General features: G+C 34.9%; 1 long non-coding RNA gene across 2 annotated transcripts, besides 2 other annotated features; it reads left to right on the plus strand.

The window, feature by feature from the left end:
* Window positions 1-22,038: 22,038 nt before the first annotated feature.
* On the plus strand, window positions 22,039-51,440 carry LOC105376010 (uncharacterized). 2 transcript variants are annotated; one of them, NR_188504.1, is made up of 4 exons: window positions 22,039-22,124; window positions 23,459-23,540; window positions 33,831-33,896; window positions 47,780-51,440. It is a non-coding gene; the product is annotated as an uncharacterized LOC105376010 (long non-coding RNA). The 2 variants fall into 2 exon arrangements; NR_188505.1 differs by lacking the exon at window positions 33,831-33,896.
* Window positions 59,357-59,886: an enhancer, noted in NCBI's record as "NANOG hESC enhancer chr9:31615922-31616451 (GRCh37/hg19 assembly coordinates)". NCBI's record gives its function as "activates a minimal SCP1, AML or CMV promoter by ChIP-STARR-seq in naive H9 embryonic stem cells {active_cell/tissue: H9 hESC(naive)}" and the evidence as "EXISTENCE:reporter gene assay evidence [ECO:0000049][PMID:30033119]".
* Window positions 60,710-61,242: an enhancer, noted in NCBI's record as "OCT4-NANOG hESC enhancer chr9:31617275-31617807 (GRCh37/hg19 assembly coordinates)". NCBI's record gives its function as "activates a minimal SCP1, AML or CMV promoter by ChIP-STARR-seq in naive H9 embryonic stem cells {active_cell/tissue: H9 hESC(naive)}" and the evidence as "EXISTENCE:reporter gene assay evidence [ECO:0000049][PMID:30033119]".

Raw genomic sequence — 72,089 nt, forward strand, 5'->3', positions numbered from 1 at the left:
CCTAGATAGGTGTTTGATTGTATAACTGAGCATTTTAATCTTGCCAAATTGACACACAAAACTACCCATGATAGCAACCTATAATTCTCTTTTCAATTGTAGGATTTTATTATTCCAAGTAGAAAATAGATAAGTGATGGGGGGACTCTCCTTTACACTTGTAAATAGTCTGTTCAGATATAGTAGTTACAGCTGTCATGCTCACTACCTACTACCACATTCTACATGATTATCATCCTTTCCTATTATCACTGTATATCTTAATACCTTTTACAATCTCAAGACCTTTTATATACTTGACAAAAGGTCAAAGTCTAGGTCTGTCCAAACACTACGCTGTCCATTACTTTTTAACTTCCCTCTGATATTGCCAATGCTAGCGTATATAGGAAACAATAGTCAATTTGTAAATAAAATACCAAATCATTTTAGAATCAAATTGTCATTATGCCAATACAGTATTCTGTTAAAAGTAGGTTTCAATGCCTTACAGCAGATATTTAAGTAGAATTTCCTACATCTTTCTAAACCCTACACTGCAAATTGAATCTTGGATTCTTACGCCCCTTTGGCTGTCTGCACAGAATAAGACCTTGAAACACAGACCAGCAATTGAAACTTGAGTGTGTTGTGACAACTGGTAAAGTCTGCAGTGGGAAAGACTTGAGTTGAGTTAGTTACCCAAGGCATATGTGGGAGAAAGTGAAAGACAGTAAGCTTGGTATGAGTTTATGACACTTTTTTTTCTAACAGACACAACCTATGAGTCTGGCTCAGGAAGGAAATGAATTTCTGCTTGTCCATATTAGTAATTTTCCTTCCTAACTGTGATGGTCAATAGAAGAGGGCACAGAATGCCCAGATAGCTGGTAAAACATTATTTCTAGGTGTGTCTGTGAGTGTGTTTCTGGAAGAGTGTATCTGGAAGAGACTGGATTAGCATTTGCATTGGTATACTGAGTAATGAAGACCATGACACCAATGTGGGTGGACATCATCTAATCCACTGAGGGCTCTAATGGAGCAGAAAGGCACAGGAAGAGCAAATGTTTGAGTTTGGACATCATCTTTTTATGCCCTCAGACACTGGTACCCTTGGCCTCAGACACTGGACGTTCTTCAGACCTACACTGAGACTTACACCATTAGCTTCCTTGTATCCCTAGCCATCAGATTTGAACTGAATTATATCACTGGCTTTACTGGTTAGGCCAGTTTGCAGATGGAAGATTGTGAGAATTGGCTACCAAAATCAAATCAACCAATTCCTATAGTAAATATCTTCCTCTCTCTCTGTTGTGTATATATGTGGTGACTGTTAAGAGGTTATTAGGCCATGAGGGCTTGGCTTTCATGAATGTATTGAAGCTGTTTTCATGAGAGTAGGTTTGTTGTCTCTGAAGAGAGTTCCTTAGAAAGGGGCAAGTTCCTCTCTCCACTCTGCCCTTCTGCCCTCCACCATGGGATGATGCAGCAAGAAAGCCCTTGCCAGATTCTTGCCCCTTGATCATGGACTTCCCAGTCTCCAAAACCATGAGCCAATGAATGTCTATTCATTATAAATTACCCAATATGTGGTATTTTATTATAGCAGCACAAAGCAGACTAAGACACCATCCTATTGGTTCTGTTTCTCTGAATAACCCTGATTAATACAGTAACATAAAGGGGATACTAAAATGGGGGTGGTGAGATAATAGCTACTCTGCAAAAGGAAAGGAACTGGGATAACCTCCCCCATCTCACCCATAGCTCCAATGGAAAGAAATGAAAAAAGCTACTATGCCTGTTCTGAATAAAAGAAAAATATTGCCAGATATGTGCTTAGATTTGCGTTTGGGTATAGTTATGAGATAGGTTATGATGTGCTGCAGGTAATATTAATAGCCATAATAAAGAGTACATTAATTGGCTTTCTAGGTAAATAATATAAGGTAATACTCTCTTGATCATACGGGTACAGCATGGTATTATCATCTGGAGCTTAGATTTGTTCCAGCTTTACAGAATAGAAGCAATGGACTTTTCCATCTGTTTTTAATCACTGATGATGTCAATTTTTTGATTAGCCACAAACTTCAAAATGTTAGAAAAAAAATGAAAAAATTCATTTGAGTGAGATTTAAATATTATCAAAATATTTAATCTAATATATGAATTAATCAGATTTAGCACTCACTAGCAGAGATATTTTGAAATATATTCCTTTAATATTGAGTTTTGAATATTATAATTGTTTTTATTATTACAAATGTCAATTCTTGAAATATTTTCAATTTCCAGAAACAAACTTAGAATACTGTCTTTAAAGTGAGTAATAAACTTTCCCAACTGTTTTATCACCAGCTGTACCTACACTGAAGGCATATACTTTTATAGAAAGGTAGACTCTACAGCTTATTTTAAAATTTTATTCATTGGACAACCTGTAAATAGATTGAATTGAGGATATTGATTGTTCATGAGTAAGCTGGCTAGTGCTTTACTAAATTAATGAAATAATTAGTTAAAAATTGACTGTGAAAAACAGAAACAGACAAATCAAATGAAATGTGAAGTGTTAAATTTTAAAGCAATGCATTTAGAAACTCCAATGTATAAAAGGGAACATAATCAATAACTTCTATAGTTCCACCTAGAAAACTATGTGAAGACACTGGCTAGAACTTTTCCAAGTCATTTTGAAGATAGCCAGTTTAGGACATCTTTAATTAAAATGGCAAAAAAACCTTACTAAGTTACAATTAATAATAGAGTGTTTACATTCATTCGAAATCTATTCTACAGTAAGTCCTATTTTAATATTTGAATTGTTTGTTTTTTATTTCATTTGACCAAAACTATGAAAAATCAAAATTAAATAGTTCACACAAACATATCTGGTTTTGAAAGGAAAATGGTGCAAATATAAAACTCAGAAGATGCAAGGAGTAAAAGAAGCAATTTAAAGTAGAATGAGTACAGATATGGTATCTGGGGGCTATATTCCAGCCCTGGCTCTTCCACTAACGGCTGAGGGAAACTGGACAAGTCATTGAGCATCTGGAGCCTTTAATTTCTTCCTATGCAAGTTGAGGGGATGAACGATGTCTGTAAGACTCCTCTTTCTAAATAAATCCTTGATCTTTAAGTAAGCCCAAATACAGATGGCAAGTAATATTTCTATAGATTCTGAGCACAAACCTCCCCTAATAAAAGTTGTTCAAGGAGTCTCCATAGACTTTATAACAAAGCCTATAATATGGGATACCTATCATCAATTGACTCCCTACTATATACCACTCCTATTTCTTTTGTAGCTTATTGTCCATTGCACTAAGTTCCGTGAATGTTGAACTGTTCATATTTTCTCTTATGCCCAGGGTTTTATCTCTAGATTCACTCAACAAACTTTAAAGAGGCCAAGCTAAATCGTTTTAGTGAGTGAAGCAACTTACAGTGGGCAAATAAAAGGATCTGAATTTGTAGTCCTTATTGTTGATGGGTATTATTTTGTGCCCATATACAAATCCTTGAGCTTCTCCTCTAGCAAAGAGAGGTTCAAAGTATGAAAGGATGACGGTTTTCCCCTAAACAATAACCACCAAAGGCTTACTGAACCTAATCCCCATCTTATGGAATCATTAAGGGCTTTAGGAAAAGCAGTTATCCCTAGGATAGATGTTGGCGTAGAGGTGGTGAAAAGGGAACGCTTTTATTCTGCTGGTGAGAAAGTAAACTAGTACAGCCACTATGGAAAACAGTCAGTATAGAGCTTCCTTAAAGAACTAAAAGTGAACTACCACTCGATCCAGCAATCTCACTACTGGGTATCCACCCAAAGGAAAGTAAGTCATTATATGAAAAAGATACTTGCACACGCATGTTTATAGCAGCACAATTTGCAATTACAAAAATATGAAACCAGCCTAAATACCCATCAATCAACAAGTAGATAAAGAAAATGTGGTATATATACACGATGGCAAACTACTCAGCTATAAAAAGGAAAAAAATAGTGGCATTCACAGCAACCTGGATGGATTTGGAGACAATTATTGTAAGTGAAGTAACTCAGGAATGGAAATCAAATATTGCATGTTCTCGCTTGTAAGTGGGAGCTAAGCCATGAGGATGCAAAGGCATAAGAATGCTATAATGGCCAGGCATGGTGGCTCACACCTGTAATCCCAGCACTTTGGGAGGCTGAGGAGGCCAGATCACGAGATCAGGAGTTCGAGACCAGCCTGACCAACATGGTGAAATACCCTCTCTACTAAAAATACAAAAATTAGCTGGGTGTGGTGGCACACGCCTATAATCCCAGCCACTCAGGAGGCTGAGGTAGGAGAAATAGCTTGAACCCAGGAGGTGGAAGTTGCAGTGAGCCAAGATGGCACACTGCACTCCAGCCTGGGTGACAGAGTGAGACTCCATTTCAAAAAAAAAAAAAAATGCTATAATGGACTTAGGGACTCAGGGAGAAGATTGGGAGAGGGGTGAGGAATAAAAGACTACACATTGAGTACAGCGTACACTGCTCAAGTGATGGGTGCACCAAAATCTCATAAATCACCACTAAAGAATTTATCCTTGTAACCAAAAAACACCTATTCCCCAAAAACGGTTGAAATAAAAAAATAAAATAAAATGTCTTATAATTGTTTTCTGTGACATAATAGAAGTTAAATAAGAGAAATTTCTTGTTAGAGAAATTCCTTTCCATGCTTTCACAGATTGTGTGGGCTCCAAGAAGAGTGAATGTGATTATCCTAGTAATGGTATTCCTGGAACTTAGTGAAATGGAGAATAAGCTAGAAAAGAGATAGGACACAAACAAATGGAAAAACATTCCATACTCATCAATAGGAAGAATCGATATTGTGAAAATGATCATACTGCCCAAAGAAATTTATAGTTTCAATGCTATTCCCATTAAACTACCATTCACGTTCTTCAAAGAACTAGAAAAATATTTTAAAATTTATGTGAAACCAAAAAACAGTCTGAAGAGCCAAGGCAATCCTAGGCAAAAGGAACAAAGCTGGTAGCATCACATTACCCAACTTCAAACTATACTACAGTGCTACAACAACCAAAACAGCAAGACATTCATACAAAAACAGACACATAGACCAGGGGAACAGAATAGAGGCCCAAAGATAAGGCTGTGCTCCTACAACCATCTGATCTTCAACAAAGCTGACAAAAGCAAGTAAGGTAAAGGACTCCCTATTCAATAAATTGTGCCAGTTATCAACTGGCCAGCCATATGCAGAAGGTTGAAACTGGACCCCTTCCTTAAACCATATACAAAAATCATCACAAGAGGGATTAAAGACTTAAATGTAAACCCCAAAACTGTAAAAACCCTGGAAGACAACCTAGGCAAAACAATTCACGACATAGACAGAGGCAAAGATTTCATGATGAAAACAGCAAAAGCAATTGCAACAAAAGCAAAAATTGACAAATGAGATCTAATTAAACTAAAGAGCTTCTGTACAGCAGGAGAAACTATCAGCAGAATAAACAGACAACCTACAGAATGGAAGAAAACTTTTGCAAACCGTGCATCTGACGAAGACCTAATATTTAGCATCTATAAGAAACTTAAACCTCTTTACAAGAAAAATACAAAACATTAAAAAAGTGGGCAAAGGACATGAGCAGACACTTTTCAAAAGAAGACATACATGTGGCCAACAAACATATGAAAAACTGCTCAACATCACTGATCATTAGAGAAATGTAAATCAAAACTACAATGAGCTACCACCTCACACTATTCAGAATGGCTATTGTTAAAAAGTCAAAAAATAACTGAAGCTGGTGAGGCTACAGAAAAAAGGAACGCTTACAGACTGTTGGTGGGAGTGTAAATTAGTTCAACCATTGTGGAAGACAGTGTGGTAATTCCTCAAAGACCTAAAACCAGGACTGCCATTCAACCCAGCAATTCCATTACTGGGTTTATACCCAAAGGAATATAAATCATTCTATCATAAAGCCACGTGCATGCATATGTTCATTGCAGCACTATTCACAATAGCAAAGACATTCAACCAACCTAAATGACCATCAATGGTAGACTAGATAAAGAAAATGTGGTACACATACACCATGGAATACCATGCAGCCACAAAAAGAATAAGATCATATCCTTTGCAGTAACATGCATGGAGCTGGAGGTCACTATACTTAGCAAACCAGCACAGGAATAGAAAACCAAATACCGCAAGTTCTCACTTATAAGTGGGAGCTAAATTATGAGAATACATGGACACATAGAGGGGAAGAATAGACACTGGGGCCTAGACAAGGGTATAGGATGGGAGAAAGAAGAGTATCAGGAGAAATAACTAATAGGTACTAGGTTTAACACCTGGGTGACAAAATAATCTGTACAACAAACCCCCAGGACATGAGTTTACCTATATAACAAACCTGCACCCTGGAACCCAAAATAAAAGTTCAAATAAAAAGACATAGGAGTAATGTATAGTGGATAGTTGATTGATAATAGATATCCCATGTTACAGGCTTTGTTGTAATGATACCGCAGATTCTTTGAACAACTTTTAACAGAGTTCCACAAGCTGGACTGAGAGTAAAGACACCAGGCACCGAACAGTGAAATATGGTCTTCCCATTAGTTAAAAGCCTAAAAATTCTCTTATATCTGAGGAGATCTGAGATGCAGCCCCAGAGAGACAAAGTAACAGCTATCTAGAACTGGGTGGGGGCAGGGAAAATATATAAAGCTCTTCTGTAGTAATCAGAAAATATCAGAAAAATATTATCTGTAAACTTTAAGAGTCTGAGGCACAGTCAAGTTCTCAGTTACCAAATGGAGACTTCAGTTCTACCCTTTTCAAAGGATGATTTTCACTACTTAGATCTTTTTGTAAAACATTATGATAAGAGCAGGTGTTTTGAGGAAAAGATATATCATAGAGTTGAGTTCAATTTTGTATTTTTTAGAATGAAGCATGATAAATGAACTGAAATATCTAAATAAATGGTTTAACAGCTAACACTTACAAAAATTACTACTTCCTAAGTGCTACATATGTGTAATTATTCAATATGTACAACAAATCTATGAGGTAGTTATTATTATCTTCATTTTACAGATGAACGATTTGAAACACAGCAAGGTTAAATAAACTGCCATACAATCAGAAAAAGGAAGGCCACTGTACAGATTCAAATATATCTTACACAAATTCTGCGCTGTTAGCCATTATGCACCTGGAATAACTCTATTATCCAGGCAAACTTACTGCTCTAACACCTGAAATCCAATAGCTTAAGTTAGAAACATTATTGCTCCCTCACATTACAATCTAATGTTTGTGTGTGCATGTGTGTGTGCACTCGTGTGTGTGTGTGTGTGTGTTTTGGGAAGAGACAGAAGAGGGACATGGTCCATTTCCAACTAATGACCTGCCGTCTATTACGTCTTCCAGGGTCTCTAGAAGAGATAAAGTAGACTTGTGTGAAGATTATTTTTATTCGGAGTTGAACATATACCCATTTTTTCACTGGCCTAACTTCCAGGGGCTGAGGAAGCACATAACTGTGAGCCCAGAAAAGCAGATATATCCATCTCTGTCACAAGACAGGGGCTACATAGTGAAGAAGTTAAAACAAATCTGGAGAAGCGATACCAACTCTTAGCATTGTTATTCACTGAGAATTTCCCTTTACTATGAAAAATCCATTTCATGCTTGTCTACTTTAGTAAATCACAAAATTGAGTTCTAAATTGGTTAAAAATGAGAGTGATCACAAGGAAACTGAAAGGAATTTGATGTTGATAATCAGAGGCTGGCATTTGCCCAGATGTTAACATAATCTAATTCTAGTTCATGACCATAATCTGTGCAATTTCTCTTCTTGGAGAACGGGTGCTGTTTTCTTGCAAGCTGTTGTTCTAATAAATGCCAAAATGTTGGGTTTTATTTTTCCAAATATAGAGAAAGACCCATAAGATATATTATTGTAAACTATATTCTCTAATACTGAGCACAAGCTAGGATACATATCGCAAACTACAAGAGAAAAAACACGGCTTTCATATTTGCTATAACATCTGAATCCCAATACCTTGGCAACCACTCAGTAGGTGAAAGACCTACTTGAGGAGCTGCCTTTATTCTCACCACAGAACCGAGTGATTATTCTTCTTTTTTCCAATATGGGAGGATGAGGAGTAATTTTCAGTTTGGGGTATATTTTAATTTTTACAAAACATACAATAATAACATACAGCATAATGAAGGAACAAAGATATATTCATTTAAAAAACAGATTTGTGATCTTCTACTTATTGGTTGTATAACCTTTCAGATTTCACTGAATCCGTCAGGAATTCAATTTACTGTCTGCAAAAACAGAAATAAGAAGAATTACTAACTTATGGAAGTATTGTGTGCCTTAACTGAAACAATACGTATAAAGCACTTGTAACATAGCAGGGCATATGTTATGACCTCAGTGAATCTATGCTATGAATACGATTATATGAGCTAGTATTGTCACCCCAAAGCATTAATTACTTTTATCTTTCCATCTGCTTCTTTTTGCTATATATTTGTTCACACAGTATTAAAGCAGAAACCTACTTTATTTAAAGCAAAAGGTGATGAGAAGTAAAAAGCCATATATCTGAGAGATCTCTGGAGAAAGCCAGGTTGCGTTCCCTTTGGCTTTATGTCACAGCACTAGCATGGGCTGTAGGAAAGAATATACAAAACACATATGATATTTTCAAACAATATTAAATCTAAAATGGTTTAAGAAAAACTTCAATTGAGAGAAACTCAACTGAAATAGATGCAAAAGTCTCAGAACTCTGAGCCCAACGTAACAAAACATAATTCTGCTGAGAAGGATGCAAACTAATGTCTCTAGGGATGCATAAATACTAATAGATATTCAATGAGCAGAGAAGACAGGAAACATTATTACCGAATAATTCCTGGGAGTATTACTGGCACAAATTAAATATGAATTTATATTGAAACATAAGAGCTACAAAGAGTGATATGAAATGTTAAATGCTTAATAACAGTGAAGTACTTGTTTCAGTTGAAACAACTGAGGGAATCCATGATTACGCGACTATGAATGGGCAACTCTGCTGAGAGAAATACCCATATAGAGAGAAATCTCCTATGTTCGATTCTTTTAGGGGGGATGGTGAGGGAAACTGGTTGAAGGCAGAGTCCCAGTTGACTAATATTTTCATTGGGAGAATGTCAAGAACAACTCTTGTTGAAGGAGAAAAGCATATAGTGGAGAATCAAACAAGGTGATTAAGGGAAAGCAAGTTTAGGAAGAGTTATTAAAGGAAGCCTTCTTGACAACAAGACTACCAAGGAAATACAGTGCCTCTTTTCTGGTAATAAAATACTTTACAGCATGATAAAAATGATGAAAATAAGAAAAACATCATAGATGTAATTATAAGCTATTTCATAATGGCAGTTTTGATCATTATAAAGATGCCGATATTGGATTTCTGGGTTAAGATACTGGCAAGTAAGAAGAATTGGCTTTGCTTTCCTCAGTGGTCTCAATTAAGTATTTTAATTTTGGCATTTCATGTCTCTTTTCCATTTATTTTTGGTGTGGCCATAGCTACCACTTAACCCAAGTAGTTTGCCCTATTACCTGCTTCGTTGTTTGCTTTAATGTTCCCTGACTCCAACACAACTTACTAAACGTGGCCTAACATAGTAACTTTAATTACTTCCTTGTCACTAATCTGTGAGAGAGCCAAAATAAAATGTAGAGACAAATCTCTAAAATGTAACATTTTATTTGTAAATCACAGAATTGCAATATGGGGCATACACACAGACCAAGTGGTCCTCAGTATGTTCAAAGTACAAACAGAAAGTTAGGTTTCACAAAAAGACAGAAATATTGTGTATTGTTTTGAAAAAAAGTTCATTGGCATTAGTAAAGTTTTGAGGGTTTGGCAAACTGATTTGTGTGTGATGGCAGTAGGTAAAAGCTAGTCTTAGTCTTAGAGTCTCCCAGCAGGTCATTTCAGCAGCTATTAGGTAAAAGCAGTCTTAGGGTTACAGCACGCAGTCTCAGCAACCCAGCTTGCGGAAAATTATATTCTTGGAGCTGTTTTATGTGCCCCAAGTACTTCTTCACCCGACCTCTTGATTCTGATTGAGTATGGTGAAAATGACTTAATCTGTATGAACAACTTTCACATCTTTTAATGGCTCCCAGTTACTTACAAATTCCTCAAGAAAGAAAAAAAAAAGGTCATATTAATGCTGAGATTGTGTCAAGCATTGAGCCAGGTACTTTTAGTCTCATCGTATTAAAAGGAGGTGAGAAACTATCTTCCTGCATAATAGAAAGTGATAGAGTATTTAGGCTCTCTGTTGGTTGCTGATAGGGTTGCCCTTTCTGAATCCACCTCTGCATCAATTGTAGGGATTATAATTTCCCATAATGCAGCAAAGGGAAAAGCAAAATGCGAACAGGTGGTACAAAAACCCTGTCATTAGAATGAAGGAATTTATATGAACAAGAACAAGGGGATATTTGTGAGTAGGGGACTTTAGAAGGCTTTAGTTGTTTGTTTCTCAAGCATTGTTCCCAGCAAAGGAATAATTACAGATGTTCTACCATTGTGGATATAACAAATTCCTGTCTACCTCCTCAGATTACTAAGAGAGAAACTGGAGAAACTCCTCCCCTGTCATGTAGAATTACACTAGAAATGCAAAAGTATTTGGTTATCAGTTGTACACAAATACAGGTAGTTTCTGGTTTATGATGTGAGGGATTCTTACCAAAATCAGATAGAAATTAACTGAAATACACAGTGACAAATTTACCATGCTTATGAGAATAAATGAGGCAGCAGGTGAATAATGTTATTTTAGGCAGGAAGAGTTTTAGAGGTAGATAATGGTTTATATACATATATAAGTATATAATATAATTAGCTGTATGTTTTAGTCATTTATTTTGACTTTGATGTTTTGAGTGTATCAGTAGCATTGTAATGTTATTTTATCAATGGTAAATGATCCTCCCAAAACTAGTGTTAGGATGCTATCTCTCTCAGAAGTATAAAGGAATAGCTGGGGTGTCTAAGTAGGCCTTTCTAGCTTTGTCTTTCCTATTTTTTTTTGCAAGTTGTCTCCTGATTCTCATTTCTCAATTTCTCTTCTCCCTCATTTCACATGAACACTCCATCCAGTTTCATTTCACTGAAAGATTATTATTCAATGTAAAAAAAAAAAATCAGGCATTATCAGTTCAAATATCCAATTCACTGGATTTTCAGCATTCTTACTAGTTGAAGTTTGGTAACTGATAAGTATAGACCTCCAAGCCCCTGGCTCTGCCCATTTACACATAACACAGTGGTCTAATACAACCAACAAATTCCTTCCTTTTTTCCCTTAGAAATCAGGTCCTCAATGATGTAGCTCCATGATATTAACATGTTGTTGCCCGATTTTCTGAGTCTGTGAACTTGTGTTCTCTTGCTTTAATTAGGATTTTGACAAATCTCCATTTCCTGAAATGCTCTTCTAATCAAATGTGTAAAGATTCAAGTCCCCAATTTGTATTCGATAGCTGTCTTTTTCTTGCCAGTCTCCCTTCTTGAACTCTCTCTCAAACCTTCTTTGACATGTCCCATCTTGTAACATTTGGGTAGCATACACAGATCCTAATGGCCTTTTGCCAGTCTTTGGGGTAAGGGAATATTTCCTAAACAGCATTAAAAATAAATAAATTAATTAAAAATACGAAATTGAACACAATAACAATACAATCTTCTACTGCTCAAATGGCATAACTAAGGGAGGACAACACAAACTATCTAGAATGGAAAAAAGACTATTTTCCACACAGATAAATGAAAATGATCTCATATCCAAAACATATAAAGAACTATAAATCGACAAGTAAAAGACAGGCCAAAAAAATATGGCAAAGTGTCAGGAACATGCTAAGCATATTACCAAAGAAACTGTCTATAGCTTCAATAAATATATAATGATTTGCCCATGTTCATTAGTAATCAAGAAAATGCAAAGGAAAAAATATAATGAAATGATGTTACAGCTAAAAGAGAATAGGATAAATTATAATGACTATTATGTTCTGAATGTTTGTGTGCCCCCCAAATTTATATGTTCAAATTCAAACCCCAAAGGTCATGATATAAGGAAGTGGGGCCTTTGGGAGGTTTGCAGGTCATGAGGGCAGAGTGGTCATGAATGAGATTAGCATCCTTCTAAAAGAGCCCTTAGAAAGTGTATTTGCTCCTTTTCTGCCATGTTAGGATGCTGATGACAGATATTCATAAACCAGTAAGCAGGCCTTCACCAGACAGCGAATTTCTGATACCTTCTTCTGGATTTCCCAGCCTCCAGAAGTGGAGGAATAAACTGTTGTTGCATGTAAGCCACCCAGTTTATGGTACTTTGTCATAGCAGCCAGAGCAGTCTGAGACAATGACTGACAAAGAAATAGGCAATGGGAATTCTCTTACATTGCTAAAGGACATGGAAATTGGTACAAATATTTGGAAAGGTCTTCGGCATTATCTACTATCGAACCCAGTGTCCTGCAGACTAAATTTCAGACAAAACCAATTCTCATGCATATGCATAACAAACGATATGTAACAGTACAGTGTTGGTGGTATAGTGGTGAGCGTAGCTGCCTTCAAAAAGATGTGTAACATACATAAAAAATACTTATGATATTTTATCACCATCAAAACCAACGAGAAACATTGTCTATCAACAATAGAATATATAAATTAATTCTGATATTTTCATACACTAATATGCCATAAGCAATAAAATTAAACAATATACACATGCAAAAATATGGATGAATCACAAACATAATTTTAGTAACAAACCCAGTTATAATAGAATATATGTCACATGATTCTATATATATAATTTCAAAAAAAATCAAGCTAAATTAATCTCTATTCTAAGTAGTTAAGATAGTGGTTTCTTTTAAATAATATGTAGGTGGTAGAGATTTGGCAGAGACACAGAGACAGCTTTTGGGCTGCTGTTAAAATCTGAAAGTCATTATATATGTATATTTGCTTTGTGATAATTCTTCAAACTGTGTCCTTATGAATTCTGTAATTTTGGGTGTCCATTACTAAAAGGAAAAATACAATAATTCTCATTGGGATCAAATGTGTTTTATTTGACTACTGGACTTAGGTAGAAAAAGAGTGTGTTAAATTCATTTTTTATCCACATGTTTATTTTTAAAAATTAACTGCTCCAGGCATAGTGGCTCACGCCTACAATCCCAGCACTTTGGGACGCCAACACAGGAGGATCACCTGAAGTTTGAGACCAGCCCGGGCAAGCCATGACAGATTTCATCTCTACAAAAATTAAAATAATTAGTTTAGCATGGGTGGCACATACGTGTAGTCCCAGCTACTTGGGAAACTGAGGCAGGAGGATCAACCCAGGAGGTTAATGCTGCAAGGAACCATGATCATGCTACTGCATTTCAGCCGGGGTGATATTGTGAGATCTTGTATGAAAAATAATAATCATCATCATAACCATCATAAAAGATATGGTAGTTGAAAGTTTTGAAGACTGTTTCTAATGCTGGAAGTCATATATCCATTTTAGAAACATGAATACCAGAAATAAATAAAATGAATTATACCATGTCTTTTTTCTTTTTCAAAATGTGAATTATTTGAAGGGTAAAAGTCATTAATAATTCATTTTAATAATCCAGCTGCTGGTTGGAAGTTAATTTATTTTATTGATACATAATATTTGTACATATTTCTGGAGTACATGTGATATTTTCTCACATGTATAGAATGGGTAATGATCAGTCATGTTATTTAGGGTATCCATTACCTGGAGTATTTATCATTTCTATGTTTTGGGAACACTTCAAGTCCTCTTTTCCAGCTATTTTGAAATACATAATACATTGTTGTTAACTATACTCACCCTACTCTATTATCAAAAATAAGAACTTATTTCTTCTCTCTATCTGTATGTTTGTACCTATTAATTAACCTCTCTTCATCCTCCCACCCCCACCTACACAGCATTTTGAGCCTCTGGTATCCATCGTTCTACATGAGATCAACTTTTTTAGCTCATACATCTAAGTACATGTGATGTTTGTCTTTCTGTGCCTGGCTTATTTTACTTAATGACCTCCAGTTCCATTCATGTTGCTGTAAATGACATGATTTCATTCTTTTTTATGGTCAAGTTGTATTCCATTGTGTATACATACAACATTTTCTGTATTCATTCATCTGTTGATGGACACAAGTTGATTCCATATATTTGCTGTTGTGAATAGTGCTACAGTAAACATGAGGGTGCAGGTATCCTTTTGATATACTGAATTCTTTTCCTTTGGATAAATATCTAGCAGTGGGATTACTGGTATGTATGTTAGTTCTATTTTTAGTTTTGGGAGAAATCATCGTCATGTTTTTCATGATGTCTATACAATTTACATTGCCACCAATGGTGTAGAAGCTCCACATCCTCATCAGCATATGTTATTTTTTATCCTTTTAACAATAGCCATGCTAACTGGGGGTGATGATATCTTATTGTGGTTTTGATTCACATTTGCCTGATGATTAGTGATGCTGAAGATATTTTTATATATCTGTTGGCCATTTGCATGCCTTTTTCCAAGAAATGTCTATTCATGTCCTTTGCCCATTTTCTTTCTTTCTTTCTCTTTTTTTTTTTTTTTTTTTTTGTTTTTTTGTTTTTTTGAGATGGAGTCTTGCTCTGTTGCTCAGGCTGGAGTGCAGTGGCATGATCTCAGCTCACTGCAACCTCCACTCCCAGTTCAAGCAATTCTCCTGCTTCAGCCTCCCAAGTAGCTGGGATAACAGACACATGCCAAATTGCCTGGCTAGTTTTTGTATTTTTAGTAGAGACAAGGTTTCACCATGTTGGCCAGGCTGGTCTCGAACTCCTGACCTCAAGTGATCTGCCTGCCTCAGCCTCCCAAATTGCTGGGATTTCAGATGTGAGCCACCTCACCCAGCCCCTTTGTGGTCAGGATGATTTGTTTTCTTTTTCTTTCTTTCTTTCTTCTTTTTTTAAATTATACTTTAAGTTCTGTGGTACATGTGCAGAATGTGCAGTTTTGTTACATAGTTATACACATGCCATAGTGGTTTGCTGCACCCGTCAACTCATCACCTACTATCCCTCCCCTAGCCCCCCACCCCCAAACAGGCCCCAGTGTGTGATGTGCCCTTCGTGTCCATGTGTTCTCATTGTTCAACTCCCACTTATGAGTGAGAACATGTGGTATTTGTTTTCTGTTCTTGTGTTAGTTTGCTGAGAATGATGGTTTCCAGCTTCATCCGTGTCCCTGCAAAGGGCATGAACTCGTCCTTTTTTATGGCTGCATAGTATTCCATGGTGTATGTGTCACACATTTTCTTTTTCCAGTCTATCATTGATGGACATTTGGGTTGGTTCCAATTCTTTGCTATTATGAATAGTGCCACAATAAACATACGTGTGCATGTGTCTTTATAGTAGAATTATATATAAACCTTTATGTATATACCCAGTATGCTGGATCAAATGGTATTTCTAGTTCTAGGTCCTTGAAGAATTGCCACACTGTCTTCCACAATGGTTGAACTAATTTACACTCCTACCAACAGTGTAAAAGCATTCCTATTTCTCCACATCCTCTTCAGCACCTGTTGTTTCCTGACTTTTTGATGACTGCATTCTAACTGGCGTGAGATGGTATCTCATTGTGGTTTTGATTTGCATTTCTCTGATGACCAGTGATGATGAGCTGTTCAGTCATTGCAGTTTCTTGTATATTCTGGATATTAGTCCCTTGTCAGATGAATAATTTGTAGATATTTTCTCCCAATCAACAAGTTGTCTCTTTATTGTTTTCTTTGCTGTGCAGAAGATTTTTAGTTTACTGTAGTTTTATTTAGTCTATTTTTGTTTTGTTTTTGTTGCCTGTTTTTGAGGTCATAGCCATAAAGTCTTGCCTAGACCAATATCCTGAGATGTTTCCCCTGTATTTTCTTCAAGTAGTATTATAGTTTTGGGCCTTATGTTTAACTCTTTAATCATCTTGAGTTGATTCTTGTAATGGTGAGAGAGACAGGAGTACATTTTCATTCTTCTGCCTATGGAGATCTAATTTTCCCAGAATCATTTATTGAATAGGGTGTCCTTTCTTCAGTGTATATCCTTGGTGTTGTTTTAAAAGATCAGTTTGCTGTAAGTGAATGGATTTATTTCTGGACTCCCTATTCTGTTCCATTGGTCTATGTGTCTGTTTTTATACCAATATCATGCTGTTTTGGTTATGATAACCTTAAAATATTTTTATAGTCAGGCAGTGTGATGCGTCTGATTGATACTTTAATATTTTCCACGTTCACAAGCATTCATTCCACATTTGTTGAATTACACTCATAATGCCAAGTGGCTTTCTGCATTGTGGCTTAAGACATTCTTTTAAGTTTGCTCCCCTTTAGGTTATTACCTTTGAATCTGGGAACAGAGATAATTTCTCCATTTCCTCTTTGTCAGCCCTCAGTCATTTTTTTAATTCATGAGAGCATCATGTTTTTTTTTTCTGTTCCAGTGCTTTTTGAAATAATATCTTGCTTTATATGCAAACTTGCTAGAATTTAAGTGTCCAGCCTCTGTGCCACTTAGACTTTAGCAATATTTAGCTAAAACTGCCATCCTGGGCACCTCCTTCTCAAGTGTGAAACCAAATATCAATGTATGCTAATAAAATATATGAATATTGATAATCATTATTACTCCTGAAATAATTACCCTTTAGACATATGATATGTCCTACAATAATGAAAGTGGTAACTATTCACCAAACAGCTTGCTGAAAATATTAGCAAACCTTCCCAGCTACAAGTTGGAATCAATAGATATAAGGTATTCATGTTGCATGAGTCCTCAAACCTCTTCTGAGAAGTGACATGATTGGGCAACATATAGCTGACTATACAACAAGTTCTAGGACAAAATATCCTCCTGAGTTCTCTCTGTATAAAATACATGTAGGGGTAGCCTTGTAAGCCAATATCAACATTCTGTGTTTGAGCATCAAATACGCTGGGTTTAGAAATGTCAGATGCCCAGAAGAATGCTGAAAAACACCAGTTGCCCAACTCCTGGTGATCTTGCAGGAGCTCAGCTCATGTGCTTTCTCTCCCACATGTGGGAGGAAGAGGGATTGGTGACTCTCAGTTCATTTCTACGCAACCAGAGGAGAACTTTTATTCATCAAATAATGGTGATCACCCCTCAACAGCAACTAACAATTGGTAAGCAATGACTATGTTCCAGGCCTCTTCTAGGTGCCTTATATATGCACCTGGAGCAGGTAACAATATAATCTGAAGGCAAATAAAGTGTTTGGTGATACCACAAAATTCAGAGCCTATATTAGCATGCCTAGATTAGCCACAATTTTGGTCTAATCCTCACTCTCGCTACAATCCTCACTCTTACTACAATCCTCACCCTCGTCACAAATATACAAGCTGGCTCAAGCTGACTCATACTAAAGGATGGGGAAGAAATATCTGTCTCACTCTTTCCTATCATGCTATGCTAAAGCCAGTTGAGAATTTTCATGCCAGTCATTCCAGGCTGAGGAACCAGTTTTTCCCAGCAACTAATTGCTTATCCAGTGGCAACTGTGTCTAGTAGCTAGCAATGCAGTGTTGAGGGAGGGCATAATTATATTCAAACCCTCTTGCTTAGGCTTCAGAAGGTTGTTCAAAAAAAATTTATATCACTTTCAGTATAATGCTCAATTGAAGGTCCTTAACCAAAGGAGTCCAAGACCCTTTGCCAGATTATGTTACATTACCCACTCCCAACTCTATTACCTCCACCACTCTACACTCTCAGACTCTGCAGTGAAGAAGGAATTTCTGTGGAAACTTGCTATCTCCCTTGGGAAAACATTCTTTCTAGTTAGGAGGGGGCTGTGGATGAAAACGTGACTAGACAAACTCTCTTCCCCTAATGCTGCCACTTGCGTGAGTACAGATTCCTCCCCTGATCATAATTATTTTTAAGGAAGAAACACATTCTCAGCTTTATTTAGTTAAAATGGATATATTCCTAACTTCATAGTCCTCCCTTATAAGGTAATAACTTTAAACTCACTCACACAGTCACGTTCTAGGATTCAATTATACTGCAACAGGTTTTACCATCTACCTCTTAATGACACCTGAAAATTTTTCTCCTTTTCCTTCATTATTAATGTGGTCCTAGAAACCAAATCACAGTGAGTCAGGGAAAATTGTTTTGGAAAGGCTTTATTTTTACTTTCCAATCATGGGTCTTGATGCATATCACACATGCTTATCCCAATAAAATTTGCTATCTTTGAAGCTGGATACAGAAGGGATATGTTTTCTCAACCAATTTTCTAACAGAAATACCCTGGTATCCTTAAGCAAAATGATATATGCCATGTTCAAAGCTAAGTATTAAATGTAAGTTATTAAGAAGAAAGCCTTTATTGACTTCCAGTGGAAAAAAATAGGAGGTCCTTTGTCTTAGTCCATTTGTGCTACTCTAACAGAATCTTTAAGACTGGATAATTTATAGAGTAGAATTTTATCTTTTCACAGTTCAGGAGGCTGGAAGGTCCAAGATCAAGGTGCCAGTATCTTGCAAGGGCCCTCTTGCAGCATCATCACAGGTCAGACAGTAGAAGGACAAACGGGGCAAAAGAAAGTTTTGGGCAGAGCTCTCATGTCCTAGTCACCTCTCAAGGGGCTCATCTCTTAATACTGTTACAATGGCAATTACTTTTCAACTTGAGTTTTAGAGGAGACTTATTTACATCACTAAGACAAGACACTCTTATGTTCCCTCCCATTATCTGAAAATTTCTATTATCTACAGAAGTCAGCCTTGGGAAGCCTTGACAAATTATTTAGGAGCTCATATATATGGAAGCAGTTAGACACAACTTAAAGTTCTACCTTACTAGGCACTCCACCTGTACTAATCTCTCAAAAAATTTCTAGTCGTTACTCTCTTTCATTGATTGTTTTAATTAATATAGTATATCAAGATGATTTTTTCATGTAGTTTTATTGTTGTTTTTAACTTTTTTTTCTCAACTGGCATTGACATATTCTTCTCACAGCTCAAACCTACAAAAATTATCTGCAATACTGAAACTCAAAGTATAAACTCAGAGGAGGATTGATGTTTCTGTGCTAATTTCTAAAAATTTCTGATATTGGCTTTTATTTTAGATTTTATTTTTTAGATTTGCTTCTTTGGGGAGAAAGAATAGCAACTTTTTCTCTTAATCCTGGTTTAGAAAGTAAGGGCTTTAATAACCAACAGACTTCTCATTATTTATATGAGAGGAAAATAAGTCTGTAAATCTCTGGTTGCTCATTTCAAATAGTTAGAAGAGGTAAAATCAGAGCAAGGGGCTACAAAACTTTGTGAACTTAACTGGATTGTTGGAGTACAAATTACTGGGTTTAGGCAGTTGGGATAACAACACAGTAGGATACAGTTATTATGAATACTTGATAATACATAGGCTTAAATATTTACTTAAACATTTATTAGGTATGTCTTCTACATACTAGACACTTAACTGTAAGTTTGTATATATTTACTTCATGTGTAGGTCACTTTGTAATGAAATTAAATTAACTTAAATCTCAGAAATGCCATAAGACATATTTTAAAATGATATCTACATATTAGTGATGCTTCAATAACTGGAGATCACCTGATTCCAAGTCAATTAATGCATCTCTCATCATTGTTAATCAATCAAAAGTATGTACCAAGGGTACTGTCACCATCAATTGACTGAATTGTTCCAAATTAATGCATGAAAAATAATAAATTCTCAAAGGCCAATCTATTTATTTTTATATGCCATATGTTGGGATGACCCCTCCTCTCCTCACCTCAAAAAAAAAAAAAAAAAGCAGTTGTCTTAGTTCATTTTATGTTGCTATGATAAAATACTGGAGACATTTACAAACAATGAAACTTTATTTAGTTCATGGTTTTGGTGGCTGAGAAGTCCAAGAGTAAGACATTGGCATGTGATAAGAGCCTTCTTGCTGCATTATAACATGACAGAAGACATTATCTGGCAAGACAGAACAAGAGTGTATGTGCTCAGGTCTTTCTTCCTCTTCCTACAAGCCACCAGTACCATCATGGGGCCCCACCCTGATGACTTTATCTAATCTTAATTACCTCTCAAAGGTCCCACCTCTACATACCATCAATATATGAATTTGGGGAATAAATTTTCAACACACAAAATTTGGGGGACAAATTTCAAACTATAGTAGTGGTTCTGTGTGGTTTTAAAATCTTGGATTATTTTCTTGATCAGTTCTTACACTTTTACTTCACGCTATTTTTTACAGAGATTTTATGTTTATTGCAGCATTACATCATCACATGCATACATCACAACTATCATAGCCTGTATTCCCTGAGCACAGAGTATAAAATAAGGGCTGTGGGCTGGGTGTGGTGTCCCACACCTGTAATCCCAGAACTCTGGGAGTCCGAGGCAGGTGGATCGCTTGAGTTCGAGACCAGCCTGGCCAACATGGAAAAACTCCATCGCTACTAAAAATACAAAAAAAAAAAAAAAATAGCTGGGCGTGGTGGTTAGTATCTGTAATCCCACCTACTCAAGAGGCTGAGGCACAGCAATCACTTGAACCCAGGAGGCGGAGGTTGCAGTGAGCCGGGGTTACACCATTGCACTCCAGCCTGAGCAACAGAGCAAGAATTCGTCTCAAAAAAAAAAAAAAAAAAAAAAAAAAAGCTGTTTATAGAGATACAGGTTAATTGGGTTAATTGAAAAGTGGTCCCAGAGAGCAAGAGTGAAGAACTAAAAGCTGGAAAGATGAAGGCAAGAAAGGCAGGTAAGCCAATTCACAGAGGTTTGCTTGAACTAGCTGTATCTGTGACTAAAGTGTTTGATCTAATTAGTCCCCCTTCTTGGGAGCCTATAGAATATGTTACAGATTAATCTATCATTTCCTGCCCCCCATTGTTTGGGTTGTTGAGGACGCATTAGTTCCCTGCATTTTGAGTTTGCACATACATGAATGCATGTGTTCATTGTCAGAATGAGACAGCTCTGAAAGAAAAAGAGGCTCCATAAATATTTGAGGCCAGCTGCTTAGTACTAAAAAAGGCTGAAGCCCACTGAGAACATTACAGCTATGACTGGGCTTAGTGGACAGACCAAGAGACTGTTAAGCTGTGCCCAAGAGGTATCCAAAACAAAAACGTAGCCAGGGACATTTGATAAGTGTTTGATGTTTACACAATCACAGAGCAAATATTACTGTCACTTATATTACAAACTGTCTTTAGCTCATCCCAAATACTATCCTGCTTCATTTTTTATGTGTTCTCTATTCTCCCTTCTTGTCTGGAATATATTATTTCTAACATAATGAAGAAGGAAATGCACAGGTCCTCTTTCTCATTGCCCCACTCCTGTATTTAATGCTACACCATTGTTGCATTGACAGTGAACAGCAACAGAGACAAAATTTTGAAGTATCTGCCTAAATTTTCCCTCAGAAATATGTATTCGTTTTGGCTAAATTATTCAGTCTTTAATGAACAACTACTCCAGACATATATAGCCAATGTGGAGAAAGGAATTGGCAGAATGTGATAAAATCAGACAATATCAACTAAATACAGATTTGATGCCTGAATGGACCAATAATTACTAATTCCGTACTTCCTCTTGGATTATGTGATCTTTAATGATATGGTTTGGGGGTGTCCCCACCGAAATCTCATCTTGAATTGTAGCTCCCATAATTCCTACGTGTTGTGGGAGAGACTCAGTGGGAGGTAATTGAATCATGGGGGGCGGGTCTTTCCCGTGCTGTTCTCGTGATAGTGAAAAAGTCTCACGAGATCCGATGGTTTTATAACAGGGAGTTCCCCTATGTAAGCTCTCTTGCCTGCTGCCACGTAAGAGGTGACTTTGCTGCTCCTCCGCCTTCCACCATGATTGTGAGGCCTCCCCAGCCATGTGGAACTGTAAGTCCATTAAACCTCTTATTCTTTATAAATTACCCAGTTTCGGGTATGTTTTTATCAGCAGCGTGAAAATGGGCTAATACATTTAGCTAAGAATTATCCTAAGGATTTATACATGTAGGTGTTTTTAAAGATATACTATATATTTACATATATAATACATGTAAATTGTTTTATTGCACTTAATTTAAAACATGCATAGTATATGCATAAGTGGTATAAATGATACTAAATTACTAAGTGTGAGAGAAATTCCCGGCCAACCCAAGTAGTTACTGAATTCAGTGCCTAATGTTTGCAGAGATTCTGATTTATCCAGGGAACATTTACATGCAGACTATAACAAGTAAGCAAAGCTTTGTCACTCTTCTGATTAAAGGAATTGATTTGACTTTAGGAAGAGTGACTTTAATTAGCTGTGCAAATGCCATTAATTCCAATTAATCTTCTCACACTGTCAAGACAAAAATCCTGGGAGAAGATAAATTGCAGCAAATCAATATAGCCCTTGTTTTTACCAGGAACAGGTGCTCGAGGAAAGAGGAATGTCATTAATGGGTGTCTATATCAAGAAGTATTTATACAAGACAGTAATTCAATGTGAAAAGCCTTTAGATGATTTCTTATATCCGATTTATATATCCATTAATTGTCTTAAATCAAATAGGAAGGGTTTACCAAAGAGATTTTGAAAAATTATTATTATAATTCTATGGAGAACTATGCTACAAATTCAAATCATCTTTACAGTAGAAAATATAAAGACTAAAAACTATGTTCAAATGCATTGTACTCTCTGTGTTATTTAGTTCAAATACAAAGAAAAGCATTCTGGTCAACATGGTAGCAATGATTAATAGTTACTATATTGAACCAAAACACCACAGTAAAATACCAATGAGTATAAAGATAAAGTAAAAGATTTCCATATACTAAAGTGAAAGAGATTGTTCATGTCAATAAGGGGTACTGAAAAAAACATATATTAGTCCAATTATATATATAAACATATGTAGTCCAATTATATATATAAATGACTATATATATGTTTATACATATAGTTGGACTACATATGTTTATATATAGATGACTGCATGTATTTTTGTATATATAAACGACTACGTATATATTTTTTAGTATCTTTTTATATATGGAAAAAATATATATGTAATCCAACTATATATATATGTAATATTTTCCAAGTTATGATTTCCATTCTTACAAATCACCCTCTCGTTAATTTCTCTAGTCAATTTGTCTTTTCTCTTTTCAAAAAAATATGTTAACCTGATTCTCACTCTGAGAGCATTTAAATTTGCTGATCTTCCATCCAGATCTTTGCATGTTCTGTCCAGCAAGTTCTCTCTCCATGAAGACCATACCACCTAAAGTGACCCCATCTCAGTCTGTCTGTTGGTGAGTTTGTATTTACTATTTAGCACTTACCATATTTGAGGTTGTTTATTTTTTTCTTAACTTGTTACCTCTGTGCTTCTCCCAAGCTCCATGAGTGGAGACATAGGCTCATAAGCTATGTTCTCTACCTAGTATAGTGCCTGGACCTTAGTGGGCACTTCATCAATAAATGAATAATAAATAAACAATTCACTAAGCCATGAAAAACAAACATCTTTTAAAAAACAGTAAATTATGTTGATTTATTTATAATTAACATTTATTATGTGAGTTGCGTGTCCCTGAGGCCACCTTCATGCTCTAGGATTTGCTAGAACTCACAGGACTCGGGATAGCTATTATACTCATAGTAACTGTTTTTTATTACAATGGCAGAACAAAAATTAAAATCGTCAAAGGGAAAATGTACATGGGGTGAAGTCCAGGAGAAAGGAGGAGCAAACTTCAGGTGTTCTTCCAGTGGAGACACATAGGGACATACAATTCTCCCAGAAGGGATGCGTGACAACCATGGCCAAAATGATGCCAGTTGAGGGAAGCTCACCTAAGCCTTGAGGTCTACATGCACGTAAGACTCATGTGAACTGACCTCAGCTACTCAGATCCCAGCACCCAGAACAAAAATATGTGTTCACCATAAATCATATTATTAGGATAAACATATCTAGTCACACTTTTCAGGCATACAAAAACATCCTTAGCAGGGAGTATTTATTTTCTAAGGGCTCAGAGGTTATCTCCCAGAAGCCAGTCCTAAAGACAGGGCTTTTTTTTTTTTTGGAATGCACAGTGTTTCAGCAACCTAGGCCTGCTAAGTTAACCCTTTCCTCCATGGCTTGTGTGGCATGTCTCCACCTCACTGGCTCAGAATTCTTTCTGATTATCTAAAATATCCTGTCGTAGAGTCCCTAATATCCTCATTTGTTGAAGTTTAATGAAAGTATCATCAGACACATCAGACTCTGAGCCCCAAGGAAATAGGGTCCCAGGGGACTGGGCCTTCTGTTTTCTTCCTAAGTCAGCTTCCCAGTCTACCCCAAATCTATTTTGTTTATGTTCATCTCTATCTGCCCCTGACATTTTATGCTTTGCTTGTTACTCCTGATTGAAATTGAAGTATCTCACCTGGGCTTGGGATTCAATAATTTCCTACCAACTTAGGGACCTTCTCCATCATCAAACCTATTTACTACTTTTTTTTTTTTTTTTTTTTTTGGCTCTCCCCATCTCTGGTTCCTGCTTGTAATCACATAAATGTCCCAGAGCAATGTCACTAGTAAAACTAACAAAAAAGAAAAATAATAAGAACCATAATAAAAACTTTCTTGAGAAGTTGCGTCACTCACACAATTTTTCAGCCTTGTGTCTTACCTTTGCATGGTTTCCCCAGATGGAGCATATTTGCTGATCAGCTTCCTCACCTCCCACTATTCCTCTGCTTCTAGAACTCTGGTTTCCTCCTCCACCTTCCCACTAAAGTGAGTGTTACCAAATTTACCAGAATCTTCTAATACTCAAAAGTAAGAGTTAATTCTCTATCTTATCTTACATAATTTTCTTTAATATTTGACTTTATTAAACACTCCTTCTTTCAAGAAGCTCTTTACTCCTCCAATTTCTCTGAATCCATTATATTTTATTTCTCCCCTCTTTTTCTACTAGCACCACTACCCACACACTCTCTTTCTGCTCTAATCATTCTTCTCAACCTCCTTCTTCAGTTTCTTCATTTCTAAAACAGAGATAATAATACCTATTTCATGGACTTATTGTTACGAAATTCGGGGGGGTGGAGTTCAAAAACTCACCTAAGATATTATTGTCTCTCGAAAAATGTTTTGATTACTTGGAATCCCATGAGGTTGTAATTTATGGCCAAAACACCCTAAATTATATAATTTATTTAATTATCAATGTAATTTATCTTTTTCTTAGAATATTTTATCTTATATAATTTTTGAAATATCCATTATGGCCTTATTTTAAAATTAGAAAGAATGAGGCACAGCAAACACGAAATTGTTTCCAGGATCACAGATCAGTAACAAAAACAGATATATGGAATGTTGACTTTACTGGGAGCATTATCGACTTAACTGCACTAACTAATCTTTTGAGTGATTGATTGATTACAGTTTTGAGTTCTTCCAGGAAAAGTAATTTACATAAACCACAGAACAGCTGGTTAATGAATTTTACTTCTGAGAAGTTGTTGGGAACACATGGTGTGTTCTTCAGGGAAGCACAGAACTCTGTGGCTGCATTTTATAAACAATGATGAAAGTTTTTCAATTTATGAGGAGATATTTTTCTCAAAGTTTAAACTTTATATTAAGAAATTTATATTTAATAATTTAGACACGCACAGTGAGCAGCTGCTTCTTCATTCTTTAAGAATTTACACAATTAATTTCATTTATTTAGTATGTATTTAGTGCCTTGTAAGTTCTTAACATTAGAAGTACCATGCATTCCACTGTGAAAAATACAAAGGCAAATTAGTATAATTATTTCTTAAGTTATATTTTTAAGGGCATCCCAACATTTGTAACACTCAGCTTGTCTTTGATGGAAAAGCTCACATTGATCCCCCTCCCATCAGGGGAATCAAAACTGAAGACATCTGTTTCAAAGTTATCAGCATATAAACAATAGCTAAACCAGGAAGGCAGAAGTCACTGAAGATACAATGATAAGTGAAAGAATAATAAAAATAAGATTGGGTCACTGAACAACACTTTACTTTGTTAGACAGATTAAGACTAAATCTAAACTAAGTCAAAAGGGGTGGCCAGGAAGCCCTACCAAGGAGAATGACCAGCAATAAGTTTAATGCCACTAAAAACCCACAAAAATGGCTCAATGTTTTAAAATTGTGATGACTTCTTTCATTGTTACAACTAAAATCAGTCACCCATGTGATCAGTTATTGCAATGTTATTGTTGATACTCCTAGAGATTTTTTGTTTTCATATTTTTTATTTTCAAAAATTGTTGTAGGTGCACAGTATGTGTATGTATTTATGGGGTACCTGAGATGTTTTGATACAGGCACGCAATGTGAAATAAGCTCATCATGGCAAATGGGGTATCCATACCTTCAAGCATTTATCTTTTGAGTTACAAGCAATCCAATTACACTCCTCAAGTTATTTTAAAATGTACAATTAAGTTAGTATTGACTATAGTTACCCTATTGTGCTATCAAGTAATAGGTCTTACTCATTCATTCTTGTTTTTTATTTTTTTGGACCTGTTAAACATCCCCACCTCCCCCAGCCCTCCACTACCCTTTCCAGACTCTGATAACCATCCTTCTATTCTCTATGTCCATAAGATCAATTGTTTTGACTTTTAGAACCCACAAATAAGTGAGAACATGTGATGTTGGCCTTTCTGTGCCTGGCTTACTTCATTTCACATAATGATCTCCACCAGTTCCTTCCATGTTGTTACAAATGACTGCATCTCATTCTTTTTATGGCTGAATAGTACTCCATTGTGTATAGGTATCACATTTTCTTTATCCATTCATCAGTTGATGGACACTTAGGCTGCTTATGACAGGAAAGGAACCATGAAGAAATAAATCAAACAGCAGGGGATTGGATAGTGAACAGGAAATGAGGAAGTGGATACAGAGGCTTGAATGTAAAGAAAGGAAATTTTGCTGGAATACATGACCAGAAGTTTGTTACTATTATTGTCTTCATTATTAATTGATACATGAAAAAAAATCCATGCATTCCCTTGGACTGTTATTATTTATTTTCATTCATGCTTCCCAGTGAAATGGCAAGTAACAGGTAGACATTATAGTTGCCCCGTCTTGTTGTCTCACCTTGTCCCTAATATCAGAATCACATTGCTTTTATTCCTGAGTGCTATTTGTGTTGACCTGATACGTTCTTTAGCTTGGGGTAACTGTTTGGAAAGCTCTGTTTAGTTCCCATATTTGTGTCATAACTGTCATTCTGGATTCTTGTTGTTGAGTCAATGAAGAAGCTTTTGGGGAAGGCTTGGCAGCCATTTTATAGACAGGATCCTGGTGCACAGACTGGACGGTCCAGACAAGCTCTTAGAGAACCTATGCCAGAATATGTACTATCTAATTACAGTATTCCCTTACTATAATAATAATAAGAACATCACACAAGTATATAACACATACGGTATGGCAGGCATGCTTCTCTGGCACTCTATGATTCATTTCTTCATCACAACAACTCTGTGAGGTGGGTGCTATTATCTCCACTTTACAGAAGAGGAAATTGAAGTTAAATACTTGTTCCATAGTCATATGATAAATAATAACAATAAACCACAGAGTTCAGATTTGAACCCAAGCAACTGAATCCTGAGCCTAGTTTATGCTCTTAAATCCTATACTACATTGTTTCTAGAGAGGCTACAATGTGGCTGCTTTTAATTCCTGTGCCAGCAACACAATTTGCTTATGTAGGTCAGAAAACAAGAAATGTGCTGAAATTGAAGAGCTCCATTGGAATCGCCTACCTGGGTCAAGGTTGCTGATGTACTCTGAGTGGTTGGAGAGAAAACTGAAGATCTTATTAATATTTTGAACTGATGTCCCCAAGGTTTGTTGTAATATAATTCTCAAAACTTAAATGCCATCAGACTATACTGAGCAATAAGTACTAGCATGAATCAGAAAACTTCCAACCAAACTCTGTAGCCTTAGACAAATGATCTATTTTCTATGAGCCTCAGCCTTCTCATCTGTAAAATGGGAATAATAATTATCTACTAACCATTTAGAATTGGGGTTTATCATTTAATAAATTTTTATATGAAAGTACCTTGAATATTACATGAATTGGCTTTTATTTTTAATCCTTCAATGAATTTTTTTTTTACCTATAATCCTTTCATGTTCCATCTCAATACTCACTCCCTCATGTCATCATGGACTCTAAAAATTCTAAGATAATTAAGGTTAAGACAAAGACCACAAAGTGACAGAATATTTTGAGATTTTTACTGGCTACATGAAGACCTCCTTGCCCTGGAATTCAGACAGCATTCCAGTGCAAACCTGATTCAGAAGAGGATGGTTTATAAAATAGAACTAGTTTTACATTTAGATAGCAAAGCAAGTCCCTTTTCACTAATATCATACCCCTTTCAACACAACACCATACCCATCTCAAAGAGGACAGCCTTGGAGAAAATATCAAGAGAACTGGAAACCTTAACTCTTTTATGTTGTATTGGATAGCTTTTGGCATTGTCAGCATTTACTTATATGCATAAAGAGTTTGTGCTTTAAAAGACAGATATGCATGAGAAATAAATTTGAGATAGAGCTAAAAGCATACCTTTCTATCAGTTTCCAAGCACAGCACTTTTAGGCATAGATGTGAGAGTTGGAGGGCTGTATATGAACACATTTCTAGAGATAGACTTAACACATGTCCAAAATTTATTTAGTGGGAAAGGAAAAGAAAATAGAACCTACATATGGCTAGTCATAAAAAAACCAATCTGATTTAGGAGATACCCTATGAGTGAAAAATTGGAGCAAATTTGAAAGGTTTTTGCACTTTCCAAGTCCACAGCTAACACAATTTTAATATTAGGCATCCATATCCTTAATGCTATCATAATAATTCACAGCAAATGAAATTTTGATTCAGTTAAATAAAAAGCAATCAAATAAATAAGCACACTTAACCCAAATCATAATTTCCCATTATCTTAAAGATGATGTTTCAGGAACATTAAGTAATAAATTATTTTAAAATAAATATTATGACTTTTTTAGATAATTTATAAATTATTTTTGTAAACAAGAAATTCCTTTAAAGTATATTTCTAAAGAGTAAAACTTAAAAAGTCAAAGATGTGGCCGGGTGCAGTGGCTCATGCCTGTAATCCCAGAACTTTGGGAGGCTGAGGTGGGTGGATCACCTAAGGTCAGGAGTTCGAGATCAGCCTGGTCAGCATGGTGAAACCCTGTCTCTACTAAAAATACAAAAAATAGCCAGGCGTGGTGGTGCATGCCTGTAATCCCAGCTACTCGGGAGGTTGAGAAAGGAGAATCACTTGAGCCTGGGAGGCAGAGGTTGCAGTCAGCCAAGATTGTGCCATTGTACTCCAGCCTGGGCAACAAGAGCAAAACTCTGTCTCAAAAAAAAAAAAAAAAAAAAAAGTTGAAGATGCATGTATACTACAACCTAGCAATACCACATTTCCTATAGAAAAAAACTGCTCGAATATAAAATAGGCATAAAATCTAATTGGCACTGTTTTTATTAATACTAAAACAGGAACACATCCTTACTGTGTCCTTCACTCAGGAAATGTAATAAAACATTCTAAGGCTGCTCAGATGAATAAATTAGATGTATGAGTATCAAAATAATAAATCTTTTAAAAAAGTTAAAGTGTGATAATATTCACTTATTTTTCTACAAAGAAATGTAGCAACATTACAAAAAAAAAAAAGCTAAAGAATAATAACATGCCCTTTTCAGAGAGTGATTCATTTTGTAGGAGAAGTTATTACTGAAAGTATTGGTGAAGGTGAAGGCTGACACTTTATGTGAATTTATAACATGTTCTCTTTTGTATCAGAAAAAAGATCCCTCAGCCAATTTTTGGTCAAATAATATCTATTTAAATGATTGATGAGAACATGGGTACCTGTTATTTTTTTATTCTTTCTGTATTTTGAAATATTTTGCAAGTTAAATAACTATTGTGAAAATAATATAAAAGTGGCAACAGAAAGACAGCTATTATAGCTGCTCTATTAACAAGTTGTTCAACATCTGAAAGGTGACACTATTCTAGACAGTTGTGAGGCTGGAGGACAGGGTAGAATTCAAGTTGTTGGGAGGCTGTGCATAGTCACTAAGTTCCCTTCTGTTTCAAAAATATATGATTCTATGAAATAAATATGAGAAAATCCTTTTGCTGTAGTTTAAAAAAAAAGTCGCCTTGAACTAAAATGACCATATAATTCTAAAAGCATTGTGGCTTATTTTGGCTCTGCTGGCTTCAGGATTGTTTTATTCTCATATTGAGAAACGAAGCAAGCCACCACTAGTAAATGAGTGCAGTGGACCCTATCAGTACCCTGCCAAGATCTCCCGGGACCCCTTCCACTTTTTCTATGCATCCCTCCCTTGCCATGTATGTGCTTTTGCTTCTAATAACTAGCATCTGTGACTGCCTTCAAACAAATGCCCCAGGCTACTTGAGCCACCATTGCCTGCTCAGACAGTAGAAAGTGCTTGATGTTTGATTTTCCCCACCTCAGGGCAGTCAGAGCCAATGACTGATGGAAAGTGTGAGGTAATGCATATGTGAATTAGCTTGATTTAGCCACTCCACAATGTCTCCATATAGCAAAACATTATGTTGTATACGATAAATATATAATTTTTGTCATTTTAAAAAATAAACATTAAAAAATAGAAATCCCACCTCCTCACAGAAGAAACTCTGAGGTATAGTTTGCGCAACAGAGCTCCCCATGGCATCAGACTGGAGCCAGGATTTTACCTAAAATTGCACCCTTGTTTGACCTCTTCCTTTTCCTGGTTCTGCTTTTTGCACTCCCTTACTGTTTTCTCCTGGGAACACTTAATAAAGTATTTGCTTGCAAATCCTTGTCTTAGGGTCTGCCTGAGGAAGTCTGAGGCAAAACAAGCAATTAATGAATGTATTCATTCTTTTAACATGACACTTCGTGGATCAAATCATTTTTGTCAGTTTTGTCAGTCAAATATGATCATCTCTAAGTTCTCATGAATTCATATCTAGGTCCTATGTAAAAACAGGACTTTGAGTAAGAAATGAACAAATTTCAGGAAAATCTCAGAAAACACAGGAGGACACTTAAGGTCCCCTCTGTTAGAGTATAATATTAAGAGAAGAAGTAGGGTTTATTCTACCCCATGTTATCACGGGCCACTTGATAGGTTTAAATTCTGTGCCCTCTTTCCCAGCAGCTCCTAGAAAGAGATGGCAGAAGTCATAGTGCCAGATGGTCTGCTGTTGTGCCTGGCACGTGATGTCAGCAGGGCTTGGCAGCATGGTGGCACTCAATGAAAGGAACAGAAGCACTCAGCCATCATGTTGACACTTGGCCAACGCAGCAGTACACAAGTGGCTGTGGCACTGGTGCCCAGGAGAGCAGAGCTGCCTGGTGGGCAGACATGTCCTAGCATAGGTAACAAAGGCGATATCTGACAGATGCCATATGGTACCTGACTGAGCAGTTCTGAGAACACATGTGAGTGACTCTTTGGATAAGGATTTTGCAGAGGGCTAGAGGGTGGCCTGAAGAGTCACAGATTAGTGCCAGTGGAATGGGATACTATTACTATGGTCCATTCATACTCTCAGCATGGAGAAATAGTCTATTGGCTTGTCATCAGAAAGGACAAGGAAAACTGTTTGAAGCCTATGGCCTCAATTATTTTTTCTAAAATGCGTAAGGCAAGAAATGGCATTGCTTTTATGAAGCATTTACATTTCTAAGAATGAATGATGGGTGGGTGAACTGTACTTAGGCATCAAAGTTGGGAATATCTAATGTGAGAAAAAGGTAAGGGAGGTAATTAAAGGACAGATACAGAGATTGCCACACATCAAAGGCCAGGTTGTGATAAAAAGTCATAAATGTGTAAATATATCCAGTGAGCATAATGATAGATTTTCTTCATAAATGTTAAATGTAGTGTTAAAGATGATTAGATTTCTTGAGGTTTACAAATGAGTAGGCAGGTACTGCATAAAGATTCTTGATCACACACAGCTGTAATTCAACACACCCTAATTTTTGCACAATTAGTGTATTTTTATTTTAGACAACAGAACAAAGTGAATTAGTCATACTGCAACTTGAATAGGTGAATATGACTTTCTCTCACCTTAATGGAATTTCACCCCACAACTTTGAATTAATGTGCTAGGTAATAAGAAATCATGCTCTTGGCTATTTAAATTATAGAGCATTATCTCATAACTAAAAATAATCAGTTGTGGCATTTAAAAAATTATTTTATTCCAGTTACACTTCTGTACAGAAAATAATATTCATAAAAGCATCTGCTACATTTAATATATATTGCTTTGAAATGTATGTACAAATAGATGGTGAGTAAAACCAATTCTGGTCTAATATCTATGATTTATCATTCCTTTTATCAGCAATTACTACATTTCTCTATACTAAGTTTTAATGTGTTAATATCTTACTTTCATTTTAAAATTGTTTCCTATATTATACAGCAACTTCAGTAGTTACACGTATGCAAAATTGTTTAAAATACAAGGTTTCCTTAGCTTCTCTCCTAACAAGGGACTTTTAATATCCATTGGAATATACTTTCTGCAGATGTGTTTTTTGAAAATTATACAAATAGAAATAATTTGGTTACTTTATCAACCAAAAATCTTAGGTCTAGGGTGTCTTTTGAAAGCACTGTGTTAAAACTGCAAATCCTGAGAATATATTCACTAGATTTTCAATAATACTCTGGCAATAAAATTTTATAATGCTGTTTACCATTCGATTATTCTTAGTGTCGGATGGGAGAGGAATTATTACTTTAATTATTAATTATTAGAAGCCTGTGCTATTTGGAGGACAGAAATGTGGGATATTTTTATACTATACAACATTTCCTATATCTTCTGACTCTGTATCCAGGCCTGATGACAGAGGGCTCACCAAGAATTGCAAGTTTCCAAGTGTCTCAACTTCCCATTTCCACATGTCCTCAAAACTCTGCCTCTGCAACAAAGGGTTAGACAAAATAGTTTGCATTCTAGTAGACTGAATCTTTCTTTGCTATTTACAAGGATGGGGCAAATTTCACTTTACTAAGTACAGAAGTGAACTTCGGGAAGTGTCACGTTGAGAGAAAAATGTATCCTTTTGGCTAAGTGAATGAGATTTACTCTCAGAGACAGATAAGATATGAATTTTTATTTTTCCACTTAGTTAAAAACTTGAGCATTGCACAAATCAATAATTCCGTCACTAAATGCATCAACCCATAATGTAACCCATAACTGTAAGTCCCTGGTAACATGAAATAATCATATTACATAATCATATGTGTCCTAAGGCGTCACTATGTGTAGTGCAAAGCAGGCATATTGTAATGGCTAATTTTATGTGTCAACTTGGCTGGGCATGGTGCCCAGTGATGTGGTCAAACATTCTAGACAGTTCTGTGAGGGTGTTTTTGAATGAGATTAACATTGAAATCAGTGGGATTTGAGTAAAGTGGATTGCTTTCCACAATGTAGGTAGACCTCCTGCAATCAACTGAAGGCCTGAATAAAACAAAAGACTGGCCTCCTCCCAAGCAAGAGGTAATATTGCAGCAGATGACCTTTGGGTTTGAGCGTGTATATATATACACATACATACAATGCTCTTGTTTCTCTGGAGAATAGTAATACACTTTTATTTTTTCATTTAGATATTATAGGTTTAAATTCCTCCTCCACTGTGTAAGTATTGCACAATGTGGAAGATTATCTAATGTCCCTTAGTCTCAGTTTCATTATCTATAAAGATAATTTTTAAAAACACTAGTTATATACAATTCTCAGCACCAGTAATGACCATGCAGCTGAAACGAAAAGGTGAAAATTTCTCTTTCTGTACTCTATATTGTATTTATGTTTCTGGTTCTTACATATGAGATTATAAATTATTTGAAGGAAATGAGCACATGTTATACTTCTTTTTATCACTAAGCATTTAAGACATAACTTCTAGTGGACTGAAAATAGTTAGAGAATAAAACTGTTTATATATTAATGGAAAATGAGATTATGTGATTTGAAATCGGGCCTGATATTTAATTATTTATTTTTTCCAAACTCTATAAATCATTCTTATTATTTGATGAAATTCCTACAGAGCATTGCAGTTGTGCTCACAAATATGTCACATGGACAAATTCAGAATAAAGAGGCAGGGAAATGGACTATGCCTCAAAGGGAACTGCAAAGGTATATAGTCAACGGGCATAGATACAGGGAGAAGTAAAGAATTGGGGCAATTGGAAATCAATCTGCCTCAACAATAACTGTATATTAGAAAGATATTTGATAGCCAAAGATAAATCTCATACAATTAAAAAGTGGTAGGGCAGTGGGAAGATAGAAGGAAGCATAGTAAAATATATAGCCTGCATGAAATAGAGGAATTACACATATTTTATGAATATATAATTATAAAGGTAAGCACTAAACTATATCATTGTTCATAAACTTCTTAAATATTAGAATAACTTCCTTTAAATATGAAAAGTAAAACCTCAGGAGCTTGAAGCTGCAGTGAGCACAGAGAGAAATCCAAAGCAAAAATTTTAAATGGAAAAAAATAACATAATAGAAGACCAAACTTATTTTCATATCAATAAATTTAAATGGTATAAATGCAGTTATTAAAATAACTTCAAATGGGTTAACAAAGCAAAACTCTATTCATGAAATGGATGAGACACATCTAAAAGAGAGTGATTAAAAAATAAGAAAAGAAAATGATTCAACTTGAATAAGCAACTTTTAACAAACTATTAATAATAGCATTATTATAAATGCTAAGAATGGCATGTCAAATTTAAATGAATATATAATTCTGTAGAAGTGTTTTTAAAATGACTATAAAATAATTTTTTAAATATTATAAGGCAATATTGCAATAATTCATTCATTTTTTAAAAAGTTCAACAAAGTAAAGTGATTCTTTTATACTACAAAGTAAGTCAAGATTGTCCAATCTAGTGTAACAATTTGATGTCATTTTTAAATTACTTCACTTAAAATAATATTTGATAAATGGGGTTCTATTTATGTGAAAGTAGCAACAAACTACAGAAGTACTAATAACCAGAGCTGCAATAAAGCAAATTTTTGTTTTCAAATAAATGTTTCATTTGATTGGGAATATCAGCATTAAGATTATTTTGAAGTTTTAGTCATAAAATAAATATTTGTACATGAGTACATATACTAGGAATAATCTTAAGAGTTTATAAAAAGTATTTGCTGAATATTAAAGTAGGATTTGGAAGAAAAACTTTTAACTTGTAGAATGGATCACATTAAATATAATCTCAAAGTACATGAGAGCAAAAAGGTGAAACAATCAATTATTTTACTATCTTAAACATTGACTTTTAACACTTCAAATTACTATAGATAAATTAATCCAAGATATATTTAATAATGGTATCTATACATATTATTTAAAAATTATTAATGAAAAGCACTAATTGTTAAATTATATAAAAATGAATCTTTGCATTTCAATACCTTATTTAAGACCAGAATTTGAACATTATGCTAAACTACTTAATACATTAAAGTGACAGGCACTGGAAAGGCCATTACTCAAACATCCTGAATTAATCTGCTTGAACTGCCAAAGCAAAATACCATCCACTGTTGAAGTTTATTTTCTCACAGTTCTGGAGGTTGGAAGTCTGAGTTTAGGGTGCCAGCACAGTGGTATCCTAGTGAGGGCTCTCTTTGTGGCTTGCATATGGCCACCTTCTCCCTGTATTCTCATGTGGCTGAGAGAGAGAGAAAGAGAGACAGCAATCTCTATGGTATCTCTTTCTATAAGGGTACTTGCCATCACGTGGGCCCACTCTCATAACCTTATCTAAAGCTAATTACCTCCCAAAGGGCCCATCACATTGGAGGGTTAGGGCTTCAACATGTGAATTTTTTCTTGTATTTAAGGAAAACAAAAAGCTTATAAAGTATGAGACAAGAAAAGTAGAGCAGTCTGAGCTATGTGAGGTAAGCAAAATTTATCAGGTCCAGAGAGATTAGAGTATGAGAAAACTTCGGTCATGTAAACTTCCACCCTTCTGTTCTCCCACCCTGGCACCCATGCCCCAGGGCAATAGTTTAGAAGCATTTTGTTCTTTTCTTCTCTGTAGTTTCTTGACTAGCTTCCACACCCATTATCTTCAAGTTCCTGGAATGTGTGATACAGGAAACAATGTATAACCGATCAATAGGTTATGTTGTTTTAATATTAGTATAAATTACTGGTACACAACTTAGGAACTGCCTCTTTCTTTCTCCTTTAAATACTCAACTTGCATCCATGCTCCCAGTGTTACTCAGTCCTCAAATTTGGCCCAAATAAACTTTCTATTTTTATGAATTTTGCCTCAATTTCTTCTTTTAGCTTGACAAGTACTAGTCATAATACGTGGAACATAGCAAGCTTTATCAATGACATCTATTACTGCTGCTACTACTACTACTTGCAACAATACTATGTACTATACTCTCTTAAGCAATAGGCATCACTAAAAACAGAATTATAAAATGCACACAAAATTGTTTGGTTTGTGAAAATGATTCATTACAATGTTTTCTAAGTTCTGAACTCACCAAAAATGAACATAGAAACTTCATGACAACAAACATTTAAGTTTAATTGTTGGCAAATCACAGCTGGAATACACACCTTAGGCTTGTTACATAAATTGTCTATTTATTTTCTTTTCCCTCAACTGTCTCATGCAATAATCCCTGGTCACACACTAGGTAATGGCAGAGCTGGACTAACTTATCTCCTAATATCACAGAAGCAGCAGGAACAGAGAGAAAGATTGTTTATGAACTGTGGCAAGCCATACAAAGGAATAAGAAAGAAGACGAGGGGTATGGGGACAGGTTGACTTCTCCCCATTCAGAACTGTTTTTCCCATTCTTACCCAGTTATTTATCACAGATCACATCTTCTGTAAAGAAAAGAAAGTATGGATTGAAAAACTCAGAAGCTCTCTCCCTCACATTTCTTTTTTTTTTCTCTCTCTGCCTCCCGGGTTCACGCCATTTTCCTGCCTCAGCCTCCCGAGTAGCTGGGACTACAGGCACCTGCCACCACACCCAGCTAATTTTTTGTATTTGTAGTAGAGATGGTTTTTCACCGTGTTAGCCAGGATGGTTTCGATTTCCTGACCTCGTGATCCGCCCACCTCGGCCTCTCAACGTGCTGGGATTACAGGCGTGAGCCACCGCGCCCAGCCTCTCCCTCACATTTCTTAGATGACTGACTAAAACTCCTATTTAATGGACAGAGTAAGGAAAAGAGGGAAAGAGAGTCGCTTCCTACAAAGCATTATATTTAAAAAACAACAGTAGTCTTGGCACAGTGGCTCACATCTGTAATGTTTGGTGGAGCTGAAGTGAGATGATTGCCTTGAGACTAGGAGTTCAAGACCAGCTAGAGCAACATAGCCAGGCATTGTCTCTGCAAAAAATAAAACATGACCTAGGTATGGTGGTGTGCACCTGTCGCCCCAGCTACTTAGGAGGATGAGGCCGGAGAATCTGGACCTCTGAAGCCCAGAGGTTTGAGGCTGAAGCGGGCTGATTGCACCACTGCCTTCCAGCCTCAGGTGACAGAATGAGACTCTGTCTCTAGAACAACAACCAAAAAATTGATTTCAGAATCACTTACCAATCTTATTCATTCTGAACAAATTTTCTATGATTATTTGAGGTCAGAACTATAGGAAAATGGCTTAGCAGAGCTCCTCCCCTTGATGAATGAGAAAAGGAGAGATAAGGAGAAACAGAAGTTTTGTAGAGTAAAATGTACATTAGGAAAGTTTCTCAACTATAAAGCATGTACTATATATATGCACGTATGTGTGTGTGTGTGTGTATATATATATACACACAGAGAAGTATATATGTATATATATATATATACAAAAAGAAGTCAAGATAGAGGAATGATCTTGTTGATAAGAGGAAAATGAGAAACAAATCCATATATATATATGCCTCTATAAGTAAGCAAGCTGCTTGCTTACATGACTTTTCTGGATAGTTGGTTCCATAGCAATCATGAGTACAAATTGTGTGTAATATCACATTTATACTAGCAGATTCATGGTTTTCCTGCCATGATTTGTAAAGTCTTCTTGGGTCATCATTTATTAAACCCTAAGTAGAATCTGAAAAACTTGTACTGATACCAACAAGTTTCTTATGTGAAAGATATTTTGAAATTTTTTTTTCTGAGTAGAAGGCACCTCAGTTCTCAGTTTCCTCTACAGTCCTATATTTTGAGGGAAACTAGCAGTTCTAAAGGCGAGTTGTAGTGGACAATTGTTAGTTTTGACTTTCAAGAATCTGTTACCCATTTTTGGAAGCTCTACCCCAACTTCCTACTGAGACATCACCCACTCTTGGAACGGCTCTCAGTTCCTGGATTTTGTTTAGTTTCCTTCACCCCTATCTTGAGGGATGGAGCATATAACCCAGTCCTACATTAGTCTCTGCCTTGCATTCTCCTGCCTACATTGATCAGTTCATGGACAGTTGCAGCCCTGAATCTATTGCGAGAGCCTCAAGAAAGAGAAGTCAAGATAGAGGAATGATCTTGTTGATAAGAGGAAAATGAGAAACAAATCCAAACAATGCCTTTTTCTTATCTAATAGCTAAAGGCCTCAGGCTTTTCTAGAAGCTGTTCCCACTGCCTAGAACTTGGTTTCCCAGGCAGTCATATTACACGTTCTCTCACTTCCTTCAGGAGCTTCTGCAAATGTAAATAAGAGATGCTTTTCCTGACCACTTTATCTTATTTTCTTATTCCAAAGCTTTCTAAGGTACTGTTATGTAGCATACATATTTGTTACTGTATTATTTTCCTGTTTTACAGAGGAGGGTTTGTTTTGTTCACAGCTGTATACCAGTACCTATCACGAATTCTGAAATATAGTAGAAATTTAAGTGAGATTTATTGAATAATTTTTTTAAAAAATCAAACAAGGATTGTCTATTTAATTAATATTCTAAAATTAAACACACAAAAAGTTGCAAAAATGCACTATGAAATCAAATATATCTCTCACCTGGATTCACCAATTGGTAGTATATAGACACATCTGTTTACTACCGGCCTCTCTATGTGTATCAACTTTCCTTTTGCCAAATAATCCCAGAGTACACATTTTCTTTTCCAAATATTTAAGGCAATTTTACAACTAGCTAGTGAATAATGTCACGAAAAGTAACAACAGTAAAAGTACTCCTACAAAATATCAGGATCACATTGTGCAATCTCAAAAGATAAAACTAAAAATAAAATCACAGTTATTTTTTCCTCCTACCTATATGGATTTTTATGAACAAACCATAATAGGGAGTAAATCTGAATGAATATTCAGCTCTAAATTTATTAGATAATTAAGCCTGATGGGAAAGAATGATTTTGTGTAGTGGGTCATATTGCTGGGTTCTTTAATATTTATCTTCATTAATTTTGTCCTGTATTTGCATATGAAGTGTTCTGGGTTAGAGACAGATTTCTTATTAAATGACTCACAGTAAATAATAACTGTGTAACTCCCCCTTGCCCATTGCTCTAGTTCTTACCCCTAGGATGATGCTATGAGAGCCAGAGCAAGTATCCTATGTGAGTACCATTGGTATTGACACCCCACACATGGGTAAGTCAATAGGAAAAATTGTCTTTCTCTCCTTACAAAGGGGAAGGAGTTCTGCTCCCCTAAAAGGGACTCCTTATACTAGCTTTTCAGTATATCAATAAAATATCTTACTGTGATCCAGATAGCCTTATGTGTCTCCAGCTTCTATGACCTAGAGATGCCTCCAAATTCTAGGCTACATCCTTTCTGACAGAGCTTTACCAAGGGACCTTGTCTAGATTGTAACCATTTGGCCCTTTCTAGGAGTTAAGAGGAGTTTTACTATTCTTTCAGATCAGAGCAATTACCAAAGTCTGTACATCTGATACTCACATTATGTGAAGAGTCTCATAAGGCTAGGGTTTTGCATGAGCACTGAGAAAGCCAAGGTTTTATTTCCTCATACATGGTTAAATAAAGGATCGTTTCTTCAAAATAATAAGTATTTATAAATACAATTATTTATAATTTTAGTCAGTTTTCTGTAGTAACAATAAGAACCTAAATCATGTCCAAGTTTCTTCTAACCTAAAAGGGAAGTCTTCATTCTCTTTAAAGGTTCTAACCAGCACCTCTCTCCATAACTTAAAAAAAAAAAAAACTTTACTTTTTCTGGAGACAGCGTCTCTTGCTTTGTCACCCAGGCAGTAATGCAGTGGTGCAATCATGGCTCACTGCAGCCTTGACCTCCCAGGCCCAAGCATTCCTCCCACCTCAGTCTCCCAAGTAGCTGGTAGCTGGGACTACAGGTATGTGGCACCAACCAGGCTATTTTTTTTTTTTAATTTGTAAAACAGAGCTGCTGCCTGGCCAACATGGTGAAGCCCCGTCTCTACTAAAAATATAAAAATTAGCTGGGCGTGGTGGTGGGCGCCTGTAATCCCAGCTACTCGGGAGGCTAAGGCAGGAGAATCGCTTGAACCCGGGGGGCGGAAGTTGCGGTGAGCTGAGATCGGACCACTGCACTCCAGCCTGGGTGACAGAGTGAGACTCTGTTTCAAAAAAGAGAGAGAGACAGAGAAAGGAAAAAAAAAAAAAAAAAAAAAAAAAAAAACAAAGCTGCCTCGCTATGTTGCCCAAGCTGGTCCTGAACTGCTGCATTCAAGCAATCATCCCATCTTGGCCTCCCGAACGGCTGGGATCACAGGCACCAACCACTGCCAGGCCCCAGCCCTTCTCTATCCTTGAATAGCCTAGTTTTTCTTTAAAGAAGAGTCAGTACTTCATATCTCGGCTTTGTAATGTGCAATCATTATTTAAAATGTCTTAATCTGGCCCCTGCACCTGCTTCTAGACTTGAAAAAATCTCAGTAAAGTCTGTTGCAGTAATCCTCAAATTGCTTAAAATTATGGTCACTCTTTTTGTTCAGATTTTATTTAGATTGTGTTTCGGGAACTGAAATTTCAATACTTCAATATAATATTTTTCCCTCAGTGTATCTGTGGAATAAGGAAATTCCAGATTAAGGTGAAAAAGAATGTTAAAGTTCTGAAGTGGTAATGATCACAGTGCCATGGCAGTACTGCAAGCAGCCTTCCATGGTGGGAGCAAGTCAATACCTGGGCAAATTGTACAGGATGTGGTTACAGTGGGGAGGGACAAGTCAATCATTGAAGCACTGACTGCCTGTGAAAGAATTTGGAGCTTAATTACAATGAGTCATAATGCAATGGGTAGGCTTTGAGGGATTTGACATAGAAGTATTTATGGCTAGAGGTTGTTTAAAGAGGTATAGCAGAAATTATAAATGCCATAGGGTCATATTAGTTACCTGTGCCACATTCCCAGCTCCCCCCACAACAAGAAAACGCTTATATAGTAATTATGTTGTTTTAATGAACTTATAAATCAATGTTCATTACAGATTTTTTATCAATAGATAATTGATCATGGCTATGACTGAAAATAAATATCTTGCCTATTATGGGTTTTTACATCTTTAAAATGAAGATATTGGGCAAGATTGACACCTGAAAGTCACCGACCTAAGACCTGCTCAATTCATTAGTGTGATTTGTTCATGCTTAAATTAATATATGTAATGAGCTGTAAATGTACATTAATTTCAGTCTATTAAGTCGTTATTTATAATAAACATATCTTTTGGTAGGTAGTGGAAAGGGCAATGGGTTCAAATTTGAAGACCTAAATTCAGCTTACAGCTCTCTGCTATATTCTGTATTTATTTACTGGTATATATTTAACCTTTTGTTAGCCAGTTTCCTCATCAACAAATTTGAGCACACATACAGTATATATAAAATTACCATTTTAATTTTTTCTTGTTATAAATGCTCTATGCTATGCTATGGAGATATTTATAATTTTTTATCTTCATTTACAAAATATACTGTGAGACACAAAACCTTCATTTAAAAACTAGCTTTGTGGAAATGCTATCTATTTCATTATGGTCAATGTTTACTTACAATAATATGTAGCAATGCTCTATGATGAAAAGCCAGCATAAAAACCTTATTGCTAAACTATTCACACCTTATAATACTCTTGATAGATTTGCACACATGGAGAGTTTATTTATGCTTTCTAGATTATTTTTTAATATTTGCTATTAATTCCACATATTCTCGCTTTATTTGAAGAAAAATAGTCAAAAATTTTAGATTATTTAACAGGAATTATTCTTACTATGAATAATGTGTGCTCACTTGCAAGAGGTTTTAATTATAACTCATCTTTGGAAACAAAAAGTAAAAATCCCAGTAAAAATCCATGTAACATAGGCATGTATTTTTTATAACTTTTTCTCTTGATATTGTGATAGGATTGGGGTAGGTGATATTACTGAACTGTTCTATTTCACACATTTGTAAGGGAATTCTGAACACTCAATAAACACTTGCTGACTGAGGATTTGAAAATTCTTACCCTAGCTCACAGGAGCTAAACAATTGGTATATATCATCTTTATTCCTGAAACTATACAGTGTCATTTCCTTTGTGTTTGGTTTACAAATCTGTGTTGAAGACAAATATACTAGGACATACTCACATATATATTTAGCTATAAAATTTTTATATTTATATGCATATGGACTGTGAGTTGCATGTTTGTGTGTATGTAGTATTGAAGGTGAGATGAAGAGAGAAAGGTATTGCCATGATTTGTCACTATGATGCCATATTAGAATCTCCCTTTAAAAATAATTTTGCATATATAATTCTCACAAGTATTGAGTTTCTGAGGAAGTAAGATACTTACTTATATTCAGTACAAATTGTTCATTCATTCTGGATTATTAGTTTCTTATCAGAAAGTATGTGGGGTAAACTGCCTACAGTGAATCTGTATATCCCAACATGAGTTTTATTAATGCCAAAAGGAATAACAAGACAGCATCACTGACCTTAAGCCAACATAAATAGTGTTAACTGCATAGCTACTAAATGTAGACCTTTAACCAGTTCTGCAAAGCCATTATGAGATATTTTGCACTGTTTTCCCAGTATTATGTTTCTACACCCATATACACCATATAATACACACCATGCATAACACCGTATACATACACATATACATACATATATGCCTTCTAAGTGTATATGGAATTCTCTGTGTATGTATGAAAATTCACTTCAAATCTATTATAAAGTAAAGTATTATCAGAAAAATGTAAATATTCTACAGGAAATTAGAGGTGTTTTCCTGCATCTAAACTGACACTTTCCTTCCTTCTAACAACCAACAATTACCAAAAGAATTTTTTAATTGCTTTTGAAACTCAGGTTAATAAATCCTGTTCTCTTTTAGAATGTTTGGAAAGAAATTTCTTTTACTCTCATTTTTGAAAGCACAGTCCACATTCCACTTCTTAAATATTTTCTAGATAGTTTTACAGAAAGAATGTGAAAGGTTTTAGGCATTTGCTCTTTGTGTAAGGTTTCACTTTATTCCCTCTAATTTTTCCACCTTCTAGTTGTGTGACTTTTGCCAAAATATTTAGACACCCCGAGCCTGTTTCTTGTCTACACAGTAAAGATAATGGCAATACCTACCTCAAAATATTTTTGGGAAAATTAAATCAGGTCCTATTTCTTATGTGCTTAGCACTAAGTAAGGATTCAACAAGTGTTAGTGCTCATCAGTATCATCATCATCACCACATGTATTCCATAAATTGATTCAAATGTTCTACTGTGCTTAGATGCCACTGTAAGTTTTTAGGAAAGATGACAGCTCTGAAGACTTCCTCTGGTTTAACATTAATAGTAAATTTTTTTGTCATGAACTGTCTAAACCTTATTTTTCTTAAGATTTCAATCTACAAATCTTATTATATTATTTAAAATTTACCTATTTCTATACAAAAATAAGATTTTTCTTATTCTGTAGAAAAAATTTGGATCGTCTCAAACTAAAAAGACTAAATTTCCTTAAATATCTAACTCCATTCATAAAATTGGGTTGTTTCTTAAATATTTTAAACTTCAATTTTATATTTAAAATATTTGTTTTTATTTTTAAGCAGTTTGAAAGCTTGACAGAACATAACCCAAAGAAGCAAAATATTAACCCTTAATCAAATTATATAAATCTAATAAATTAAACTTATGGTAAATCAACTTATTTTGAAAATGTAAACAATGAATACATTTAGTCAGGTTTTCCTTATATTGTCTAACTTAAAATCATAAGTTTTTTTGAGACAGAGTCTCGCTCTGTCACCCAGGTTGGAGTGCAGTGGCACAATCTCGGCTTACTGCAACCTGTGCCTCCTGGGTTCAAGCAATTCTCCTGCCTCAGCCTCCCAAGAAGCTGGGATTATAGGCATGCACCACCATCCCCGGCTAATTTTTGAATTTTTAGTAGAGACGGGGTTTCACCATGTTGGCCAGGCTGGTCTCAAACTCCTGACCTCCAGTGATCCACCAACCTCGGCCTCCCAAAGTGCTGAGATTACAGGTGTGAACTACCATGCCTGGCCCATAAGTTTAATATCAATTACACATTTCAAATTAAACTTTCAAGACTAAAATGCTGAATTTTCTCAAAAATAAACATTTAATTAAAAATACACAGATTATGCTGAACTTATGTAAAATTAATATTTACTTTATCTTATCAGCTCTATACTCAAACCTTTATCTTCCCAGAATAAAATAACCACTTATATGATTAAGAAAACAAAATTACCATCTCAGAGGAACTAAGATTATTTTATTTTTTAATGTATTCTTTTCAGCTTTCTATGTCATTAAGGAAAGTCATAAAAAGGAACAAAAAGCCACTACAGTTATTTTAACTTTTAAGCAACTGTTCTCAGTTCCTCCCCAGTCCACAGGTCAATACACTGAGTCCTTTTTACAGTTGTCACATCTACAAGAGATCACAAGTGTCCAACTCTTTGTAATCTAAGATACAAATTTTTCTTCAATATTATTCTACAACTATACTTAGATTATGTTCAACTAATTACTCAATAATTGGACTCTGTACTCCTTCATTACTTTTCTTTGCTGCCTAACCACAATTTGTGACAGTTTAGTGCTTCTTTCTAAGTCAAGTTTTTGGCTACTTCTGCTCTTACTCTCATAATGTGGTTCTCTATAGTCATTGTAATGACTTTTGGTATTTCTAGTATTTCCAATTTTTCCTTCATTTGTACTTTATTAAACAAGGTCACCAAGCTATAGCCCAAGGGCCAGTTCTGGACACCTTATTAAATTATTAGCATCTATGGCTATTTTGCAACAGTGACATATTTGAGTAGTGTAACCAAAACCATATGGCCTACAAATCCGAAAATATTTACTCTCTGGTCCTTTACAGCAAACTTTGGTGACTTGTGTTTAATTTACATTAATATTAGGTATTCCTGGAATCTTAACTCAAAACATCTAGTTGTCCTAACATTTCAATACTTTTGGTTATCATAGCAGCTGGCTATGGAATTAGCCTCATCCTCCTGAAACTGATTCCCCTAAAACATTTTATCAAAAAGGGCAATTGTCTCCACTATGTACCTTTAGAAATGGTAGACCTGCTCTCCCTTTTCCTTTCAGACTTTAGCTGCCTGAACTAATTTATACCCAGAGCTTAATTAGCTCCCTAACTGTATCTCCTATAAGTTGTCTTAGCAACACTTCGAAATGGGCATTTAAAATTGCTTTTGAAAGAGGCCAGTTCAGAATGAAATAAAACATTTTAATGTGAAAATCTATAGGATTTTCAAACAGAGTCAAGATAATCCTGACCTCTGAGAGGTTACAATTTGAATATATTGAAGAGTATGGAAATAAACCTCAGATCTTTCATCATAAAGAAATGCTTATCTGTGAATATAGAATGAAGAATAATTTTTATACTATCAAGTTATTTAATCATAAGTAGTAAATATGAGGTTGATTCGAGATTTCTGTATATCTTTTTAATTTAAAAAGGCAATTTACAAATATTTATTAGTGAATTACTCTTTACCCCACATTAGGAACACTGAATCAAAATGAGCAAGATATTGCCCTTAATTCTAAAATATTTGTATGTTTATAGAGGAGATACATGTTTATGAATATAATTATCACATAGCAAGCTACCCTAAGTGCTGTGAGAAATGTATTTTGCACAATGGGAGCACATGAGATTCACTTAAACCAGAAGATGTGGATGGGTTTATTGAGAAAGTCACAATAAGCAGTACCTTGAAATATGGGCGTTTTCTGAGGTGGAAATGAAAGAGACAAGTTTTTCAGATCAAGGGAACTTGTGCACCAGATATCCAGGCTAGAGATTAATCTTTTTGGTGCTACTAATTTCCTGGTATAATATGGTTGCAAAATGTTATCATTAACAATATTCTTGTCAGTAATAAAACTATTCGGCCAATCTTGTATTCAAATTTTAGCATTATACTTAAATGCTAGATATTCATTATGCAAAACAAAATTGTGATTTGAAAAGCCCATTGAAGTTTAAAAAGAAAAAAACATAAACAGATAATTGGTCTTTCCACGGTATAGCTTTTCAAAAAAAGATGAACTTGCTGCTGCAGCATTTTAAATATAGCATCAACAGACAGCACAATTCTTTCTCTAATTTTCTCTATTAGATTTGTTCTTTCTTATGTTCTGAATAGCATTTCATTAGAACATACAAATATTAATATTTGAGGCCACATGCCAGGAGCATCACAAAAATATTCATTTATGTTTAAAACTAGAAAAGAGGCTACTCTTACATTTTCTTAAACCATATTTAATAAACAAAGTACTATTTTTTTTCTAGGAGGTGCTGCTCTCACATTGAATACATCTGTGGCACAATTACACACAGAGATTGCTTCTCACGCAGGAAGCAAGTTGAAGGAGCACAATACCATCTTGTGTCAGCTACACACACCATCTCCTAACTAACATGGAGAAGAATGGTAGACTAAATTAATATGGAGAAAAGAATGGAAAAGAAACCCTGTTCCCTTTCTTGAATAATCTGATAAATAAGTGTGTTATCTAGCATTGGATGCTCCCTGCCCCTCCCTTAACTTTTATTTATTTTTGTACCAAAATTGTCAAGAAAAAAATATCAGTTTCCTCAGTAATAGTCTTCCGTTTTGCTGTTGACCCCGCAAACAATCGCCCAACAGATTACTAAGCAATACTTTTTAATTGTGTGATCTGTTGAGTTGGGACCATGTCAACCGATAGTAATGACATTCAGAAAATTTTCTATAGTACAATTTAGTAACACTTCAGCCTTGTTTGGAACATTTTGGTAAGTCTATTTTCACTAATTCTTGCCTTTTGTCTTTCATTGCAGTGAAAATTTGACATATCCCCAGACTGGACTGAGTGAGCTGCTTTAGGAAGCTGTATGTTTTTGGAATTTAATTCAAATTTAAATGAGGTTTCCTGCATGTTTGGACATTATACCTCAGAGCCGTGGGTGCCAGAGCCCTGTCCTATGAATGTGTCTCTTCTGAAAATTGCTCTAGGGATTGGTTTTACTGATTGGACAAAAAATATTTTGAACCAATTATAACAAAATAGCTCATTTCTCTTTTATATACATCATGCAATGTCTTCACAATCAGATTATGAGATCTCTAATTACAGAAGAGGATTTTTATATTTCCTACTAGCAAACATTTGTCCACAAAAGTTATGAAAAACAGCTGTTATCTGGAATGTGGCTTGAAATATATCCTGTTACTCTAAAATGGTATTGATATGATTTATAGTTGTCCTATTGCAGCGATTTTATAAGAACTCAATCCACAGCTCTTCTAACATGTCTTGACAGCTTTATTGAGATACAATTTACACATTAAAAAACTGCATGCATTTAATATGTACAATTTGAATATTTTTGGCATATCTATGCCCATAGGAATTTATCATCTACAACCAAGAAAATCAACATCTCCATCAGTCCCCTAAATTTTCTTCTGTCCCTATGTAATCCCTCTTCCTACCTGCCATCACTAGGTGGTATGGGCTAAATTGTGCACTGCCCATCCCCTCCCCTCCCATTTTATATGTTGAAGTCCTAATCCCTAGCACCTCAAAACATGACTGTGTTTGGAAACAGGCCTTCAAAGAGGTGATTAAGCTACAACAAGGCTGTTAGGATGAACCCTAATCTGATCTGACTGGTGTTCCTATAAGAAAAGAAAATTAAGACACACAAAGAGATACCAGGGTATATTTACACATAGAGGAGACCGCGTGAGGTACAAAGAGAGAAGGCAGCCATCTGCAAGCTAACAAAAGAAATCTCAGAATGAAATCAACCCACCAACACCTGATTTCAGACTTCTAGCTTCTGAAACTGAGAGAAAATATCTGTTGTTTAAACCATCAGTCTGTGGTACTTTCTTAGAGCAGCCCTAGCAAACTATCATACCAGGCAACCACTGACTAGCCTTCTGTCACTATAGATTAGATTGTATTTTCTGGAATTTTATATAAATGTACTCTTTTGGTCTGGCTTGTTTCATTCAGTATAAGTTATTTGAGATCCATCCATGTTGGGTTGTATCAATAATTCATTCCTTTTTATTATTAATATTTTGTTGAATGGATATACCACAGTTTATTCATCCATTTATTTGTTACTGGACATTTAGGTTGTTTTCTGGTTGAACTGTTACAAATCAAGCTTCTATGGACATTTATTTACAAGTCTTTTATGAATATGTGCTTTCTTTGATCTTGGGTAAATATCCAAGGTTGGAATGGCTGGGTCATATGATAGGAGTATGCTAACCTCTTTAAGAAACTGCTAAACTATTTTCCAAAAATTGTACCATTTTACATTCCCACCAGCAGTCTTTGAGAGCTCCAGTTGCTCCGTATCTTTGCCTAAAACTAGTATGGTCCATCTTTTTTAATGTAATTGTTCTAATAGGTATATAACAGTATGCTATTGTGCTTTTTAAATTTGCATTGTATTATGACAGTGGTATTGATGATCATCTTTTCATTGCTTATTTACCGAAGTACATCTTTTTTGGTAAAGTGTTTACATTTTTGCATTCTTTTTTGAGTTGTTTTTTTATTACTGAGTTTTGCAGTTTTTAAGTATATTCTGAACCCAAGTTCTTAATCAAATAAATGACTTGAAAATATACTCAGTCTTTTTATTCTCTCACTAGAGTCTTTTACAGAATAGACATTTTTCATTTTAATTAAGTCTATTTATCAATTTATTATTTTATGGATCATTTGGTATTGCATTTGGAAAAATCTTTGCCTAACCGAAGGTCAAAATTCTTCTCTTACATTTTCTTCTAGAATTTTTAAAGTTTTAAGATTTGAATTTAGGTTTCTAATCCATTTTGAATTGGCGTTTTTGTACTACATTTTTTTTCCTTCACCTCTATATGTAGAATCAATTAAGGTAATAATAGTTTCTATCTGAAATGTCCTGCTAACACACTTACCTATTTCAATACTCATTCTACCTTCCCGTCTCCCTGCATTTTGTTTTTTTTTTTTACATCCTTTCACCCAGGCTTTAGCTCCCATCTCCTTCTAAGTCCTCACGCCCTTGCTGTGTCTATGATACTAATGTGATTCAGACCATTTCTCTCCCAGTTTCTTTCCTTCATATATATGCAATTTTAAGTCTTTCTTATTTAAAATAATAATAATAATAATAATAATGCTTTTTGAAGCTGCATAGCTTTCTAACTACATAACATTAACTTGCTTTGTTCTTTTCCTATAAAACTATTCTCTTGAAAGAATTATATATTCTCTCATTTCTCTCTCTTCCAACCAACACTGCCAGGTTTCTGGCCCAGTCATCGCACTGACACTATTCTTACCATCAACACTTGTGATTTCCCTTTGCCACTTATACAGATCCCATTTCAGCATTCATCACACAGGTCTCCCTGGGAGGCATTTACACTGTGGATCTCTGTAACTGGAAGGCATTTCCAAAGCTTGTCTGAGTCTTCCACATTGTCTCTCCTCTTTCTCTCTGTTACTTGAGACATGTTTTCTCCATATTTTCTCTTCTCATTCTATACATTCCACTGGTGACCACACATAAAATCAAGGAATCAAATGCCACCTTTGAAAAATGAATCTCCTAAGTAGATTTCTGGTCCAGACTTATTTACCCAGACCATCAACTTTCTGTTGTATATTTCCAATAGCAATGTCAAGTGCAATACGTGACAAACATAATGCCATTCTTCTTTCACCTAAACACAGGGGTCTTTCATACTTCCTGTGGGGGTAGACGGCACATCATTAACCCTGTCACCTAACCACTGTCCCCTCCATTCCCAATGAAAAATAACCCAGATATTTCAGTTACATCTCCTACATATGTCTCCAATCTATGCTTTCTCTTCATATCCACTGCTTCTCTCCTTAGTATATCTCATCTAAAATTCTGGAATAGACTTCAGATGGACCTGCAGATTCTAATTCTTACCCTCTCAACATTCGACTTGTATATTGATGCATGAGTAAAGTTTCTGAAACACAAATATGTTTAGGGGAATCCCATGTAGATCATATATTTAGGCAACTCTAATACAGAAAAAATTGAACCCATTCTCATGTAACATTCAGATTGTTGTCTTTCTCTCACATCTCATCACTAACAACTGCTCTACACAAAATCTGAGATCTAGCAATAGCTAGCTTCATATAGTTTCCTGAGCATGGAATATTGATACAACTTCCAGGCCTCAGATGAGTGGACAAAATTAAACTCACAAGGCAGTAATGGCATTCAATCCCTGAAAATTTCGCTGCTCTTTCTAAAAAGGTAAAATATATTCTGCCTATTATAAAGTAAATGCTGACCTTCCTATTTTGTTTCTTTTCCTTTACGCTAATGGAAAATAACTTTATGATTTAAAATATAATTTATTGTACTTATAATAATTTGTTTTGACTTGATGGTTAATGCTTGGGCATAACTTAAAATTAGAATAAAATGTATAAATGTAAAAGAATCATTTATGTACTATAAATCATTGATATGATATTCTCAAAGTACTTTGTGAAAAGCACATTAAGAAGTATGGATCCTAATGCATAGGTAAGAAAACACAGAGATAGGTTAAAGAGCTAAAATATCATAAATCCCAACCTGTCTTACTTCCCATTATTTTTATCTGCCTGATATTAAAGATCCTTCTTATCATAAAATTATCTGCAAGGAAATGAAACATTGAGTTCAGTACTGATGAGTCTTGAAAAAAAGAAACAGAATAAAAATTCACACACTATCTTTTCCATTTCACTTAGTGTCCTGAAGCCAAACAGGAGTATTCCCTAGAATTACTTGTAAAAACATTAGAACAGGGTGCAAACCTGGATTCTACTGCTTGCTAGTTGTGTGACTTTAGGCAGATCATTCACCTCTGACTATAAACTCACTTAAGAAGGGCCACAGTAAGAGCTAGTCCTCTTTAGTAAAAGAATTTAATGAAATATATGTGTGAATCAGAATAGGCTGGGCTATGGATTAAAGCTGTAAGTTTTATTTCCCTCTCATGCTCCAGATCTGTCTTGGCTGGGCAGCTGAGGTTTCAGCTTCATATTACCTTCTCTTCATGACACAGCCTCACATACCATCCACATCTACAATGCTGCCACTCTGCCAAGAAGGAAATGAGAACATGGTGTGTTGTATGTTGACTTTTAAAGCTTCCACATAGAAGTAACACATGTCACTTCTGCTCATATTTCATTGATCATATTTCAGGAGGAAGGAGAATTATATTCCTACCATGTGCTCCAGGATATATCCAGAAACATTTATCTGTATCAATGTTTATATTAATATTTCATTTTGGCACACTCAACGGTAGTGAATGGATAATAATAGCTCACTGTACTGAGGGCTTACTCTGTTCAGGGCACTTTGGTAAGGGCTTTGCTTCCATGATTTGATTTAATTTAATTCTCATATTGGCCCATAAGGCAAGTGACTTGATCTGCCAGACATTATTTGTCCTTCTAATATTCATTTCTCTGTTTGTTTGCTTTTTTTTATGACTAACAGAACTGAGATTTCATTTGAGATGACCGTGTTTAAACCTCACATTGTTCTTAAAGCTGTAGAGAAGGAGGTGAAAAACTTCTGGCCAAACTATGGTATGTGGAATTCCACAAAGAGAGCACCCCTTCTTAAAAGAAAAGATAAATGAGGCAGAAGGCAGAAATAATATTAAGAGATAACAAAGCCATTTAGAGACAATAAGGTAAAAACCATGGAGGTGGGAAGGTAGTCGTGGTAACACTGACCATGACATCAGCATATGGCTGATCAGATACCAGCAGTCTGTTGCCTCTCACCTTCCTGTCCTGAGAGCTAAATAAGCTTGCTCTTTTTGAGCTGAATTTTAAAGGGTGTTCTCTTATTTTAATGTACATCTTTCTTACCAGATATAATTTATATATGCATGAGTTAATAACAAACCAAAATAAGTCATACACATGTTAGATATACTGACCAACATAACAAGATCAATTAATGCCAGAGCTTTAGAACTTGGATTTATAATGGCCTGACTCTAAAATTTTGGTGATTAACAAAGGACTATAAAATTTCCTGAATATTCAATCAATTCTAAACAGTTCAGAGTCAAATCCTAGACACTTGATAATTCAAAACGTGATAATTGTCATTAATATAATTTTGGTATCACAAAGGAACTCAGCAATTCTTGATGTTTATAAACAGAGTTTGTAAAAAAACAATGCTTCAGTTCAGTGGTATCAAAGTTTTATAATTAATGTAAGTTGGCAGTGTGATTTTAATGCTTCGATATATTTTTCAATGAAAGACTAATGATATGAGTGAATATAGGGTAACCAATACCTTCATTACACCTCAGTTCTTTCACATATGAATCGGAGTGGTTGATTAGGTAATACTCATTACTTTCTAGTCTGTGTAATCTATGATTTTACTGTGGTGATGAAAGCAGGTGCGTTTTAGAAATCTATCCATTCTTTTCATAGTAGCCATATAGAGCAACTGGTACCTACTTGTTTTAATATCTATCTTCTCTAGGGCTGAAAATCTCATGAGGGTATGGCCATGCCTGTCTTGATTACTCTATGCTTCTCGAATTTAACAGAGGATCTGCTCAAAATATATTAATTGGTGAGAAGAATGTTAAATATCATTCTTCTTGGAAAAAGGGGCAGAAAACTTAAGAAAAAAAGCATCACTTTGAATTCAGCAGAGCAACTTGTATTCATTCTTTACTTTGTAACAGTGTGAACATTACAAGAGACAAAACTAAGTTTAAAGATATAAAAATAGTTTCTCTCTACTTATAGATTTTTTTAAATTATTGATCTTGTGTTATTGTGTGTTCCTAGTCTCAGAAAGTAATGAAAATAATAGTAAATATTAACCTTCAGAAATTGATTTTTTTCTGGATTGAGAGTAGATCAACCTATTTGATAACATTGTGTTGATGATAAATAGCTTCTAAAAGTTGAGTGGTTTAGCAAAATAAAAGTTATTGAACATTTGCTCATGTCACAATCTTGTATGTGTCTTATTCAGTAGAATGGACTTCCTCCCTGAAGTAATCCTGGGATCTAGGTTCCTTCCATATCTGGTTGTGCTATCTCCTTGGCCTCATCTCCATCTGTAACTATGTGGCACAGAAAAAGTATGAGGGAGATTGTGTCACAGTACTTTATGGTCCAAACAGGTAAAGTTTCATATTACTAGCACAAAGACTCACTAGTAAGAACTCACATATATGGCCTCATCTAACAGCAAGGTAGACTGGGAAATGTAGACTTACTGTTAATCCAAGGGAGGGGATAAAAATTTTCAGTAGAACTATTGGTTTTTGCTACTCTTGAATTAATAATTCTGTAATTTGCAATTCTATGGGGAATAATATAGACCACACATCTATCCTTATATATTTACTCTGATCTTTTCGACTGCCCCTCAACCATCACTAAGCATTGGCTGTTTTATTTTGATGACGTTAAGGTTTGTAAAAATAAATTGAACCCATTTTGGAAATTTCACTGTGGAAGCTGCCAGTGACATTATTTAAGCTCCTTGCATCACATATTCTTACTTCCTTAAAAATCTCATCCGTGGAAGATTCTGTGATGCTAATTCAATCTCAGCCTCTGTACTAATTCACATTATTTCCATTAGAAGTTCCATTCATAACAGAAACTGGATAAGCATATAAAACACAGAATTGGAAAGACATTTAAATTAAATGTAATGAGTCAGTGGCTTCTGTATTCCCTTTATTATATACAAATGCCAAATGAAACTTTCAGTAATGCCTAATGGCCATTGTTGGGTTTCATGATCATTTCACGTTTGCTCAAAAGTCAATTGAAATAATTGCCTTGGTTAAAATAATTGAAAGTCATCTGTAAAGTCAAACTGATTTACTGTGTGTGTATTTTCTCTCTACAAACAAGTACCTGCAAATAATTTTCAAATATTTTCTTATGTTTAAGGAAAAACTAAAAGCAACATAGTAAGAATGAAGGGGGAAATATTTTAAAGTTATATTACATCATTTTTGACTTTGTTTCTAAAATTTAGACTAGTAAGTCTGATACCCATTTAATAAGTTTTTACATGCAGGTCCTTATCTCGGTTCTTTGATTTTAAACAATGTTTTTACCCAATTAAATTTTAATTCTCAAGGGTCAGGGATTATGTCTTCCTGTTTCAAAATTATATCCTCTACCTATGTGCTAAGTACATTTTAGACATTCAATAACGTATTTTAAATATTGAATATAAATATTGATTTCAAATATCAGATTCACTGACACACACACACAAACGCATATGCATACACACACAAAGGTTATTTTCTGTGTAACTAAGGAAAGTTACAATCTAAGTTTCAATTATTTAAATTATTTCTATAGACTGGTAGATGTGAAGAATCTTTTCTCAATACCTATGCATATATTATAAATCTTAAATAAGAGTAATACGTTTTATAGACACATTAAACCTATTCTCGTTATACATTTTATTATCAAATTTTAAAGGAAAAAATATTTACAGAGCTAACAATATACTTGAATGGTAACTAACCATGTCTTTTGTTTTCTTGCCACAAGAGCTGGTATTGTTGTTTTATAACTCACAAAATACATAAGATTATTTTATAAGTAAATTAACATATAAATGTAGAAAACTCAAGCACTCAATTGAAACATTATCAATAAGTAACTATACAACGCTAATTAACAACTTTTGTTTTATAATTGTGTGGTTTATCCAAAATATTTCCCAATTTCTATTTCTAATATCCCATTACGCACACACATGGGTGCATGCACACATGCGCGCACACACACACACACACACACACACATATCTTGGGTATCCTCCTTGTTCTTCCTTCAGTGTCATTGCCTTAATTATCACCATCACCACTGCCAATATCTCTACCTACTCTCAAAAATAAGTTAAGAGAAAAGACAAATCAGGATGTGAGTCACCAAGCATATAATCTTGACCACTCATAAGACAAAATATACTATATTTTGAACAATTTCAGAACATTTTCAGCAGGATTTGAAAAATGACTCTTCTAACTTCTGGCCCCTTCAGGAAGTAGTTATCACATAAAATATGTAAAATCAGGACTATCTGTGAGAATTTGCCAAATATCTTATATAGTGAGTATATGAAAATACATTTCCTTCATTCTCTAAACATTCTTCCTTCCAATTCAGAGAAAATTCCTCTTTATAACCTTTGGGAACAAAATAATAAGACCCAGGCTGAGGCTGACATCACTTCACAGGAAATTATTCTTATTACTCATTCATTATATTTTAATTCTTTGAAAACTGACTCACTGTCATTCATTACTATTATTGAGAACTAGATAAACTAGAATGAGGTTATTTTGACAATTCCATTTATTAGCATACTTGTTTTATGTAAACAAAAGAGTGCCTCTAAAATGCTTGCTGATTATTGAAAAGCAACAATGAAAACTATTACAAATCACTTACTATTACATCTATTTTTGTATGATATGGGTCAAACAATTGTCTCAAAACAAAACTTCAAAATTTTCCTGGAGAATATAGGCAGTATGAGAGGCATAATTTTGATGTTCCTACAAGATTCTCATCCCCTAGTTATTTAATCAAAGACTATGCTAGGTACTGCTCTGAAGGAACTTTGCAGATGAGGTTAAGATTATGAATCAACTGACCTTTAAATAGGAAAAGTTAACATGAATTTTCTGATGATGCTCTTAAAAGCAAAAGGAAGGCTGAAGAGACAATGAAATGCAGAAGGGGAAGGCTTAGAAGATACATGGTAGAAGGGAAAGTCAGAGAGATTCAAAGTGAGACAAGGACTCTACCTGCACTTGTGGACTTTGAAGGGGGCCATGAGCCAGGAAATGTGAGCAGGCCCAAGAAGCTGAGAATAATCAGCAAAGAAACTGAGACGTCCATCTTATAATCACCTGAAACTGAATTCTGTCAACAACCTTATTCTTCAAGACTTTGAAGGAGCATGTGGCATTATTTAGGCATGATAACGAAAACACAGAATCTTTAAAAGATATTCAGCATTCTTCTGAAAAAAATGAATGCATTAATAGAACATATTCTTTTGAAATATGAATGTAATCATTTCCAATGTTTGAAATGCTATAAATGATTCAGCATCTCTGTTTTCATAATTAGTGAAGCTTAAAGTCAGGGTCATAATCATTATTCTCTAACTGAACATTTAACTATAATAAAATATGTTAAGCTTTAGAGAAGAAAGATACCCAAACACAAAGTGGGGGATGTGCTAGGTACAGAATGTATGAAACACTCAAACATGTACACCTAGGTGCATATATTCCCTGTCTTCAGAGCCAACTTATTTCATCAAGCTCCTAGGTGAGGAGCTAAAACTGGTAGTTCTAATAGGGGATAATTTTCTGACCCTCCCAGAGCTGGTGAATAATAACTCATCTTCCTATGTACGTCTGGCCAGGTTCTGCCCACTATTCATGTTCAAGGCTATCAAGTGACCCAAACAGCTGTTGAAGAGAAAACACTAATCAGAAGAAAAGATACTACTCTGCTCTTCTAATATGTTTGAGGTCTATAACGTGACCTGCTCAATTTACCCTACGAACATAAAGTATAATATCATCTGAAAAAGTGACATCTGAGGAAAGGCAGCTGAACTGATTCACCACACCAGGGTGGGGAGAGTGCAAACACAGCAGGGTTGTTCTTGGGTACACTGGGTAGAGATCCCAAAGATGTGAAGATGCCTCTGGAGAGGGCCTCACATGTTCATTATTTTCAGCTGTTTTCTCAGGACATTTGTAGCTGCACACAGGCCGACCAGAGCACAGAAGATGCCCAGTCATAAAGAGCTGCAGACATGAGGCATATTTTAGAACCAGTCTGAACCTGGAGACAAATTAAATCCCCTACAAATCTGTATTTCGGTTTTGTTTTTGTTTTGTCTGATGTTCTTTCCAGGACAAGCATACTGGGCCAAAAGTTTGGGACAGGACAGACAGCTGAGGAAATCAAATGGAAGGAGGAATAGTAAAGTTTCCATGTGGTAAGAATTTGGGGCTAAAGCAAATTAGATCACACCTGTCAGATTTGCTGCTGATTACCTCAAATTGTCTATTAATTTCCATGAATGTTCTGGACTTGTGGTCCAAATGTTTACTTTGAAACAAAATAACAGATTAGGAATTTTTGCATTTTTTGTGATATGATTCCCCAAAGTTAGCTGTTACCTTCCTTTCTTCTCTCTTCTTCTATCCTGAAATCAGACTTAAACATAAACTCTTAGAACCCAGTGGTTATATTTTATCTTAAAGTTCACATAGCAGTTAATTCAATGCTTGACAAATGAACAAGCTTAAATCTCTAATTGCATTCTAAATATACTCATGGAATTTAAAAACCTGATGATAGGAGAAAAAGCCTATATTTTTTACATCTCAGGTTCTACTATACACTAGCCTAGGGTTAGCAAATACGTAGCCTCCAATTAAGTATCCATTGTGAACATTACTAATCTGTCACAAGAGTTTCCCACTGAAATGGCAAGAATATCCATCTCAACACAGAGATCCAGATAGATACTCTTAATGATTACATATGCCATGTGGAGTGAAAAGAAAACACCTGCTGTGGAATGCTTTATTTTCTCATTGATAGATAAGGAATCTGCGAGGTAAAGAGTAAATACTTTGGAAAGAAGACAGAACTAGTAAGTGACTGAAATGAAATTTGAATTTCCTTCTGTATAAATTCAAAACCTTTGCTCTGTCTAGCCTACCACATTATGTTTAAAAGAAAACATAATAAAATCTATTAAAATTAGAATATTTCACATATTCCAACAGAGCACTGTCTCTGGTTTCAGAAAGAATGGGTTCATATACTATCTTTGTCACTCATTGTTTCTGTGAGCTGGACATGGTTACTCAGGTTCTCTCTGCTCAGTCTCCTCATCTGTAAAATAGGGTAACTAATACCTATGTAATTGTACTTTTATGAGGAGTGAATGAGATAACACATGTGAATGCTTAGTCCATCACCTAATACCTAGTAACTACACATTAGAAGTTAGCATAAATCATTTTTATTGTCACCTGCTGCACTGCATGAATGAAACTATGACTATAATGCAAATAATAAGATGGAAATTATTATTGTAAACTATAATTATGATGTGTCAATTACTCATCTCAAGGAATAGAGCCAGTTAAGCATCATGAATATTTTTTCTCGCATTGATACCAAACATAATTGTCTTCCATAAGTGCCCATTCCTATATTCCATGGCCCATTGAAATACTTTGTAAAAGTCCTATACTTCTAACAGAACTTATGGTAATATATAACTAGATAATGTAATTCATCATGCATAATGCAAGCCTAATTTGTTTGAAAAGCTGAAGAGTTTTATTTTATGGGGAATCACTATAAGCTGATAAGAAATGAAGATAGAAGCAGATTATCTTTTCTCTTGCTTTGACCAGTCAGAATAACTGTCAGTGTTGTGTAAATTCAAGAGAGGCTGTTGGCAATGTAGTGGTGAGCGCTGCAGGGGATGGCAGCCATTAAGAGAAAAGCAGAGGTGGTGCTGAGAAATTAGAATGAGAAACTAAGCATCAGGATCTCCCAAGAGGTATGCAGTAGTCATTCAATGGGAAGGCAAGAGATCAGACATTCACAGCACGGGGATCTGTACTACCACGCTGTGCTCTGCACTTTCGAAGGAGCCTATTAAATGACAAGGGTAACACTGGAAAATACTAAAATCTCACCAAAATGCCTGTCATCTAGTGTTGAAATATAGCCTCATGGATGTAAGCTTCTACCATCTAAAGAAGCTACAGGGGCACATTACAAGTCAGGAGTCCATCTAAAAGTACCCTGGGAATTCTCACAACCATGAGCAGAATTCTTAGAAGGGGAGAATTAAGCTCCATTTGTTTTCACTTTCATGCAGTTATTTTTTTTTAACTTTTGAGGAAATTGCTACTGCTGTCAGTGCATAACAATAAAGGACAGTATAGACGAAGGGTTAAACAAAGAAAAACTGTCAAGCAGCACTAAAGGTGATTCTTCCTAAAAAGGTAATATATCAGGTCAGAAACAGAGTTGTTAGACTCATTTTCCAGATAGGAAAATTAAAGTCCTGAGAAGTGACATGATTTGCACAGTTAGTGGCAGAGGTGACACTGAATGTCCAGTGTTACTTTTGGCTTTAAAATGTCACACCAGTGCCATATGTACCTTATCCTTTGACTCAGTGTGGTATGCCAACTTCCAAGATGGCCCCCAAGATTCTCACCCCATCATGAAACAAATCATCTTCCAGTTATTCAGTCAAACACTAGTCTAGATAATACTGCTGTGAAGGTCCCAATCAGTTAACATTAAGATAGGGAGATTATCCTCAGTGGGCTTGCCCAAATCAGTTGAGCCCTTAAAAAGACTGGACTTTTCCTGGCAAGAAAAATTTGAAGCATAAGGAAAATCTGATATGAGAAAGTGGTATGGACTAAATTGTGTACCCCTGAAGTTTATATGTTGAAACTCTAACCCCCAATGTGACTGTATTTAGAGACAGGTTCTATAATGAAATAATAAAGACTAAATGGGGTCATAAAGGTGGGGTCTGGTGTCTTTATAAGAAGCAGAAGAGGTACTCCTCTCTTTGTAAGCACACAGAGGAAAGATCATGTGAGTACACAGCAAGAAGGTGGCTGTCTACAAGTCAGGAAGAGAGGCCTCACCAGAAACCTACCCTGACAGCACCTTGACCATGGACTTCTAGTCTCCAGAATAGTGAGAAAATAATTTTTAGTCAATTAAGCCACCTAGTCCATGGTATGTTACAGCAGCCTGGGAAAACTAATACAGGAAGATTCTCCATTGCTCAGTTTTGGAGATTGAGAGGGTCATGCGACAAAGAATGTGGAAAGTGGCCACCAGCTGAGAGCCATCAAGGAAACAGGGACCTCAATCCTACAGCTGAAAGAAACTGAATTAAGATTCAACTATGTGAGCTTGGAAGACAACTTCAGGTTTCAGATGAGGACACAGCCAGCTGACACCTTGATTTCAGCCTTGTGAGAACCCAAACAGAGAATTCATGCCAATGCTCAGACTTCAGCCATTCAGAATTGGGAGCTTTTAATAAAGGGATCTTGTTTTAAGCTGCTAAATTGGTGAGTATGTTTTACAAAATGACAGAAAACTAATACATCCAATAATATTAGTTCTAAAATTTGACATTTAGGAAGTAATCAGAGTTATAGACAAAAGTATATATTTCATGAAATGTTTTCAAAATAGTAAGAAGTTGAAAACCTTCATGTCCAATAAGAGGTTAATTGCATTGCTTATGGCCTCTCCAGATGATGAAATATTCCATGGCCATTAAAAGGTATGTGGAAACAACACCATGAGAAATGTAGAAAATGAATAATGTGATATTTATAGTTACATATTTATATATGTACTAAATATGCAAATATTAAATATACATATATAAATTTTTACATTTTAAGACTAATAAAGGTTAGCTCTAATAGAATTAGAAACTATTGATTTGGACTATTTTTTGTGTGTGTTCTTTTTTATTCATCAATTCTTCTAAAATAGTAGTTATTATTTGCAATAAAAAGAGAACAATAATAAATTGCATTTTTGAATGCTACCTCCACTGGAAATACTGTTTTATATTTCTGTAATCCCAAAGAAGACAGATCCAGAGATACTTTTAAATGGGTTGCCCGATATTATTTTGGAGAGAAGCTTCTTTTTGTTTTTCTTAAAGTAATTATATTTCTTTATGACATAGGAGGTAGGAGTTGCAGGTTCAGTTGCTACCTAGAGTATGAAATGGATACTGAAAATCTCAGGACATGTTCTTTTCATTGGGGTGAAGTTTTAGGGTCATAGGAGATTCACTTCACAGAAATTGGACAGATCAACGTTAATATGTATTTTCTGCAGCTCCTAAAATAATTTATGTTTTTGATAGCTCATAAACTATCAAAGCAATAATTATTATAATAATAAGTGATAGATTAATTCAGATAGGACTTTTGATTACAGTAGTAAGTCAGATATGTGGCTGCAAAACAATGATATAACAGGGTGGGGGAGGTGTAAAAAGGGAGGCACTGAAGTCTCTAATGCATTCGGTGCCCTGGAGTACCTGTGCACCAGCTGGTAGACAGTATAGCAAAAGTTCAATGATAATTTCATATAAAAGTTTCTTGTGCTTTATCATTCATATTTGATTATGGTTAGTTCATTAATTACCTTCTTGAGAAGTGAGACTGGAAAGAGAATTAAATGGTACTTTAAAAAGCTAATTTTGCAAACAATTAAGCCAAATATAATTGATAATTGCTGTAACAACTAGCCCCTAGGCATTCCACTTTAGAAAAATTGTTTAGACTTTGGTAATGTGAGAAAATATAAGTTCTCTTCATAAGTTTAAATAAGTATGAAAAAGTTGAAATAAAGACAATTAAGCTTTTCATGAAACTTGACTCGAACTAAAAGTGATAAGTTTAGCAACACAAATTTGAACATTGTTTCTAGAAAAAAAAAAAATGGTTGATGAAGACCAGGGCTAACCTTGGGGAAAATATCTATACTAATCATCACAAAAACATGAATTTTTAAAAGGCAATGATTCCTGTTATTCTTATGTCTTCTTGACAGAAGCACAACCCTCTTGAACTTTTCTTTCCTAGTGCATATATGTATTCTTCAGAGCTTTCAAGCTGGAACCACACGAAAAGCTTAGCAAATGGTTTTAAAATACCATTATTGAACAAGTACTTTGTGGCAAGAACTATGCTAAATATTAGGCATGAATCTAACCCTTCCTTCAAACTGCTTAGTGTCCCTCAGAGGATAAGCCTGTAACATAGCAAAGCACACAAAAGAAGGAATGGGTGCAGCTTCTGCCTAGGCTGGCCAGAGCAGCTTAACAAGGAAGTGGTACCTGGCCAGGGTGTGGAGGGTGTAAACAGTACCTGACAAAATAGATTGGTGGGTGATGAGACCCTGATGAGGAAGCATGTTACAGGTAGAGGGAATAACATGGAGAAAGACTTAGGTATAGTATGTGGGAAAGCCTTCTAGACAGGCAGCTTGCAAACTTTTCCTGGAAATGATTCAGAGTTTTTGGAAAGGATCCTGACATCAATACATTTTATTCATTTAACAATCAATTATGAATTTGACATTAGGCTCAGGTGACCAAAATTTTAACAAGACAAAAATTTTCTGTTGGGGATCTCACAAGACATCAGGAGACAGGCAGAAAATCAGACCAAAAAAATGTGGAGCAGCCTTTATTGTGGTGACCCCTAAGCTGTTGCCTTTCTTTTTTCATCTCAGAGCACAGCCTTTATTTTTTTTCTTTAAAGCAGGAAATTCCCAACTTTGGATGAATTGTGATTGATCCAAACCATCATGACAATGCCAATTCCCTTCATCTAAATCTCCTTTTCCAGCCTCCCTTGCAGCCAGTGAGCAAATTAGTATCAAATGGTGAAGATGACTCCTGGATGTGCTTTCTTATTGCATTTATGATTATACATTATATTTTCTAGGTTTATGTATGGCTATGCCGTTTTTTTTCCCAGAGAGTATTTTTTTTTCTTTTTTTAAATTGTATTGCTTTTTTTTTTTTCAAGTTCCGGGGTACACGTGCAGGTTTGTTACATAGGTAAAGTTGTACCACGGTGGTTTGCTGCACCTATCAACCCATCACCTAGGTATTCAGCCCAGCATGCAATAGCTCTTTTCCTTAATGTTCTTCCATATATACATATGTATATATGTATATATGTGTATATGTATATATCCCATACATACATATGTATATATGTGTATATGTATATATCCCATACATACATATGTATATATGTGTATATGTATATATCCCATACATACATATGTATATATGTGTATATGTATATATCCCATACATACATATGTATATATGTGTATATGTATATATCCCATACATACATATGTATATATGTGTATATGTATATATTCCATACATACATACGTGTATATGTATATATGTATATATGTATATATTCCATACATACATATGTGTATATGTATATATGTATATATTCCGTATATACATATGTATATATGTATATATTCCGTATATACATATGTATATATGTATATATTCCGTATATACATATGTATATATGTATATATTCCGTATATACATATGTATATATGTATATATTCCGTATATACATATGTATATATGTATATATGTATATATTCCGTATATACATATGTATATATGTATATATGTATATATTCCGTATATACATATGTGTATATGTATATATTCCGTATATACATATGTATATATGTATATATGTATATATTCCGTATATACATATGTATATATTCCGTATATACATATGTATATATTCCGTATATACATATGTATATATTCCGTATATACATATGTATATATTCCGTATATACATATGTATATATTCCGTATATACATATGTATATATTCCGTATATACATATGTATATATATTCCGTATATACATATGTATATATTCCGTATATACATATGTATATATTCCGTATATACATATGTATATATTCCGTATATACATATGTATATATTCCGTATATACATATGTATATATGTATATATGTATATATGTATATATTCCACATATACATATACACACACACACACACATACACATATATGCCTGTGTTTTCTCTTCCACATAACAGTACTTCAGATATCTGCCTTAAGTTATTATATAAATATTTGTATATGTATTATACAATATATATAGAAAACACAAGCATATATATAAGTATACTTATACATATACTTACTCTATATATACATATATATATATGTGTGTGTGTGTGTGTGTGTGTTTTCTCTTCCCCATAACAGTACTTCAGATATCTGCCTTAAGTTATTATATGAATATTTGTGTGGATACAGGAGCCTAAACATCCCTAGTCCCATAACCATATGCCATATGATAAAGGCTTCAGCTCCCATTTTTCCCTTTTAAGAAATATTTTTCTTTACTCAGGTCCTGTCTTTTGTGTGAGCTACCAGAGCATAGTGGGACTGCTTGCTTCCTTGGTAGCAAATAATAGTCTTTATTTTAACTAGAAATAAATTCTGTCATTGAAGTAAGATAAGCTAAAATATGGCCCATGGTATTTTTTATGGGTCTCTTTTATTAGGATGTCAAAATTGAAAACAAACATTGCCATAATTATGAGTAATACTTTCATCTTTGAAACAACTAAACCATTGTCAAAGTAATACCTGCTCTTCCACTAGTTAGAGTAATTTTTGTCATGTGCTCTGAGGCCTAGCATTCTCATAGCTCACAAGATTAGTTATTGAAACATATTCAGAAAAATGTACTAATTTCACTTCTGCCATCATTAGCAGGAGCTAAACATTGGACACACATAGCCATAAAGATGGGAACAATAAACACTGCGGACCACTAGAGAGGGAGAGAGAGGGGAGACCTTTTGGGTACCATGCTCACTACCTGGGTGAGGAGACTATTTGTACCATGAACTTCAGCATCATGCAATATAACCATGTAACGAACCTGCACATGTACTCTTAATCTAAAATAAAAGTTGGAATTACAAAAAATAAAAATAAATATGTGAGTATCTATGGATATGACAGCTCCCTTTCATTTCTGTAGCACTGAAATGGTCAGGGGCTGCAGAGGAGAAAAAGACTCTCACCCAGCAAACTTACGAAACCGCTGTAAAGAGTAGCAGAAAATAACGCATTATATTATGTAAACAGGAAAGAGAAACAAAATGAATCATTTTGGCGTATAAGAGAAGTAATAATAAGGAACCCCCTAGGTACTGCTAAAAGACTCAGAACCTAGAATAGCCAAGTATGAGAAAAGAAACCACCACAGGAAAAAGAACTGGATTTGCTTTCTCCCATAATGATGGGTATGGAATCTGTCAATACTTTGGCCACTGGAAGAAGAGAGTAAGGCAGATGGCAATGATAAAACCATCAGAGACAAGAGCACATGGAAGTAAAGACTTTCATGGAGCTATGATAACGGCGGAATGAGAATTTCCACTTTAACATGTTGATGTCAATGTCACATTGCTCCACAAAATAGTTGTACCAATCTGCAAACCCACAAACAGCATATGAGAGTAAAATGCTCCCACTTCACCTACACTGGATATTGCAATGTTTTAAATGATTACTAATATGATAACCTTATTTTGCTATATTTTTTATATTTATGAGCTAGAGGGACTTTTCATACATTTATTGATAATTCATAGTCATTTCTCTATAAATTGGTAAAAATTGACAATAAATGGTGCAATAACAATAACTAATATTAAATAAGAGATTCCACTATACTTCCTTGAGGCAAGTCTCAAAAGGGCATACTGTTGATTCTACAAGGCTCCCATTAAGCCCACCTACTCTTCTTTCTAGCTTTTGTGATTGAGGTGGTGGATGTTCTAATAATCAGATGCATGAAGAAGTGGGAATGACCTGCTTCACACACCAGCCACCAAATTAAGTTTATCTTGCTTATTGTTTTGTGCCAACTAATCCTCTTATGTCAAGATGTTAGAGATCCAAGGAAAAAGAACAGAGTCTGATTCAGAATAACAGGTTAATTTATGATGTTTCAAATCTGATTGTTTCCTGGTAACAAAGGCAATAACAGACATTAGAATTGCTTGTGTTTTTTCTATAATTGTTTCAAATCCTTTTTGGACACTGTTGAAAAAACTTCTTCTTAAGTGTAAATTTATCTGGAGCCAAAATGTGCCTTGTATACCCAAGGTTTAGAACAGTGCCTGACACAAGACAATTGTTAATTAGTATTATTAAAGCTTTTCTGATTATATGAATAAGTGTAAACAAATTAAGATATTATAATAAAAATAACATACAAACGGCATCCAAGAATATAAATTCCTATGAATTCCACCCCCTCAAATCTATTCTGACATCTCTTTCTATGCAGTTGAAATTCTAAAAATGTCATTCTATTGACATAGTGCTTCCCTCTTCTCATCATTCATGACAATGCATTTTTCTTTCTCATTTTATGGGTAGAAGCCATTGGCATTTTTCTAGAGAAGCATTTGCAGGGATTATACATTCTCACAGTTTGCTGCATTCTTTGATAGAAAAATGTGCTGCATTGACCTGATAGTCGTAAAATACTTGAGATTTACTATCCTTCTCTCCTGTGGATGATGAGAAAAGCTCTTCTCTGCTAAATAGTAAAGAAAAATTATTTTTCTACATAAATACTATCAGTCACAGCTTTATCTTCTTGATATTATTTTCTCTTGAAGAACTTCATAAAAAGCAGAAAATTCAAAGCCAATAAATATCTAATAAATACCCATTAATCTTTATGAATCAAAAATAAATCCTATAGGAAATATATTATAATTTTGCCTCTTAAAAAGCATTATTTTTATTTCCAATTATGAAGGAAGCACATCTCATTTTCTGTAATTAGAGACCATATATCTATTTCAAAAGAAATTTAAAAACATATAATCTCATTACCAGGCAGGGATAAAAGCTAATAACAATGTATTTTGTTTCTTCCCATATTTTTCTACATGTGAGTATCTATTTATAAAGAAGATAACATTTTGTGAATACCATTTGCAAGTCTGTTAAAATACAAAATTGTTATATTATGATTATATTCTCATGTCAGTAAATACTGGCTTAAAAGATATTGTGGGAACTCAACTAGTTTATTTGAACATCTCCCTTCTGCAGCAAATTTGGATTGTTCATAGTGTTTGACTATAATAAATAACACTGCATTGAATATTTAATTTTATATCTAGTTCACCCTTAATTTGAAACCTAGCATCCCTGCCAACTAGTAATATCTTCTGGGTTACTATTTATTCTCATCAAAAATATGTGAAAAACTAAACAATTTTAAGTGCCGATTACATAATGTCAGTTTGCTTTCCCAGAAATCCATATATATTTACATTGCCCTCTATAGTATATGAGAATACACATAAAATTTAATATTCCATTTTAATAATGATGATTCCCCCTGGAAACTCACTGACTAACCAGATTTTCAACTAAATAACACAAGTGGACTTTGGTATTATGTCTTAATGAAAAGCACAAGTTTATTGCTTTATTTTAAAATACTATTTTTAAATACATTTATTTATACATTTATAATTATTTATAATTTATAAATAAAGCCATGCATTTATATGTAAAATAAACTATAAAATTATCCCTGAAGCTCTAATCCCCAATCCTACTACCTTACTTTCTAGAAGAAATCAGTTTGCTATTACATTTGTGTATAGTGTGTGTATTACACAAGTATGTATGTGGTTAAATACACACACACACACATATAAATACACATACACCTATATATACACACATACACACTCTATATGTGTTCATAAAATTAGCTTTTTTTTCTTTTTCCAAAATTGGAATCATACCGAATGTGTTGTTTTAAACTTCTTGCTATTTAACATTAAACACTTTATGGATAATTTTCTTTTTATCTTTTATAGCTTTTTGAATATAAAAAGTGTTTACATTGGTATGTCCAGTTCACATCTCTTAACTCAGTAATCTTGATTTATCAAAAAATAAGTATTTTAAATTTTGTATAAACTCTTTACATTTCTATCTCTGTTAGTCTTATCATGAAAGACCAACAATTAAACATAATGCAAAAACAGTTTTCTGGTGAAGATACCGCTACCTTAAACTTTTAAAAAAATCACTATATGTTATCAACCAAATTACAGCAAAATAAGTTTCTTAAATGACTTATTTTCAAAGAAATAGAAAGGAATTTCACACTTTTGTTGTATAACTGCACTTTGCATAGTGATTGGGAACAGTGTGAAGAAGTAAGCATTTTCATTTAGTCTCATCATCTGCACTGAGGACTATAATGCTCAGATCAGATTATGAATCTTTGTCTTAATGAATGAGAATGGTACAAGAGCCCTTGCTAATGCTATTTAAAATTTTTGTCAAAGGAAATAACCTGTAACTTGACGGACAGTTCTTCTCAGAATATTTAGGTATACTCCTGGTTGTTTTCAGAAAAGAGTGAAGTGGATTAACAATGTTAAATAGTTAAATTAATGTCCTTATTATTTCTTAGAAAAATAAGAGTATGAAGTTTAAATTAAATAGTTGGTGAAGAATGTGGCTTTGAAGGGAGAAATAAAAGAGATGACAGAATCAAGTAAGAGGAAATAAGGCCCAGGTTTGGCACAGCTTGAATAGAGTTTCAGGGAGTTTCACTGGCTAAACACATTTTTTAAAGAGTTTTGCTTTTGCAATTCTTCAGCTTCTACAATTTTATATGCTCGAGTATATATCAGTTTTAAATGTTCAAAGAAATCTATTTCTAGATAAAAAAATCTATTTCTAGATCATAAAAAGATTTAAGAGAAAACCAGCTCATCATGTGCAAGATAATCTCAATAACATTAACAGCTGATTTTCAGTCAGTAACCACGGAGTTCAAAAGGCAATGGGATAACATACCAAAAGTGCTGAAAGTAAATATCAACCCCAAATTTTATATCCAGCAAAACTAACCTTCAAAGAAGAAGGAGATATTTCTTAACATAATGCCAACTAACTGAGCCCAGCAATGTATGTAAATAATTATATATCTTGATGCACTGGGACATATCCCAAGATTGCAAAGTTGGTTTAACATCTGAAAATCAATCAATGTAAAATAGCCAATAAATAAAATAAATGGCAAAACTCATATGATCATTTCCACAGTTACAGAAAAATTATTTGGCAAAATCTAATATCCTTTTGTTATTAAAACACCCAGAAAACTAGATTAGAAGGGGTCTTCTTGAGCCTGATAAAGCACATCAATGAAGAATTTGCATCTAACATACTTCATGTTGTAAGACTGAATGTACTTCCTTAAGAGCAGGAAGAAGCAGGGATGTTCACTCTTGCCATTCCTATTCAACATTTTACTGGAAGTTCTAGTCAAGGCAATTAGGCAGGAAAATGAAATAAAAGGCATTAGGATGAATTAAAACTATCTGTATTGGCAGATAACCCAACAAAGTGCTCGGAGGTAAGCATATTCCTTAAAGAATCACACACAAAAAATTAAATAGAAGCATTTTTCCAAATAGATTTGTTTTCTTACTTACATATTAAAAGAAAAAATCAAACAAAAAATAGAATGGGCAACAGGACAACAGTTTTAAAATGCACTTTTATTACAAAACAATGCAAATGATTTGCTAAAAATATGAAAGTCTACGGAGTAAAAGTGAAGTTTTTCTAAGTTCCTCTTTTCAGAATTATCCTTGATAATCATTTGTTTATACCTTCCTAGCTTTTCTTTTTAGATAAAACATTATTGTTTATAGAGGTATCATTAGTGCTTTGCAAATATATTTTCCTTTATTCCTTTATTTTCTGTGCATGTGTAGGGAGTTGCAATATGTTTCTCTGTTTTCCCTTTATGAATCATAGGTTTTCTGCCATGTTTTGAAAGACTTTCCTACTCCCAAGATTTTATGATTTTTTTTTTGTAATTTGTACATCATAGTAGAGCAAAGGATGATAGAATACCTCTTTTTAAATATATATAATAGGCTTTTTACAGACACTGAAATCAACTGGTCCCTGGGAAAAGAATGACATTGTATTTAATAGAGCTGAACATGTTTGCAATCATCAAATACGAGATCAATTAACCAGAAAATTGATAGTACCATAAATTTATACAGAAGCTTCTCAGTGAACCCACTTGCAATTTATGAGCAGTTGGCAAGAAGGACACTTACAAAAATAATCCACACATTTTACTATTAAGTCACATTGAGACTTAGAGATGTAAACTGTGCATGCGTATGCACTCACAAACACAGAAACACACAAAAAGCTTATAGAATTAAAATGGATTCTTATTGTTCTTAGAAAAACTCATATTCAAAACATGCCTATGAGGTTATATGTTTTATTATCATTTGTGCATATAATTTTTTGGCTTTATTATAAGCCAAACTTTCTGATGTCACTTCTCCAATATTTTTATTATCAATTAGCAATCCTATACTTGAGGCCCCTTTCCTGGTTAACAACTTTTAACACCCCCCCTCCATAAATTCAGAGAAGTGCAAAAATTTTTAGACTTCTTGCTCTATCCAAACTTCACATAGTGGCTTTTTCCAATTATGCATTCTCTGAACAAGCTGCTTAGACGTCAGCTAGGTTGGGTGCCTTATTACTTACAAGTATAATAAGCATGACATCTGTTTTTATTGATGAAATTGTTAGATAAAATATCATATTCAGAAATCTGCCACGAGAGGCCGGGTGCGGTGGCTCACGCCTGTAATCCCAGCACTTTGGGAGGCCGAGGCGGGCGGATCACGAGGTCAGGAGATCGAGACCATCCTGGCTAACATGGTGAAACCCCGTCTCTACTAAAAAAAATACAAAACAATTAGCTGGGCATGGTGGCGGGCGCCAGCTACTTGGGAGGCTGAGGCAGGAGAATGGCATGAACCCGGGAGGCAGAGCTTGCAGTGAGCCGAGATCGCACCACTGCATGCCAGCCTGGGTGATAGAGCAAGACTCCGTCTCAAAAAGAAAAAAAAAAGAAATCTACCACAAGATCTTCACATGGATTGATATAAAAATATTAATTTACCCACCTTGTGATGGTAAGTTGAACTATGACACCATCCAACCACATTGAAATTCTGCCAACATTTCTCAATGATGTCTTCAAGGATAGAGTGAGAAGTCATCCGCAGAAATACAGCTATTCTATATATACTGCATTCCCTAGCTTAATCAGTCCAATAACCCCATCAATCTAAGAGGATGAAATTAAACTTGTGATTGCCCTTGTTATTGTAGTCAAAGGTATGGAATCCTACTGTATCAGGAGCATTTATCTAAGAGGAGAATTGAGCCTCCTCGTTATCTGTTGTTTTTTAACCTTAGTTACCAGTTTTTTTGTAATTGCACAAATCAAACAG

This window comes from Homo sapiens, chromosome 9 (assembly GCF_000001405.40).
Source record: "Homo sapiens chromosome 9, GRCh38.p14 Primary Assembly".
Taxonomy (NCBI): Eukaryota; Metazoa; Chordata; class Mammalia; order Primates; family Hominidae; genus Homo; species Homo sapiens.